General features: G+C 48.3%; 1 protein-coding gene across 1 annotated transcript; it reads right to left on the bottom strand.

Moving 5' to 3' along the window:
- Nucleotides 1–25,735: 25,735 nt before the first annotated feature.
- LOC119391893 (testis-specific serine/threonine-protein kinase 6) lies at nt 25,736–63,447 on the bottom strand. Its single transcript, XM_037659543.2, has 7 exons — nt 63,332–63,447; nt 51,511–51,730; nt 43,186–43,360; nt 33,566–33,792; nt 27,298–27,428; nt 26,049–26,143; nt 25,736–25,794 (listed from the first exon to the last, which is right to left on the bottom strand). The coding sequence occupies exons 1-7, from the start codon at nt 63,445–63,447 to the stop codon at nt 25,736–25,738; spliced, it is 1,023 nt and encodes a 340-aa protein (XP_037515471.2).
- Nucleotides 63,448–72,089: the final 8,642 nt, after the last annotated feature.

Here is a 72,089-nt window from a genome sequence, read left to right as displayed (position 1 = left end):
TTCATACTGGAATAATAGCAGCGCTAACTAACGGGACACAGATGGGGAAGACAAAAAACTGCTGTGTGTCTTCCCCTTCTGTGTCCCGTTAGTTCGCGCTGCTATTATTGCAGTATGAATCAATTTTGAGTGAGTTCAGAATGCCTAGCCAGATCGATGGATTAATATGGCCACCATAAGCGAAGCCCGATTAACCTGTTAAAAACGCCTAGCCAGCTTTAAGGATCAGTATGGCCACATTAAGCCGGTCTGGATTAGCTCGGATTCAGCTGATCTTGAACAAGCTAATTTTGTGTAAGTTTAGATTACGTAGCCAGTTCGATGACTGAGTATGGCCCCATTAGGCAGAGAACACTCTGACATGCCTTCGAGCTCTGCGTACCCCCAGTGGTAAATGTATATAAATAACGCCGTTAGTATGCTGAAGGATGTACGCTCCGTGGCCGAACCGTCTAACGCAGCGCACTGCGGATCGAGGGGTCGCAGGTTCGAAACCGCGCTCCGGAAAATATTTTTCTGGATTACTTTTTTTTGTGAATTTTATATATATATTGTGAGACAACGCAGCATCTCCACCACTTGTGAGACAACGTTCAAGCCGCAAGACTCTTCTTTATTGCCCTCGAGCCTGAGCCCCACTGCTCAGACCCAAGCGGTGATGATGAGTATTTACAGGTGAGAAGATTACAAATATGAAGAATGCTCACAATATATATATATATATATATATATATATATATATATATATATATATATATATATATATATATATATATATATATATATATATATATATATATATATACATGCATATACATATAGGGTACATGACGGCAACGGCCACGGCAAAAACTAGCCGAAAGTGTCCATATAATTGCTGTCGCAATAAAACTGTTGATAAAAGTGACGCGCCCGAGATACATTGACGGACAGCGTGACACAGGGCGTACATGGTATAGACAACTCTCGCGATGTTTGAACCGTGCGCACCTGCTGAGCGTCAGCGTAATCCTGCAAGGACACATCTTCCTTGGCATCCTGGCGCACTGGTTCACGCAGGCTGCTCACGTCCGAACTCTGCTGCGAGAAAAAAGACATTTATCGTTTTACAGTGATTTACGATTACCATTATATAAAGCACTTGTATGGTCCGAGCTTAAATATGCATGTGTTTTGTGGGATCTCATTTATCTTGTCTTACTAATCAGCGTCATAAAGTCGAAGCCGATCTTCCTCATAAACATGTCTGCTGATTCATTCGTGCCGAAGGCAGCCAAGGAATGGAAACAGCTGCCCACCTCCATCGTCACTATTCTAAGTGCATCTGCATTTAAATCTGTCGACAATAATTACTGTGCGTACTAGCCGCTAGCAATCATTACCAGCCGTGTTCACTTTTAAGCACTCAGTAAGTACAAGGGCTGAACAAAACGACGCGAAGCCGGCACCACACTACGTCGTTTCCTTCAGTCCTTGTTCTTACTCTGCGCTATGAAAGTGAACATGATATACCAACATACCCAAGCATATGCTGTTTAAAATTACGAACCATGTATTTTGTTGCAGTAACGCTTTCGTTTGGGCTAGTTGGTGTATACCAAGTGTTCAAACGCCCAAAAAGCGCCCGTCCTGTGTACATCTCTTCCTTGTCCATGTTTTTTAGCGCAGCCATGCATGATGTTCCATGTATTTTGCCTTCGATCATCCCTCTCCTAGGTAAAGCCTTCGGGCATTCCACGCCTTGAAAGAAATATATGTATATCGGTAGGCAGCGCTGCCGGCGGCCCAGTTAAGAAAATTAGGGACGGCCTGCGCCGCGTGGCTCGGGGCAGCTGCGAGACACATCAATCTCGCTCAACCCTAGCAGCAGTAAAGATGTCTTTGTTGTTTGCTGCCTCCGTGTCCTCTTTCAGTGCTCCGGGTGCCCGCCAGCCCTGAGCCCACATTTGGCGCCCTACGTGGGGCCAGCTGGTAGCTCTCGGACAGGGACACCGAGGCTTTTGTGTGGCAGACTAGACTTTTCTTCACGAGTTTCTTTGCTGTTTGTCTTTGTTTGCGGTTGCGGTGTGCTTCAGGTCTCTTTCGCGGTTTGCCTGCACAAGTACGTGACGGTTTGCCGTACTCGGGGTTCTGTTTGCTGGTTTCCTTTGCTTTTCTTTCATCTCTCTTCTTTTTTTTCTTGGAGACCCGTTCTTCGACGCGCCGGGCAGACACGAGGACTGACACGAGTCAAACGAGGAAGCGTTTGACGAGCCGGCCCTGTTATCTCTCAGCCAGATCGCGGCCCTTTTGGCGTCCTTGACGACAACCGCCACGCGCTTAGGCCAAGGCCGCACGCAGCCCGCGGAACTGACGAATGACGTCGAACGTTTCAACGTTTGCTGGGAAAGACGCAGGAAAATCGGCTGTTCATTTTCTCCGCGAACTTTCCACTTAGAAGACCGTCTCTAGCGCCTCGGAGCTCGATCTGCTCGAGCGGGTCCTGCCTGCTGCCCTGCGAGGTACAGCAGCGCAGTGGCTGCGTCTCCAGCCTCCGTCCCAGTCTTGAGACCAGTTCGTCACGGCGTTTCCAGCGGAGTTTCTGCCGGTAGATTACCGTGTCCGACGCAAGCTGGACGCCCGAACGCAACATCCAGACGGAGGTCTGAGAGAATACGTTCGGGCCATGCAGGAGCTCTTGCACCGCGCCGATCCCAGCGCCCCTGAGACTGAGAAGGTTTCGCATGTTTTGCGGCGATGCCATCCTCGCTTTCAACCATACTTTCCTGGCCGTTCTTTTTCCTCTCTCGAGGAACTTGCGCGTTTCGCTCGGCAGATGGCGGAGACGCTCTTCTAGGAGCAGCACTATGCTCAGCCACCACCTGCCGACGTCGCCCTTGAGCCAGCCTGTACCTGCAAGGAGAGGAGCTCTGGGACAGTGCCGTGGTACTGTCCTCGGCCACAAACTTCCGTGGAGTGTCCGGAGAGGGGTTCTCATAGTCCCAGTGTTGGAAGCGCTCCCGTGGTCGCGGAGGTCCTGCACTGCCAGGGTTACACTGTCCGAAGTTCCCCGCCACCAAACCGGTCCGCTCCCTCAGACCGGCAGCGAAATCTGCTGAACGCCGCAGGTCCCTGTCGTGCCGCTTATAGACCACATGCACCGAGAGGGTACAGGGAACATGTAACCCAGGTTGGCTCATTCTACTAATCACCCCTTTCTGCCGAGGAGCAGGGGACAGTGTAGGGAGCGCTGCTGGCGGCCCAGTAAAGAGAATGAGGCACGGCCTGCGGCGCGTGGCTCGGGGCGGCTGCGAGGAACATCAGTCTGGCCCGGACCTTGCAGCAGTCTATGTTGTTTGCTGCCATCGTGTCCTCTTTGAGGGCTCCGGCCGACCGCCCGCCCTGAGTGCATAATATATATTGTCAGGAAGATAGCGCCGCTACTGCAAGAGCAAGCGTAATGACGAAAGAGATGAGGCAGAATATAAGAACAGCCGGACCAGCGTACGGGCATTGTCACTTGTTTCTCCTGACAACGGAGCAGTCATCGAAAAGCTTTGGCGAACCCCAGGGCCCGTATTCTCAAAAGGCGACAATCGCAAAAGTATCGCCTTTGGTGCGCGCTGATTGGCTATTGAGCAAACCGGAAAAGTTAGGGCGCCATCTGGTAGTTCCGCCGACGTCAATTTTGCGTCATGGTGCTCGACGGTGCTCTCGACATATTTGCAATAAGCGAAGGCACCGTTAACCGTCGGTTCGTGGTGAAGTCTAGCATTTCAGTGACGTAGGCGGTAGCTTCTAGTATTCAATCCACGGTGGATATACGCAGCATTTTTTACGCTGAAGCTTTCATCGAGCATTACCTTGGGGTGTTATCAGCACTCGTTGTTTGCCAGCGCGTGTTTGTTCGTGGTTTGAACGTCCCAGGAGCATGAACCGTGCGTTGCTCGCGTGGCTTATCGCGAGCCGGCAACATGTTGAGATCTTGAGACGATGTCGCTCCGGCTGCACGCTACAGCTGAACTCTCCGAGCACGCCGTGTTAAACTCTCAACGAAAATACGTTTCACGCAAAGTTGCATTCTTTAAATATTATACTGTACATTAAATAATCGAACAAAAAAACGTTGAAAGCACTTTCAACACGTCTTACACTTCAAGTAGCCACAGCCAAGCCGGTCAAGCCTGGCCACGGCGTCGAAGCAGCAGCACACGCTCGAAAACGCCGTACTCGGGTTGCTCTGCGCTCGTACAGTGCGGTCACTCCCGTGTTGTGAGACATTCGTAGTACCAACGGCCAGTTGCAACAATGACGTCACAGGCAAGTCTTTTTTTTTACTTATTGAACGCATCAAATTCTACGTCACCAAACGCGACACTATCGCCTTTTGCGATCGTTTGAGAATACGGGCCCAGCTGCTAGCTTGAGGTGAAGCGTCTTCCTGAAAAACGCCGTCCCGCTTCCTCGGTAATGGAACGCACAAATCGACCACCGCCGCAAGTATCCATGTCACTACCAGCGGACGGCGTCCAGGCCTCTATGGTGGTTCCGGGGAACTACTTGACCGGCGACGTGCTGCTTCGCGCCAACAATGCGCACGGGCTCCTTTCGCCTGGGTACGTCGCTAACTGTTCCTATGGCCAGTATCTCATAAGCAAGACTCTACCATCATCTGAGATGCCAAGGGACGCCGTCCACCCTTCCTTGGCCGTTGACCTCGCCGCTTTGAGTGGCGCGACCACCGCGTACTCCGCGGACGTGATCCCTACCTCACTGAGCGCTTCACCCTGCAGGGGCGCGGACTCTTGCGTGCCCTCATGCAGCTGTCGGAACATCTCGGCCGTTTGTCGTCGCTGAACTCCGGTTCTCGCTGCCGCTGCACCATCGTCGGCTTTTTGGGCAGTACCGGAGTTCCGAGGTTTCCAGGAAGATAACGTGGGGTAGATTGAGACCAACTCGTTCGGCACCCACCATGCCTGGCCGGATAATCGAAAATGGCTGGTGGCCATTGACCGTTTTCGCGAAGCCGCCAAGGCATGGCATGCTTACGGAGGGATGGAACAACGATCCTGGCCTGAATGGTGTGCCAAGTTAATCTTTTCCGCCCTCTTTCTCATGCCTGCGACCTCATCCCTGCCCACCAAGTCTCTAGGGAGAATGGGAGCTGTGAGGCACACAACCTCGACGGCGCAGCTCGGGAGTTCACACACCTGCCCTGCCTTCGAGATCAATCTCGCGATGCGCAGTGCCCCTATGGTGCAGCTGTTCTCTGCGCCAACCAGCCCTCATTCGCAGACAGAGCTTGTGAAGGGCAGTATCTTGATTGTCAATCTCTTTCCGGGGATCTCTGCGCTGACATCACCGTGAACGCGGAAGGCCACGCGCCTGACACGGATACCAGCCGTGAGCAGGACTCCACGCCGCATCTTTCGTACTCCACGATGCCCCCACCAGAACCTACCTCAATAGACAAGAATACAACCCAAAAGACCCAGCAGTTGGCGATGCGGCCTGCACGCTCGCCAGCACGTGAGAACATGCACGTACCAGATCTTCCAGTGCCTGAAAAGCCCACCACAGCCATCAACGTACCGTCATGCCCACCGAAACAGCTACCGCAGATCCGGGAGCAGTCACTACACGAATGCGCGGACGGTCACCGTGTGCTGGTTGCGATCAAAGAATCTAATGCGACCAACGCGACTAAAACATCGAAGACTTTCCCATGCATTCTACTCCCCTCTCTGAGACAAAACCAGAACTATTGGGGCCCATGCACATGTACTTACTGCGGAGCCCTGCAATAATGGACGCCCCTGTTTCAGCAGCGCTGTACATTCCGCCTTGCTCGCGTGATGGGAGTGCATCGACGCGAAGCGAATGCACTTCATCAAAGCTGCGGAGACGCGCCCGACTACTGACGACACAATCTACGGCCATGGCACATCGATTCGGTCGCCCACCGTTCTTCGAAAATTCCCTGCAGTGCATTCAGAAATGTGACGTGCGAAGCGGCAGCCGCGACTTTCCCGCAACAGCGAGTGCCGTCGGCCTGAAATACTTGCATTTCACCAGACACAGTCGCACAAGGACCGAGGCCTTCAAAGACCCAAAAGAAACAGTCAATTACGCCCACCAGAAACATTTGCGGAGCTGGATCGCTAGGCAATGCCGCAGCGTGGCTGAGTGTAAGGAAGATAGCACCGCTATTGCAAGGGCGTGCGCTTGGCAAGCGGGAAGACGAAGAAGACGAGGCAGCATAAGAACAGCCGGCCCAGCGTACGGGCGTTGTCTCTTGTTTCTCTCCTGACTATATATATATTCGAAATGTTACAGGCCCATTCAAGGGCATATTGAGTAAGGGGGCATCGGTATTTACAAAACAACAATAAAGAGAAATACAGACAGAAGGCAAAACAAAGAAAAAGAATCAAAACAAAGATAAAAAACAGCAAGGTGCAACAATGTTACACAATACTAGAATGCGACGAAATCAGGTTATCACGGAAAGTTTCACGATTAGAGATGGATACAATATGACCTGGAATATCGTTCCAATGTGCAATGGCACGAGGCAGTGATGATGAGTTAAACGCCTGCGTGTTACCATGAATGCGCATGAGACTACGTGCGTTGTGAATGCGTCGGGATGTGTGCACAGGAGAATTTATTACTATAAATGTACCTGTGAAACAGACATAAAAGAGCAATGGTGCGGCGTTCTTCCAGTGACTGAAATGCAAAGTCTTGTTTTATCAGGGCAATGCTTGAATGACAGACGTAGTTACCTGAGATGAATCTCGCTACCATATACTGGACGGCTTCCAACACACGGACTAGGTAGTCTTGATATGGTGACCATATGGATGATGCATTCTCTAGTTGTGGGCGAACATAAGTAATATATGATAATGCGCGTACGTTAGAAGGAGCGTTGCGCAAGTTTCTGCGGAGATATCCGAGAGATTGAGAGGCTTTCGATGAAACAGCTGCTATATGCGTAGTTCAGGATAAATCCGATGAAAAGTGAACGCCGAGATATTTGTACGATGAGGTAGCCGAAACAATGATGTTAATATTCGTATAGTGAAATGCCGAGTTAGTATGCTTTCGAGTGAACGAGATTAACTTTCATTTAGAAGTGTTAAGGGACAACGGCCAAGTTTCACACCACCTGAAGGTTAGTTCAAGGCCATTTTGGAGAGCAGAATAATCATTAAAACATTTAATGTGGCGGTATATGGCGCAATCGTCGGCGAACAACCTAACTGAGGATGAAATGTTAGCAGGCAAATCGTTATATATATTAAAAAATGTAACGGACCTATTACACTGCCTTGGGGAACACCGGACGTGACGTCACAAAGGTCAGAAGAAATGTCGTTGACCACCGTAAATTGCTCACGCGAATAGAGCAAGTTGCGAACCAAAACAGGGTTAATGAACCGATACAAAGTGCAGACAATTTGGAAATTAAACGACAATAAGGGACAGTATCGAATGCCTTGGCAAAATCAAGGAAGAGGCAATCGGTATGACCATTAGTGTTCATATTAAAGTGAAGGTGAGTCGTCAATTCGAATAACTGAGTGTCACATGAGTAGCCTTTTGTGAAGCCATGCTGATTAGAGAAAAAACGTTATTTGATTGAATGAGGTCAATATAGTGAGGTCTTTGTTAGGAAGACATTTATTCGGCCCGAGGACCAGCAGCGACGAGATATGGTGAACCCACATTGATGATGATGGTACACGACGGCGATGAGTATGCATAACTGAACGCGTTATGATGATGATAATGTACAGATGAATAAGATGTGTCTAATACATGCCCACACTAATTCCTTCCGCGTGAAAGCGGCCAGCCTAGCCGCTGCAGGTCAAGGAGACGAGGAACGTCGCATGAAGGGCTTCATGCGGGAGAAGTGGACAACCTCAGTAGTACAGTAACGGCGATCTGCTTGTGCTACAAGTGGCGTCACGCGATAATTCACGGGTGAAGTCTGCTCCATAACTGTGTACCGCCCAATAAACCGTGGCTGAAACTTGTCACACAAACGCGGTGTGCGAACAGGCGTGAAGAGCAGCACCTCGGCACCGGGTCGGAAGGAGACAGCGTGATGCGATTCATCATAAACAATCTTCCTGCCTTGCTGTCTGGCTTCTGTATTCATGCGAGCACGCTGGCGACATTGGGAGAATCATGAAACTAATTCCTCGGAAGAGGATGGAGATGGATGTACGTTGGAGGTAAAGAAAGAAACGTTCAGAAGGGAAGTAGAGGAGCGTCCGTAAACCAGATAAAACGGTGAGTGGCGGTTGTCCGCTGAATGGCCGCATTACAGGTGAAAGTCACGAATGGTGAAATCGCGTCCCAGTTTTTGTGATCTGGTTAAATATAGGCGGCGTTCATGTCGGCAAGAGTGCGATGGAATCGCTCGGCCAGGCCGTTAGTCTGGGGGTGGTAACTAGAAGTGGCCTTGTGAGTGGTGCCGGAGGCGAGAAGTTCGTTCACTAGTTGAGACAGGAATGCCTTTCCACGGTCACTGATCACAACACGTGGAGCACCATGACGCATTATAATGGCTTGGAGAACAACATCAGCAATTGCAGAAGCAGAACCAGCAGCTAGACGCTGTCTCAGCGTAGCGCATCAAATCATCAACCGCTGTCAGGATCCACCGGTTGCCAGCGGCAGTGATGGAAGGGGGCCATAAGAATCGACACCTACAACTTCAAATGGTGTGGCGGGGCACAGAAGAGGCTGTAGTTTATGGGCAGGAGCAGATGCTAGGAGTTTTGGACTTTGGCAGACAATCAGGAGTTGACGTACCTGGCTACGCTAGTGGTAACGCCAGGCCAACAAAATAGACTTCGAAAGCGGTCGTACGTTTTATAATAACCAGGATGACCTGTAGTCACATCATGAAACACTCTAAGGACGTGAGAGCGAAGAGAGCGAGGTAGAATGGGCACCCAGCGCTGACCGTCAGGATGGTAAATTCGGCGCTACAGCACGGAGTTGTGCCACCTAAATTGCGACAGTTGGCGACGGAGCCTCGCGTTAGGTGGACGCGAATTTCCAAGGAGGTGGCATATGATACGCCGACAGTACAGGTCAGCCAACTGGCGAGAGGCAAATTATTGCTCGTCGCCCGGAGGCAGCTGCCCTATAGAGGCCAGAGAGGAAACCGATGCAGAAGTGGACTCCGAGCGTTTGTTGTGCAAAGCGGTTGCGGCAACGCCGAGTCGGATTTTAGGCAGTGGCAAGCGAGAGAGAGCGTCGGCGTCTTGATCTTTTTTTCCACACTTGTAGACGATATCGAACTCATACTTTTGAAGGCGTAGAATCCAGCGACCGAGGCGTCCCGAGAAGTTCTTCAGTGTGGAAAGCCAGCATAACGCGTGGCGGTCGGTAACAACGGTAAAATTGCGGCCGTGCAGATAGGTACGAAACTTCTGCACTGACCAAATGACGGCCAGGCACTCCTGCTCGGTGATGGTATAGTTCCTCTCGGCTGCGGAGAGTACGCGGCTGACGTATGCAACGACGCGCTCTCGCGAAGGGTTGTCGCATTGCAGAAGAACGGCCCCTAAAGCGCGAGTCGGTGCGTCCTCGTCATGGGAAAGTACAGGGTCGGTCGTGCGGGCAGCCTTCAACAGGTCGAAAGCCGATTTACATTCCCGAGACCACTCAAGGGTGTACCGGAAGGAATTAGCTTGTGTAGTGGTTCAGCTATGGAGGCAATGTTTCGTATAAATGGACGAAAGTAAGAGGCGAGACCAAGGAAACTTCACAAGTCTTTAAGCTTTTCAAGGCAAGGAAAGAGAAGCACCGCCGCAGATTTTTCAGGGTCGGTACTTATTTTGGTCTTGCTCACGAAACGACCAAGAACCTTAATGAATTTGCTGGCGCAATAGCATTTCTTAGTGTGAATTTGAAGACCGGCGCCCGCAAGACATGTCAGGACTTCACCCAAGCGTTGCAGGTGTTGAGAGAACGTCGATGAAAAGGCAACGATGTCATCGAGGTAACAGAGGCAAGTCTTCTATTTCAGGCAACGCAGCACGGTGTCAATCCTGCGCTCAGAAGTCGCGGGCGCATTGTATAGGCCGAAAGGCATAACGTTGAATTCGTATAGGTCGTCTGGGGTTGCAAACGTAGTTTTTTCTTTGTCTTCTTCGTGCATGGGGATTTGCCAATAGCCGGAACGCAAGTCAAGATTCGAAAAATATTTCGCACCTTGTAAGGAATCAAGGGCGTCGTCAATGCATGGCATTGCGTATACGTCCTTTCTAGCGATTTTATTGAGCGCCCGGTCATCATCATCATCATCAGCCTGTCTACGCCCACTGCAGGGCAAAGGCTTCTCCCATGTTCCGCCAATCAACCCGGTCCTGTGCTTTCTGCTGCCACGTTATACCTACACACTTCCTAATCTCATCTACCCACCTAATCTCATCTACCCACCTAATCTCATCTACCCACCTACCCACCTAATGACAAAAAATGACAAAAATGACAAAAATGGTTCGGCCTCTCGTTCCGAACCACACACGTAGGTTCGTTTCGCTGTTTGTTATTTATTTTGTGCATGTTCTGACCCCGCCTATACTTCACAGATTGCAATGCTGTGTGTGTCACCTTGTATGCGTGTCGCTCTCTCCCTGGGATTTGTTTGCTGTTGTTGTTCTGGCCCCTCCCATGTCATGGTCCAACGAATCACGATGGTGTGTCTACATCTATGTATTGATAAAATCTGTACTTAAACCCGTACGCCATGTACGAATGCATTCTTTGATAAAGGCCGGTCCCCGGCGAAAGCTCAGAATAAATGTTATGTTTTTCACTGTGACTAGTTTTCTTTCACATACATATATATATATATATATATATATATATATATATATATATATATATATATATATATATATATATATATATATATATATATATCGGCATTATGAGTACGCTTACCTGGCTGCCGCCATCTCCGCCGGTAGGTTCCGGTAAGCCAGGGGCTGAAACGGTTTAATGTGTAATCAAAAAATTTCTCAGAGGCTGATTCGAATTTGGCGACAACCGTATTGGCTTAGACAAATATGGCAACAGAACATCTGTTACACTCACGTCAAGTAAATGCGTAGGATACGTAGACCAAGTGAGTGACCGTGCTGCCTACTTTCCGTTTAATAACAACAACCTACGCAAGGAGCTGTAGAGCTAATTCAAGCGAGGACTTCCGCTGCCACGTTCTTCTATGAAAAGGCGAAGATCACAATATCGTGCCTTGGGCACCGCGCTCTGTGGGGGCGAAACAAAGCACGCGAGCATGAGACGCGAAGGACGGTGTATTGATACGTGCCATCTTTCTGCGTGCGCGCAGATTACGTCAGTAAGTGAAGGAAGCGCACGCCGTAAGAGGTGCATGTGAGCCCGCGTGGAGGCAAGTGACAGAGGCGTGCGCCGGCTTGAGACATCCCAACCACGCTGGACCACACCTGTCACACCTGTGCACTGGGTTCCGATTCCCTGTACCGCCGGGAACCCACCGGTTTCATTGAATTGCAATTTAGGGGCACTTCAGGCGAATTTTCATCGCGCCGGTCGCCGTGAGGTTCTACATTACTTCCAAGGGCGATAACATCACCCCGCGCGTCGTACGTTCCAGGTGCGAGTGAAAGCGTGCGAGGGCAGCCGACGATGGCGGCTCAAGCGGAGAGGAAGCGCGCCGACCGTTTCCTTCGAGCGAAGAGGTGCGGCAGACGGGGCTCCGGAGGAAGCAGAAAACTGGGAGGGAGAGTCGCATTGAAGCCTAGTCACAAGAATGTGAGGGAAAATACGTAAGATAAACAGCGCAAAAAAGCACGGAAAGAAAACACAGGAGAAGCGCTGACTTCCAACTGAATTTTTATTACTATGACAGCATCATCTAAGTACTTGCGGTGCCAATAAGAAAAAAAAATCAAGAAGAACAACGGGGGAAAATGCAGTGACAGGAAACCACCAAAAAACAATAACAATCCCCATGGCCTGCTGCGCAAACCCCCGCATTGTAAGAAACAGAGCTCTGTGTCCGATAGTGCAACCGATGGTTTGCCTACGCACCCGCTCCCTTCTCGCACCGTCTGAGAAGGCTCGCTGATTATGCGCGCATCCTTTATCGTATCCACAACTGTGGTCCCGCGAACCTGCGGAGTGCACCCACACGCAGTGTGTCGGAACGGAACGAAAAACGAAAAAAACGATATTTCTGACCGGCACGAAAAGGCAACCGAAACGTTATCTATTATTTCGTTCCGGAGAGAAACCGAAATGTTGTTTATCGTTTTTCGGTTCCCGGGAAAACTTGGTGACCCGGAACAACGGAGGTCATGTAACGAGAGCAATAATACATATGTCATGGTACAGTATTAGCGCGTCTCTAAGTGAAGATGTCTACATGGCATTCTCGGCGCTGAAGTTTCTTATCAGAACAGCGGTCTCGCCTATCAGAGAGTACACTCGATGGCAGGCTGCTTCTTAGATCATGCTCACTCCCTCGACACAAAGCACTGATCCTTCTCAAAAAAATTCGTAATTCACTTTTGAGAAAATTAAATACCATAACTTAGAAGCGTGCTGCTTTGAGCTAGTTCGTAGGAATTCGTGGTGCAGCTACTTGCGCTCATGGTGTTGGAACGAAATATTTTTCGTTTTTTTGGTTTTGGTTTCGTTCCACCGCAAAAAGTGCCGTTCCGTTTCTGTTCCGGAACGAAAAAAATGTTCCGTAACTGTTCATAACGGTTTTATTTGTATGCAAAAATTTGAAATTAATGTAACGACGGAAACGTAAGGTTTGTGGTGCAGTTACTTGCGCTCCTCTTAAAGGGACACTAAATAGAAAAACTATTTTTCTCGTGCTAGTAAATTACTCTTTCACGATACCGAAATCTTCACACTTGCCGCGGGAACATGTTTGGTAAGCAAGAAAACTAGCAAAAAGAGAATGCGGGTGGCGACGCCACATTGGGGTTTTCGCAACAAGATAGCAGGTTGGGCTAGTTCGTACTAGCCCAACGTTTGTAGTTTTCGCACCAGTCGCCGTAAACGTCATGGATCTTGACGGCGTCTACTAGGCCCTGCGTAGTTCTTAATAGGTAAAAATGAAGTACATTCTCTTCTGATGATAACAATAATATCTGGGGTTTAACGTCCTAAAACCACGATATCATTATGAGAGACGCCGTAGTGGAGGGCTCCGGAAATTTCGACCACCTGGGTTTTTTTAACGTGCACCTAAATCTATGTACACGGGCCTGAAACATTTTCGCCTCCATCGAAAATGCAGCCGCCGCGGCCGGGATTCCATCGCGCGACTTTCGGGTCAGCAGTCGAAAGCCATAACCACTAGACCACCGTTGTCCTCTGAGGGAGCCAGACATTTCCCATACCAAGTTTCTGAAAATTTCGTTGAGTGAATGTGGCCGAAATGCGAAAAAATTAAACCACCTCCCGCTAAAGGGAACCATGTGTGGATGCGAAGCAGCGAGGAGACGGTTCGCTTGAGCGAGAGATGGTGTAATTTTTTAGGAGCTGGTTCGCCAGGTTCTTAAGCTGGGGCGAAGTCCCGCGCCGTAAACTGCATCCATCCATTCAAAGCGTCGTGGAACGCGAAGAGGAGCGCCACACGCGTCGTGTCTTTCCTCTAGCCTGGCCTTTAATTCTCACAGGGCGAGCGGGGAACGCGGGCGGCTTGCGCGCGAGAGGGGGGAGCGTAGGAGGGCGCTCATCGCGGCGCTGAATGAGGCGCGCGAGGGTGGTCACGCCGCACACCACCACCAGACTGAACTCCGCCAAAAGCTGCTTCGCATCTAAAGGGGTATTTAGACGGGGTACAAATCCTCGGGGGATAAATGCGGAGCCTAGTGACGTCAGCTCGCGAGGAAAAGTCTCCACAAATGTCCCCCACTCACACGGACGAGGCGAACAGAGAGGGAGGCCAGTGTTACTAGACTACTCTGGTGGCCTGTACCACCCATTTGACGAGCTGCTGACGGCGAGCTGCAGACTGGACACCCACTGCCGCTCTCTGCAGGAGCAAGTGCAACAATGTGGCCAAACAAGAGCCCGAAATTCCGTCATATCCCCCACCGCCGGGGGATCGTTTTTCCTGTCGGGGAAAAGGTCCCCGTGTCCTCCGAGGAGTCGCGGGGAGGTCACGCCCACTCACTAATCCGTGAAGTCGCGGTCACGTGATCCGCAATTCCCCCGTGTCCCCCGCCGATTTCTCCCTCGTGTGAATACCCCTTAAAACACTTTGAAGTCCGTGATGTCGCCATCGCAAGTTTCGTCGGGAAATTTAAATATGAAGCTTGTGACATTGATTTTCTCCTCTATTAATAAACCTACGACGGTGAAATTAGCGGCACTACGGCTTTCAGAGTATAATCTATCGGCCTAAACAGATTTACTGTTTTACTTTAGTGTCTCTTTAAAAACCTGACAATGTGAATCGAAGGCTGTCTCACGCATGCCCCTCCATGACTACCGCTACGCCAAATATCAGCCAATAGACGTGTTTCCGCAGTCCAGTGTCTGTACAAAACTGCGCATTCATTAACTTTTGCTGTGCCGCCAGAAACCTGTGTATGCCGATTGGATGAGCTCTGCGAAGCAACATGCGTAATTTCGCGCAATGCGAGGATGAAACAGAGAGTTCGTACGAAGTGACTGGTATTTTTTTTTCTTTGCTAATTCACCAGCAAATATCTTACTGACGCTCGGATTAACCGTTGCAGATGGTAGACGCTTGTCACGAGGCTGTTAAATTAACCAGCTCTCGTGTAGGTTCGTGTAACAAAACTAGATCACGCAACCGTCATCAGGGAAGGAGAAACGAGACCGTTTGCGCCGAAAGAAAAGAACAACACTCAGTATATTTAAACAAACGGAAAAAGAGAGAAACTGATAGAAAAGGAATCAAAACATGGAAGAAATAGACAAGGTTAACAGTACTATGAAACGCTTAATGGTAATAATGCATACATGTTTTAAGTTCGGAAGGAAAAGACTGTTCACCGTTCCGTACACGTAGCCCCACAGAAGAGACGCAGTAGTGTAGTCGGCGATGCTGGGAGATGCGGGGCGCAGGCTCGGCTTGGATGAAGGCGCCGCTCGAACGGACAGTGGCGTCGGGCGAATCGCGGTCAGCGACCTTTCGGCGTTCGTCCACCGACGCTTGGAGAGGGAGCAAGAGACGTAGACGTGCCTGGCCAACGCCAGACGTTGAGTAGAAGCCTGGCCAACGCCAGACGATGGAAGAACCTTGGGTTTGTGTCCAGGTGGGAGCCCGCAGCGGCCTCGACGCAGGAACCTGCCGGCCGCCACCCCCGCGCCCTGGTCACGTTCTTCTCTTGGCCACGTCTCAGCCCCGTCTCCTCGCTCTTCCGTTTACACCCGTGGGTCTTTTCTTCTCACTGGCGTGGAAGATCCTCATTGGGCAAAATGGTCTTGCGTAACTTCACGCGCCCTGTTTGCACGTCGTCTTCTTTGATTTGCCGCCCTGAGAACTCGCGTCCGCACATTCAGTCGTCGTCTTTCTTTTTCTTGCGCCGGTGCGCTCGCGCACTTTTTAAAACGCGCACTTCACTCATCACAACGCTACAGACGCAAGCTTCGGGCTCTACGCATTTAAAAAAAAGCTTGGACGGTAGATCGTTCGCATGAATACATCTTACGAAACAATGCTGCAAACACGAACGAGAAAGGCAAGCCGGTGGTGGCCCTCGTTTTCCACTGTCGTCTGTATTTGCTGCGCTCTGTTGTTGGACCATCCTTAAGTTCTGCTTTGTGTAACCCGTGCATGTCTTGCGCCTGTTGTGATTGGTCCCCAAGTCCGAAGAGTGCCCGTGTTTATAAACGTGGTGACCAGCAATGCGCGGTAGTGCTCCGTCTGTGTGTTCTTTGCGCGCTCTGTCAATTGAAGATGACGCGCTCTAAGTTTGATTCTCGGCCACGGCGGCTGCATTTCGATGAGGGCGAGATGCATACTTGGGTGTATGTGCGCGTTAATGAACTCTCACATTGGATCCCTTCCTTAAGGCAGGCCTCATAATCATACAATCGTTCTGGCACGCAAAGCCTCAAGATTTATTGTTTACAGTTAAACTTCGGTGTAGCAAACTTCAATATAACAAAATTCTCAATAAAACAAAGTAGTTCACTTTGCGCAACTCCATGTCAATAGAACACCATGTATTTAGAACCTCACTATAACGAAGCGCGTTTGTCCGTGATTTTAATATAACCAAGTTTCACCGCTGCCGCGGAGGTAGACCCAGCAGATAAATTGAAGCTGCTGCTGGGGCCAATGGTAATAGGATGAGTTGCACGTGGTTTTTGCGATCGCATTTTCGAAATCGCGAGCCACGCCACTGCGAGCGGCCGCCCAGGCGGACAAGCGCCCTCACCGGCAGCTGTTTCAGGGAAAGGATGCTATTCACCCGTTTTGGGTTGGCGAAGAGGATGCGGCTGATTCGTGGCATGCAGGAATGCTTGCGCGCTCACTATTCTACCGTCTCTACACGGCGTACATAAGTTCTGTATTCTGTGCCGCGCGTGCCATGAGTCAGCCCCCGTGTTTTTGTTGCCGCCGCGTGCAAAGTGACAAGCACGATCAGCCGTACAGAAAGCACGTGAACCACGCGCGACCAGCTCTTCAACAAACGGATGTCGCCGATGATACTGCAAGCGATCTCCATTGGCGATGTTCAGGGATAAAGCCGATCCACTTGTTCAACCAATGCATGGAGGCGACTGAAATTTGTGACGCTGTACCTGGCCTTGCTAGATTCTGCGGACATATGCGCGCAATGTCGCAAAACGGAAAACGTCGACACCATAAGCGGAGGTGCAGTACTCCGTCTTTTACATCTTCCTGTGCTGAGGAGCTTCCAGTGCGGGGTGATCAGGGACTGACCAGAACAAAGGGCTACAAGAGCCGTGCCGACATTTTGGCGACTCTGCCGCCAAGGAAAAAGCGCATGCACCGAGGCGAATTCAAGCCTTTCTACCACAGAGCGCTGGACGAGCATTTCTTTCTGGTTTACGCGTCACGTTCGGCAGCTTTGAAGGGGCCTTCGCCTGCGCTGCATCAGTTCGCTGTCTCTGAATCTCAGTTTCAAAAAAAAAATTTTTCAGCATTGCTTAAAATAGTTTTTTGTACTGCCCACTATTCAAGAATTCTCCCGGAAGTTCCCGTGCAGAAAAAAAAAGCCTTGGACGACTATACTTTGCTTAAAAGGTCAAATGTCAGTTTAACGAAGTTACCTTACACTGCAAACGCAAACTAGCCGAATTGGGCGTTTTAAGGGCTACAATCCCCCTTAATACTACCTCCATCTGGACAGTACTACCTTAGGGTGTAATGAGGTGGGTGCAATAAAGTTCTGCGTCCTCAATTTTACTTCGTTAAGAAAATATGTGGAAGAAAGGAGGTAAATTCACTATCTGACGCCATTCGTCGAATGGAGTTAGAGGAACAAAAAACTCCCATCTCATTTCCTCTGGCATGTTTTCTTTTTTTTTTCCGAAGCTTTCCATAATACCTTCAGTGCTGGCGGGCATGCATGCAGCTGTGCGGGGGAAAGAACTGAAAGAAAGAGGCGGCATGCTTCAGCACACTAAAAATCCCTTGCACAGATAGCCCAGAGAAAGAGATATACGAGACCCTCCGAACGGCTGGAGAGGAAGCGAGCAAGCCCTTTGGCCTTGGCGGCTGCAGCCTGCTCGGCCCGCCCCCGCCAGGTCAAAAGCAAGCCATACGAGGCGCTACCGAAGTGAAATGGGACAAAGCTTCGCGCCGCATGCGCGCGCGAAGAAAAAAAAACAGAAAAAAAGAAAGAAACGTGAGGAGGGAGTCGTTCCCGCGGCGGCGCGATCGTCGTAGCTAGGCAAGGCCGGCTAGGCCTTGTCAACACCACTTCTCAAGTGATCAGCTGTGTCGGTCGTGTGTGCGCGTTTTGTGCCTGCAGCCTCACTGTGTTCTCGCCGCTGGATGTGATATGCGTGGTTTGACGACAGTGCGACATGCTGTGCTGCGAGTGGGATAATCGCGACGGCCTGTCGACTCAAGCGAGCGTGCCGCTGTGCATTACCAAGCAGATGATGGGCACCCTGCGTGCTCGGCACATTCAGGAACAAAAATGGTAAGTAATGCTGATGTTCTCTCTCTTTGCGAGCCCTTATCGTCGCTTATGCACCTATAGATGACCTTCTGCACATTGCGTCGCTTGAAAAGTGCAATGAAAAGCAAAAAAAAAAGAAAGAAAAGAAAATCGGCATGTCAAGCTTGCGAAATGCCCGCACCATGAGCGTGGCATGTAACCCATGCCGTACATTACACGCATGTCATTCATTGTTTCCATGTTACCGGCTGTCATTTATGTACGTCATACAGTCACGTCACGCTATACCAATCTTGGTATGATATCAAGTTAGAGAACCGGACGCGAGTGCACCAGGCTCCATGCCGTAAATGACATACATGTCGTTATTTTCATGTTACTATATGTCATTTATGTTCGTCGCACAATCACGTCACGCTATATCAATTTAGGTGTATGTCAAGCTAGCGAACCGGCCGCGAGCGCACCATGAGCGTGGCGTGTGTACATGACATGCATGTCATTATTTTCATGTTGCCAGCTGTAATTTACGTTGGACGTGTAGTCACACAGCACAATACCAATTTTGGTGTATATGGAACATGCGAAACGGCCACTAGCGCCCCCGAGACCATGTTGTCAAAATAAAGCCATACATGACAAGCGTGTCATGATTTGCACGTTAGAAACTGTCGTTTATGTGCGTCATACACTCTTGTGACGCCATACCTATTTTGGTAAATATCAAGTTAACGAAACAGTCGCAAGAGAACCAAGAGAGTGACATGTAAATCATGTCGTTAATGAAATGCATATGATGATTTTCAAGTTAAGACCCATCATTCATGTTCTTCATGCAGTCGTGTCACGCCACACGAATTTTGGCATACATCCCATTAATGAAACACCCACACGAGCTATGAGTCGTAGGAGGCTCGATAGATAGGTAGATAGATCCGTTCAAAGTCGTAGAAGTGTTTAACAAATGCTTCGCATTTAAGTCGTTAAACTCAGATAGCAATGATGTGTGATGCATGTTTTGGAACTTCTGTGAATATCACTCATGCTTCATACGACCAGTCAATCGACCCAGGAGTGCGCCCTGATAAAGTTGTTTGCACGATATAATTTTCTTGCCTGCGATAAAGCATGAATGAGGCATGATGCCTTCAGGGAATATACATTAGAGCAAAAGGCCACGGTTATCACATTGTCACATGATGGAATGTGCATAAAGGACAACTTTGTTTTCGATTTATTCTTTTCTCCAACTTCATTTGTTTGTCTTAATCCTTCATCATCGTGTCAATTTGCGCACATTGACATGTGACAAGACCGTGCGCTCTCATTTTGCAGCATCTACCTTGGATGCAGTCAACTACCCTGGACATCTTTCTCCCGCCATGCAACTGTGAGAACCCACCGAAGCACAGATTGTCAGGAAGTGAAAAGACTTTTCGGCAACAATTTTGCATTGCGCACTCTGCCCGTCTCCTGAAATAGCATATTAAGGTACATAAGCACTGTACCTTCATACATATGCATCAAGGAACAGTGAAATAGCATATCAAGGTACATTAACATCATTAGCTTGGATTCATTTAGCTAGAACGAACAAATCATGTTAAAGCTATACAATGACGGCCATATCATGTGACAGACATTTGCTAATTGCGGTGTGTATTGTGAAGCACATGCGTTTTATGGTATTGAATGAATGGATAAATGTTTATTCCAGCAAAATACAGGAAATGGGCCTCAAGTGAAAAGCGACAATGGTAGCTTGAGAAGTGCACAAGGCCCAGTAGAGCAAAAAGAGAGACAGAGCAGCAGAAACGTGTGCACGTTCAAAGGCAAAACATATACGCATACAAAAAGAAACAGGAAAGACAAAGCAGAAGAAACGTGCACATTCAAAGGCAAACACCTACGCCATCTGCAAAGTGACAAAATCAAAAAGGGTGAACATTTATGCTAGTGAAAACAATCAAAATCAGAAAACAGTGAAAACAGAAAAGAAGGAACGGCCATTCAACGGCATGGAAGGAATGCAACTTCATTGGTCACGTATCAACAGTGGAATTTGCCAAGGTTACATGTGCATATTCTTAGCCATTATGAGATGTGCAAGGCTAATTTAATCGCATTGATATAAGTCAGCTGTTGAGTCTGTTGAACCAGATTGTTGAATCATCTTGTCTATTCCATCTCGTTGATTTGCTGTTTTGCATTATGTTGCCATAGTTTTCAAGGTCACTACATAGTATCATGACTGTTGACACAATTTGACAAGGTGAAAGCGCTGTTATTGTGCCCAGGCCTTAGTTTATCCTCACTAGAAGTGCGCTGTTTATTTTTGCCATGGTTCAGTGCCAAGTTGCCCAATCTTCACTCCTAAACAGAGTAGGTGCGGTTAATCAAGACCTTGCTAACATTCACAACCCTTTTAAAGTGTACTTATAGTGATAACTTTACTAACATCAAAAACTACCCACATAATGGTAAACATGGCAAGAGTACACTTCTGGTGGTGTTTCGCATTTTTTTTACATCCGTTTGTTTTTCGCCCTGTGCACACGAAGTGAAACGCTCACAAGGAAGTACTGAGCAGCATCTCAATTTTGTATTCATTTCGTGTTTTGACAAAATGTCTGCAATAAGGATAGTCAAGTGCGAATCTTCGGTAAGACATTCATTTTTATGTATACAGAAATCTTAGTGGACTTCTTTTTTGTGTAATTTTCAGGAATACATTTCTGGCAAAGCAGCAAGTGTTGCTTGCCCACCAGTCTGTGTTCAAGTCAAGTGTATTGTGGCCATGAGTGTCGGCAGGATTTTGTCTTGGGGGTGCAAGGCGGCGTAACGTGTCGGCCTGGTGAGCAGGAGAGCATTGGTGTAGCTTGGGTGGGGTCAAGTGCTGGTGTGTCTTGATGGCAGCAGGTGCCCTTTGTGCAAACCCCTGCCGACACTTATGATTGTGGGAACACCCTGATGTGCCTCACTTTACACTATGTCGAACAGCTCGTACATCTTACCACATTTAGGCCAACACTGGTATTGATGCAGAGTGTTATGCGTAATACTGCGTGCAACCTTTCTGATATCGTGTGCATTTGAAAATTTCGCATTGTTTAAAAAGACGCTGAGTGGACCCAGTGTTATTCAGCAAACATAAGTCTTAACAGGGGCAGTTGGGCGAGTTGGTGTATATTCATAGTTAAAGAGGGGGGTGCAAAAAAAATCACAGCACAGAGAAATGAAGGGGACAGGATGACGCGCTACTAGCAACTGAAGTTTAATCGAAACCACAGAAAGATGTAAACACACAGTACGAAAAAATTACAACACTAAACAATCAAACATCCATAGAGGAATGAAGGGGGCAGACAGGACAGTACGCTACTAGTAACTGAAGTGTAATCAAAACCACAGAAAGATATAAACACGCATGACTAAAAAAGCGAAGCACATGTTCAACTTCAGTTGTCAGTAGTGTGTCGTTCCGTCCCCTTCGTTGCTATGTGTTCTGATTTTGTTTTCATGTTTTCCTTACCTATGAACTGAACTCCTGACTGTTTCACAGTCTCTATATATGTGTAGTCAATTTTTATTCATCCTCATGGCATATCAAGTCCTAGGATCCAGTGTGCAAAGCGACCAGTCACTATTTACAGGAATTTTTGTATTTAGTGCCTGTGATTGCCTAATTGCAAGTTGACGTTGCAGCCATGGTGCTTGGATTATTTTCAATGTGGTAATTATGCGTAAGCCATCAAGTGAGGAATTAAGGATGAACTTTTGAGTTACAGATGGCACTAGCTGGCATAAAAACATAGAAGCATGGCTGTACTTGTTATGCATATTAGAAGTATTGGTACATTGCAGTCATGTGATTATGCCGACAAGTTCCCAAGCACACTTCCAGAAATTTACGATGGCTTCCAGGTATCTGTGAGTAAATATGTACAGCAACATATGAAGGCAACCTTGTAATTTTGTGGGCATTGCTGAATGCTTTTATGCACCTTGGTAAGTGGACCTACAGTCAAGACCACAGGTCTATTTTGGGCTTTTTTGTAGGAAGCTCAACTCCAAAATCATCTGCGACATGTTTTGATGCCATAGGGCTAACTAATGCAATAAAAAACTGTACAACTGCCTGTCTACACGGTTTCATATTTCCCAAAAGTGATGCTAGCCTTATTGTACTAATTAGTTGCCTTCGTGTGTAGGCTGACACCAAGTTCCTTGGGTAGCTTATTTTTTTGGATTATACTTACATACTGGCACGGTGAAGTGCACACGTTAGTGCGCATCATGATGAGATTTTACACCCTACTTTCGTATTGCTTTACTGCTGTGAATTATGTATAGTGCTTAGGCTGTACTGTATATGTTGTTCCACGTGTTCAGTTTTGGGAGTAGGTTCTGTGCACGACGATGGAAATATATACCTATATCCTTACATTGACACGAGAACTGCTGCTGTTTTGATTCCAATAAAATGTTGCAACCACTGGTTCTTGTATCAATTGAAGTATGACTACTTGTCGTGCATGCAAATTGAAGAAATGAATTTGTGCTTGCAAAACAAATTGCTGAAACACTGCCTGCTCAATGTAACTGCTTGTGTTTTATTACCAAACACATTGAGCAGATGATTCACCGATTATGACACATTGTAGAAGATAGGCAACAGAAAGACAAAGTCATCACTGTGTTCTAACGTAGATTGGGTGATCTTTTATCAATAGTAGCATAATTGAACGTTGCTGTTGTATAAATAAAGTTTAACGTAGTGTGCAGGTGGACGAGGGAGTGCATATATGATAGTTTTTCCAGTTTTCTGCATATTTGCTACAGTCCTCGTGTTTCTGTGTTACGATTGTGAAATTCTGAATTGCAAACAAGCCATCCTCTCTGCTGCTGTGGTGAAGTCATTCAACAGAACCATATTTTCTCAAGAACAGCTGTTCCATTGAGGAAGAGGGTAATGCTTTTTTTTAATGGGTACTGCATCATCTGTCTGAGGGGAGGGCCAAGTACACATGGACGTTCACAAGAGAGAAGTGCAAGTACATTAACTTTTTTGTTTTGTGGGAGACCTGTCACTGGTAAACTGGGGAGGTTGACCTTGACCTTGGGGCACGCGTTAGGCATTCGCTTTAACGCGGTGGCGTGATGCTTACCAATAAAAGCTAATTAGTAAGGAATGTAGGTAGTATCCGAGTATGAAAGCAAACAAATACTGAATATGTGCTATAGAGAATCACTGAATGCCGTGCTAAAGCGTGCATTGCGAATAAGCGCTAATTGCGGAAATAAGCGTTCAGCTGCTCAGAAGGCGCTGCTCGCGGCTGTACGCGTGCATTCAACGCAGTTTATGTAGGCGCGTTACAATGTCCTTGTAACTCTGGAATTTTCTGCGTGTGTAATTTTCATATGCGAACGCAGGCGGTCCGCGCTAAAGGGTGCATTGCGAATAAGCGCCAATTGCGGAAACAGCTTTTTGTTCAGCTGCTCAGAGCGCGCTGCTGCCCCTGCGTGCAGCTCGCGGCAGTACGCGCGCATCAAATGCACTTAATGTAGGCGCGTTACAATGTTCTTCTAAGTCGGGCCTCTGCGTGTGTAACTTTCATATGAGAACGCAGGCGGTCTTCGAACAGCTCATAACACGCTGCCGCATCTGGACGCGCGCAGTTCGCGGCTGCAGAAATAACGAAAATTGCTCCACAGCATACGCTCATGGAATGCACATACGTTCGCTCATCTGAAGATACCTTTGTCACGCTGGTATTCACGAATTTAGCGCGAGCGAAGAGGGCACACGTTTATAATTTTTCTAGCGGCACGACACGGTGAACCGGAGAATTCGGAGCCGAGGGTGTTTACGTCGATCGGCTCCGCCTGCATGACGCCCCGCAAATTATGTATTGACCTTCCGCAAGAGCAAACACACGCCGATGGTACAAGAACAGAAGTTCGAAGTTGTGCCGACGGGTTACCAGCCGCTTTGTACATACATTGGTACATATATAAGCCCACGAAAAAAGCATGCTTGCAAGTGGTGGCGCTGTGGTGTAATGGTTATAGTGCTTGCTTTGAGTGCGTGTGGTCGCGAGTTCGATTCCTGTGTCGTGCGTACTTGTATTCAAATGTCATGGTTGTGCATAAATACTTTGATGTCCATTTTCTATTATGTCCTAGTGATGAATAGTAGCGGAAATTGGCCGGTAATATACTGCCTAAAATATACTTTCTTTTTTCATTTCGCGACCGCTCTAGGGCCTCGTATAAAAGGAGGCTTTAACAGCTCTCAAAAGAAGCAGAAAAACTCTCAATGCGCTCTGTTCAAGCCCCCAAAATGGCTTACATAAAAACACCAACTTTACCTCCAAAAGGAGGCTTTAAAAGCTCTCAAAAGAACCAGAAAAACTTCCAATGCGCTCCGTTCAAGCCCTCAAAATGAGTTCAATAAAAACACAAATTTACCTCCTTAGTTCCGTCTAATCACTCCCTTACAGGATGTAAATAAAACCTCCTTTTGAACCTCCTTTTGAAGGGGGTTTTGCGTAGTACCTTTTAGATGCACGGAACCTCCTTTTGAAGGGGGTTTTGCGTAGTACCTTTTAGATGCACGTTATGCGTCGAGCCCGAAACTCCCTAAAGGGCTCAAACCCGTTTGCAGTGTAGAGCGAAGTTAATTGCCGATTTTACCGACTTTGTTATCTCGAGGTGTAACCGCCCTTTTAAGGGGGGGGGTTATTTCCTGGAGGTTTCAGCATGTGCGCTCGCAGTACTTCCATTTATGTTCAAAGCCGCTGCTAATTTTTTCACCTAATCGATATAGCGTTGGGAGAAACGCAAGTTCAGTCTCATTCATAGTCGTGTGGTACACAAAACGAGCCTTAGACCGAAAATTACGCGTGTACTATAAGAAAATTTTACTTGCGTTGCAGTACCGCTATCACCGAATGCTTCAAAGCTTAAAAAAAATGTCCATCATTTCACCAAGCGCGAACATGATTGCCGAAAGCAGGAAGAGTCGTGGCTATTCGATATTTGCATTCCGTATGGCACCGGTTAAATAAAGTAGGATGCGCATGCGGTTGTTCAACTTGAACGGCGGCCACAATGTGCGCTTCTGTGCAGAGAAAGAATGAGAAGGCGAAAGAGACGTGCTCCCGACCCCGTGTGTCGTCTACGGGCCCTTGGCCTGCGGCTGCTGTTAGGTAGGACAGACAGTTGCATTAATCCTATGCGTAAGCCGGGCGGTTGCCACCTGTGCACTGTCGCAAGCGTAGCCGCAGAAGAGAATTCAATTAATGCGCACTGCTATACAGACACAAGAAGGACGAAACTCGTTTAGGCTTAGCATTTGAATAGCAGTGGAAGCGTACATTGCTTTCCGTTAGGGAGCACAAATAAGAAGTGCACTGCCCAAACAGTTCGGCGAGTCCCGCACGAGTGCTTGGTTCACGAGTGGCGCTATAATTCCTGCGCAGTTAAGTTTTGCGTCTGCGTTTCTATCTCTGCTCATTCCTTACCGTCTTTCGCAACACATTTCTGCCAAACCGATAAAATTTACGTCACCTAATTGACCCGTTAGGTCAACGTAACGAATTTCCAAGCATCTCATACATCATGAACTCGTTCGCGTTCAGGAATTCTGCAAATAGGGGACATTCATGGACGTGAAGCTGTGAAATCAGTTCTGCTTAATCAACAACTTTTTTTTTGGGGGGGGGGGGGAGGGGGGGGAGGCGCTAGCTATATGCCACCCTTGTTTTCGTGTTTCGGAGGGTCACAAGTAATATACTGCTAGCCTTCAGCGAGCAATCAGATTAAAGCTTCAGAAGGAAACGCCGAAGAGTGGTGTGTCGTGCACGCGTTCATTAAATGGGCTCCACCGAAGAGACTCACCGTGAACTCGCTGTGCTGTACTGGACGACAATGGCTGTTCTTCAAGGCGGGCCTTGTGTTGCGATGCTTCGTATGCGTAGATCTTGCGATTAATCCTGCGCTAAGAGCATCGAGTGTTCACGGTCCGCAGAGCAAAGGCGCGGCATGCACCTCATTCGAATGGGCTCGATGCAAAGGCAGTACAGTTTCGATAATACACTTGCCCGTAATAGATGGTGCAAAACATGGCAGTGAGCAAAATAGGTGCCGTCTACAGGGGAACCAGATCCTCCCCGAACCCCCCCTGACGATGCCAAAAAGCTCCTCGGCCCGTCATCACAAAACTTCCGACTCCCATATGTGAGGTCTTCTTTTTATTTTCTTGCTCGCTACTTACTCATTTGCATGAAGCTTTTTACGGCATCGCTCGCGCGTGCTTGGCTTTTTGGAATTTTTATTTCGAGTAGCGCTTTTGAAATACCCGCAGCAAGGGCGACCGCGCATGCATATACTTCAAAGGCAACGTTCGTCATAGTAAGTGTTTAAGAAAGCAGGGTAGGGAGAAGTGACGTTAATCTCTAACGAATAGATGTTCTACGGATGCAGAGTAGTTTAGTTGCTCAATGTTAACATTGTTTCCAACTGCGCATTTATTGTTGCACAAACGGCCTGTCTGTAGGGAGGACCCTGCCCGAAACTGTTGGGAAATAAATAATTATATCACTGTTGACAACGACTCCGTTGTGTTATACCCATTACTCGAAAAGAACTGGCCCATTGAACCAATAATATATCACATTATATATATATATATATATATATATATATATATATATATATATATATATATATATATATATATATATATATATATATGTATATGTATATGACAACATTACTTCTTAAATTTTGTCTGAATAAAGATTGGCCTCCGATGGTAACGTTGACGAAGAATAAACAGTTTTTTTAGAAGTGTATGACGTTTTCATATAAGCATGTATATATGTATATATGTATATATGTATATATTTCGTTGATATTGCGCAGCATATACCAACGTTTCGACTGGTGGACCAAGCCTTCTCAAGGTAAATAGTTCATAGTTATCGGTAGAAATTCGTCCTTGTTGGTAACATGCGATAAAAGATATTTAACGCACGTGTTGTGTCCCTCCTTTCTTCGCTAAATATTCGTTCACTGTTGAGAAGGTGAGTTCAACAGCTCCGGTATCGAAGTTGGGATATATTGGCACTGCATGCTGCGTACTCACTCCTTGAATGGGCTTGGATATCTCTTGATCCAGGGGTGGCGTATGACGCGTCCCATCGATGCACGCAGTGTCACCACAGGCTCCAACATTCCCCGGATCAGATTCTTCAGTTCTTGGCTCAGAGGCAGCACCTGCGTCATTGTGTGTAATTTCGCAAACCACAGTACACTCTTCAAGCGTAAGCCAATATTCCAGGAAAAGAGTGCGCCATGGATTATTTAGGCCTTAAAGGGACACTAAAGAGCAAAACGATTTGTCTCATATTAGTAATGTACTCTTTCACGATACCAAAAACACCACACTTGCTGCGAGAAGACGCTTAGTAAGCAAGAAAAGGCGCAAAAACAAAATGTGGATGGCGACGCCACCTTGAAGTTTCCGCACCATTCGCCGTGACGTCACATGTCTTGTCGGCGCCTACTAGGGAGTAGGGACTACGTAGTTCCTGATCGGTAAAAACGAAGTACATTTTCCTCTGAGGGGGCCATAAAATAACATACCAAGTTTGGGGTAATTTTGTTGAGCCAATGGCGCCAAAATGCGATAAATACACTTTGAAATCCGTGACGTCACGCGGGGAGATTTCGGCGCGAAATTTAAAAGTAGAACTTTGAACATCATTTTCTCCTATATGAATAAACATACGACAGCTAAATTAACGACATCAGTGTTCTCAGAGCACAATTGATCCATCTAGGCCGATTCATTGTTTCCTTTTAGTGTCTCTTCAAGTGGCTCCCGTTCGCGAGACTTGCGGTTCTCGCAAGGTCTCGCGAAGGCTCATCCTGAAAACCCACATTGCCTCCTTCGAGCGAGCGATGACGTCACAGCGTGACGGCATCATGTGACGTCATCATTGCACCACACACCGTCAAAGCTTAGAATAACGGAACGAGTTGGCAAGTATTCATTTATTAGACTGGGCGTGCAAAGACGGACACAAGACACAAGTCAAGACGCCACGAACGCCGACTAAGCAGTGCAAAGGCGCACAACGGCGGAAAAGAAAGAACGCACGAAAAATCATCTGCGCATGCCCAGCCAACAGGCGGGCCGTCAATGCCACGCGTGCCGGGTTGATAGTTTCAAAGCAAAGTGACCTTCGTTAGTGCCAGCTGAACGTTGTTTCTTTACATGCTGCCAATTCCGCCAGAGCCGACACAACTAGCTTTGAGATTTGTCGACCTAAACGTACACCTTAAGCTAAGTGCGCGAATTATAGGGAACCCAAGTTCAAGTTCGGGCGCGCGACGATCGCGCGGCCAATCTATGCGTTGCTGGGAATAGACACTCCCGGCGAAGGCGGTTTGTCGCCGGATTTGGCAGCACCGGCGGCACGGGCATGTGCGCGCACGCGTTCCTCCTCCGGCCCGGAGCACTGCGGCCCTAGAAGTGGCCCCGTGGAAGCGGAAGGGGGGATGAATAATTAAGACATAGTGAAAAAACAGCGCGACGTAGACACAGACTAGGAAGTACACAGGACCAGCGCTGACTGCCAACTGAACTGTTTATTGTTTATTCCCCGATTTATCTGTTCGTTGTATATTTGAGCGTATTTTCAATAAACAATTCAGTTGGCAGTCAGCGCTGGTCCTATGTACTTCCTAGTCTGTATCTACGTCGCGCTGTTTTCTCACTATGGATTTGTACCAACTAGCTCGCATCAAATCGCTCATAAGAATAATTAAGAACTATGGGTAGAGTTAAGAGGTTTATTAGCAGAGAATGCGGGAAGAAGAAGCAACGGTCAGCAGCGTTCGGCCAAGCGCAGCAACAACGAGCTCATGCCGGTGGCGATGCCACTGAAGCCACTCTTCTTCACTACAATCGCCCTCCGCAGAAAAAGGCGCCATGCTGGCGGCCTATATGGTGAGGACACAACTATTGTGTCGTAGTACGGCTTGGTGCGAGAAACGTGGACAAGTTCGCGGCCGCGATCCTACCTACTGTAGTGCCAACTGTAGTGAAGAAGAGTGGCTGAAGCCACTTTTCTTCACTAGAGTTCGTACTTTATTGGATGCGAGTGATTACCAGCAAATTAGTTTGTTTGAAGGTTTGAAGCAGCGGTACGTACAACGCATCGCTCGCTCCGCTGCAAAGCCGATTCACCGTAAAGCAGGGTAGATCCTCAATCTTTGTATCCGTGGCTCGCACTCACGCTGGGTGATTCGGCGCAGCGTGGCAGTGCGTCCACTTCGCTTCGTCGTCGTCTTATAGCCGAGCTGACCGTGTCTTGGCAAGACGCGATTATATCTATAAAAAAGCGAAATCTATGCAGTTCCCTGCATATATTTCGGGGCGCTACGTCAGTCCGGACCGGTGAGTGAACGGCGCTTTGCTAAAACTATCAAATGCAACCTGCAAAGCCGCAACGTCGCCGCAACGTCGTCGCAAACCAGGAGACCTAGCTCACTCCAGCCACGTTCAACAACAAAGACACCACTGCAGTGCTTTACGCGCACCACAACACGCACCCAGGCCAGGCAATGCCGTAGGTATTACGGCAGGATACAGCTGCTGCGCGCGGAACCACACTGAAACTGTAAAAGAAGACTCGCAGACAGTTCTCTAGCTCACACAATCCAATCGAAAGCCTGTACTTCCCACCATTCCCATGGTGGTTCAACTATCGCAGCGCCAAATTCCCCTCTACCGTGAAATGCCGAGTAAGCGCCCCCGCCCGAGCAAGCGCCCCCCTCCCTTTTTCGAGAGATCTGAAATAAGTGCCAATGACCGAGCAAGCAACCCCTCCTCCCCTGCGGCCAATTTTATTGCGATTATATGGACAGTCTCGGCTGGTTTTTGCCGTCCCCGTCGCCGCCGTCATGCACCGTATATGTATAAGTACGTATATTTATATAAAAGTCCCAAAGAAAAATAATTCAGAAAAGCTTTGCCTTTCAGAGTTGAACGCGATAGCGAAATCCGGCCCCTAGTGCGCACTTCAACCACTAAGTGCATATTTATTAATGTGTATTGTTACACACACACGCGCGCGCGCGCGCGAATGGTACAGGTTTTTGATCTAAAGCAAGAGTCGCATGGCCTCCAAGGTACACGCCGCGCGCTTTCCATCTCGGAGGCCATGAAGAGTCTCACAATGCCTCATAGATAGCAGCACATTATCTAGAGTTTGCTGTTTGCTTCATCAACGCCTCCGCAAGCCGGCGTTGGCTTGATATGTTTTCCGCTAGATGGACATAGTTGTCCATTTTTGTTTGAAAGTTTGTGTGTGTTATTAGCGGCGATGGCTGCACATCCCGGCCTTTTTCGACGTAGTTTGATGGCCTCCCAAATGCGCCTACAAATCGCCGAATGGGCTCGTTTTCGTCGTGACACCTGCCGAACAAAATGCGTTAGGAGACTCGTTCCACTACATGGCATTTATGTAGTGTTTTTTTCGAAGCAGCTGCAAGTAACGTCGTGGCTTTGTGGTAGGACACCTGCTTGCCACGCGGACAGCCCGGGTTCGATCCTCAATGGGACCGAAAGTTTTATTTTATTTGCTTGTTTCTCGATTTTTCGGTCACGGACGATTTTTCGCTCGCAACCAACGGTGCCGACACCGACGCCGACGGCGGAATTTCTGCGACACGAGCTCTCTAACGCTATCGCGTTACAATGCTTCCGAAGCGCGCAATCCAACCAGCAACCTCTCGCTCCGCAGCGCGTGGCGCTAGCCATTACGCCACAAAGAGCAGATCCTTCAGGTAGCTAACGGCGAGCGTTATATACACACCCTTTACCGCTGGCAGGACTCAGAGACGGCAGGCGTTTATAAGCGTTTCTTCATTACCTGCGAGATGGCGCGAGGAGCGCAACGGGTGTAGGGAGCCTTCTTGTGCGCGCCTCCGTGACTCCGACGGAGGCGCGGAGGCGCGCACATGAAGGCTCCCTAAACGGGCGCATTTAAAAGTCGTCGGCCAGCTCGCTCGCTTCTTGGAATATTTGCGCAGCGAGAACCTTGCCCTTCCGCTGTCTTTTCTTGGCAATGAAGGGAAAGCTACGGGGCGGAGCGTCTGCACATGTACTGCTACTCGAAGTAATCCGGTTTGGCGCGCGTCTCGTAACGCCGTGGAAAGTGTTGGCTAGCGTTGTATTTTCTTTCACGCACGCAAAAACGCAAAGTGACAAGGTATAAAGTAAAAGAAATACAAATACCTCTCTTGTGAGCGCTGAGTTCCGTCTCAAAAAGCTACATGTAGAAAATGGAGGAGTATTTTATATATCTCACGCAGAAAATACGGGCGCAATTGTGGGACTACATTCATTAGCGGTAGGATACGTGCATTGTGGCTCTGTAGCCTTCGCTTCATTGCCAAGAAAAGTTGTCCGCGAGTATAGTTGCTGCCGGGGGGCAGATGTTTATGCAGCGTAGCAGCGCGTCCATCACGGGCCTCTTTTCTTGCTATCGCATTCACTGCTTCGCCCTTGCGGCGAAACTGTGACTTTTTTTTTTCAAGACGAGCATGGCTTGTGCGAAAAGTACCAAGAGTGAGTACACTGAATGCGTATATAATCTTATTTATGAAATTCCGTTGACATGTGGCCGGTCGTATATTGGTCATCGTTCACATGGTGTGGCACATCTAATGCCCTAGATGGTTCGGAGGATGGTGCGCTGCACGCCAGGCTCTCCGGTGCATTTCATTAGAAACATGGATGGGCATTTTTTTTATTTTTAGCGGCTCTCCCGCCGCCATCTTGAATTTCGGTCCGGGACCAAGCAAGTGCCCCCCCTCTGAAATCTGGTCGGATTATCCTTCACCGTAGGGGGGGGGGGGCGTTTGCTCGGCATTTTACGGCAGGTTACAGTATGAATCTCTACGGCGAGCGGGGATGAAACAGCGCGTCGCCGGAGCTGATCTCGGAGCCCACGGTTATGAGGCAGTACTTGACTTCAGCGATCTCAGACGGCGACACCCCCTCCCCCCCCCCCCTCCCCCCCCCCCCCTCCCCCCCCCCTCCCCCCCCCCCCCCCCCCCCCCCCCCCCGCGAAGCAACGCCACTGTGAAAGGCAGGTGTGAGAGAGACATAAGGCGCGTTTGTGGAGCGTAATGCATGAGCGTCGATGGCGGAATGGTTTAAGCGCTCGGCTTCTACGACCCGCGGTTCGAGAGGTCGTGAGTTCGACTTCCATAACATCAAAATCAACGAAACGTTTTCTTCTGATTTTTGTGTTAGTGTTCTGTATTTTACTGGCGTATCCGTGATGGAAATACGTCAGTGAAGTCTTGGTTGGCCCCAGCATAAAACACTTTAGCGTTTAAGAAAAACGAACGAGAGCCCAAAAGAGAAGAAAACACAAGCAGGAGCTTGCAACTCACGTTTTATTCCAACGAACAATAATGCTATCTATGTATGGTACCTTGACTTGTCCTTTATATTGGCTTGTTCTTCGGAATAACGTTTTGGTTGATCGTCAGCGCCTGTTTGTGTAGTCTTCTATTTTGTGCTCTAATCCACGAGTCATTATTAATTGGCCCAGCTTCTGCAATTCTACCGCAGCCTGAGAGGTGGAATGCCACAGGCAGTAAGCCAAACAGTTGATAGGGCTACTTTGTGAGACAATTTGGAGGACGTACAGAGCAACGGGTGCGACGATAATGGATCACTCGATCGACTGAGTCGATCGCGTTCGCCTTCGAGTCGTCTCACGCGAATGCATAAGGGACCGTGTGAGTTTTCATATCGTGTTTGTCGCCATTGTGCCACTACAGCACGGTCAAAATCTTGTTCGCTTCGAAGACATCGATATTACGGGAATTCGTGGTTGCGCACACTGTGACCACGTTGTTTCGCGGTTACTACCAGCGACAAGTACGAGGGCCTTGTCCTCATTCTTCCCACTATAATCGTCACGCATAACGGAGCACCAACTAGCTCAAACCTTTTGGAGTGATGCGCGGCATCTCTCCGCGCATTTTGGACCAGCAAAAGTTGAATGCAGAAGAAATTGACGGTAAACGAAGAGAGACGAAGCGCACAACAGGTGCTCCTAGTTCAAAAACAAATGCAAAAATAAATATCCTAGCATGACGCAGTTAGAACTTAATGAAAAATTTCCGATAGATGGACATTCTTAAAATCAGTCGCTGCCTCATTTACAGAATATTAGCTACACAGCATCTATTCGACAACCGAGCCCCGTAACACAAATTATGCTATCGAACTCGGCAAACTTACTTCTGCGAGTGCTATCAGTTAGGCTAGCAGGACAAAGCATTCGTTCGCATCGTCTGCCCCATTTTACGCACCAGGCTCTCACCTTTGGGAAGCGCACCGTGCGGGTCATCTGGAGGCGCACCTGCCGGAGTAGGCCATTGCTCTCGTACGGCAGCAGGCCCGTCACCATGACGTAGAGGATAACGCCCAGTGACCACACGTCAGCCAGCTTGGGCAGATAGCAAATGCCTTGCAGAATCTCCGGCGCAGCATACGCTTCACTGCCGCAGAACGTCTCGCTCAGCTCCTTGCGCTTGGTGTGCTCGTCGGCTGCACAACACTTGGGCGTTTGCTCGCCTTGCCTTGACCGAGGTTCACGCAAGTCGACAACTTTTGTGTGTGAACTTGTCTTGCTCGCGACGATATTTAAAAAAAAAAAGAATTTAGAGGACGCTTGAGCTTCGACTTGAACAGTATAACGCGATCGCGTAGTCGGGCCCTGTTTGCATCGCCTTGTCATTGGCCAGCAAGGTTTTGCTTCTCGGTGGATACTTGCAGCGTGCCGCGAGGGCGTCTGTGCGCATTACATTGGCCGTTTCAAGCTATCCTGGAATCACTACTGCAAGTACAGTGGCGAAGTGCCCATTACGTCATATTCCATCATTTTGTGCATTAGCTAAGTACCCACTACGCGTCTGCAAGGCGATACGCGCATCTATGCAGATGCACACTTTGTTCCTAACTTCATACTGAGGCTGATGATGATGATGATGATGATGATGATGATGATGCCTGAGCACTTAATAATGGGTGGGCTTTTAAACCAACCACTCGATGCGCAATTCAGATTGTGTCACACCTGGCGCAATCCCACGCTTCTGCCACGCTTCAAGGTGCTTCGAGGTCTGTGGAAAGCTGTAATAGTTGCGGGGCTTACATTTAAGAACTCGGTGGTGTATATGACGTCAGAGGTGCAATCAGGAATGGATGTAAATCAAAGGACGGTGGGACGCCTCGCGTAGGACGCTCACGGGAAGACGACAAATGAGGCTGTAAAGGGCGAAATGGGATGGGCAGGTTTTGAGGCGAGGGAAGCTCAGAGCAAAATAAGGTTCGAAGAAAGGCTAAGGAATATGAAGGAGAGTGGATGGGCAGAGAAGGTATACCGTTATTTGTATAGGAAAAGCGTGGACACACTGGAGAAAAAGAACTAGGAGGCTCACTAGTAAATATACGGCTGGTAGTGTAAGCAATATGTCAACAAAGAGCGTTAAACCAAAAGTTAGAGAGGCCGCGAGGATTTACTGGATGGAAGCGATCGAAAAAAACGGCTTTACTGTTTGAAGCGGGATCGGGTTGCCTTAGAACGCGTAGTTATATTTCATCATCATCATCAGCCTGTCTACGCCCACTGCAGGGCAAAGGCCTCTCCCATGTTCCGCCAATCAACCCGGTCCTGTGCTTTCTGTTGCCACGTTATACCTGCAAACTTCTTAATCTCATCTACCCACCTAATTTTCTGTCTTCCCCTCACGCGTTTGCCCTCTCTTGGAATCCAGTCAGTTACCCTTAATGACCACCGGTTATCCTGTCGACGTGCTACGTGGCCGGCCCATATCCATTTCTTCTTCTTAATTTCAACTATGATATCCTTAACCCCCGTTTGTTCCCTGACCCACTCTGCTCTCTTCCTGTCTCTTAAGGTTACACCTATCATTTTCCTTTCCATCGCTCGCTGCGTCGTCCTCAATTTAAGTTGAACCCTCTTTGTAAGTCTCCAGGTTTCTGCTCCGTAGGTAAGTACCGGTAAGATGCAGCTGTTATATACCTTCCTCTTGAGAGATAGTGGTAGACTACCATTCATGATTTGATAATGCTTGCCGAATGAGCCCCATCCCATCCTTATTCTTCTAGTTATTTCACTTTCATGGTTCAGCTCCGCGGTTACTACCTGTCCTAAGTAGACGTACTCCTTTACAACTTCCAGCGTCTCGCCACCTATCGCGAAGCGCTGTTCTCTGCCAAGATTGTTCCACATTACTTTAGTTTTATGCATATTAATTTTCAGACCTAATCTTCTACTTTCCGTATCCAGTTCAGTAATCATGAGCTGTAATTCGTCTCCCGCGTTACTCATCAATGCAATGTCATCAGCGAAGCGCAGGTTACTGAGATACTCTCCATTAACTCTTATCCCTAATTCTTCCCAATCTAGGGCCCTGAAAACCTCCTGTAAACACGCGGTGAATAGCATTGGAGAGATCGTGTCTCCCTGTCGTACGCCCTTCTTTATTGGGATTCTGTCGCTTTCTTTATGAAGGACTATAGTGGCTGTGGATGCGCTGTAGATTTCTTCCATTATGTTTATATAGGCTTCGTCGATGCCCTGATTCCGCAGTGCTTGCATGACTGCTGATGTCTCCACCGAATCAAATGCCTTCTCGTAATCTATGAAGGCTATGTATAGGGGTTGGTTGTATTCCGCGCATTTCTCTATCACCTGATTGATAGTATGAATATGGTCTATTGTTGAGGAGCCTGTACGAAATCCTGCCTGGTCCCTTGGTTGATTAAACTCTAATGTCGTATTAATTCTGTTAGCAATTACTTTTGTGAATAGCTTGTAGACAACGGACAGTAAGCTGATGGGCCTGTAATTTTTCAGGTCCTTGACGTCCCCTTTCTTATGGATCAAGATGATGTTGGCATTCTTCCAAGATTCTGGTATCCTCCCTGTCGAGAGACACTTCGTATACAGGGTGGCCAGGTTCTCTAACATAATCTCTCCACCGTCTTTCAACAGGTCTGATGTTACCTGATCCTCACCAGCGGCTTTGCCTCTTTGCATTCCCTTTAGGGCTTTCTTTACTTCTCCTGTTAATACTGGTGGGATGTCAGATTCCTCTGGGATATTACTGCTTCTTACGTTATCATCCTGACTGTCTCGGCTGCTGTACAGATCTCTGTAGAACTCTTCCGCTATCTCAACTATTCTATCCATATTGGTTGTGACCTTGCCATCCTTGTCCCTTAACGCATACATCTGATTTTTGCCTATGCACAGTTTTGTCTTCATAGCTTTGAGGCTTCTTCCGTTCTTTAGAGCATGCTCAATTCTCTCCATATTATACTTTCTTATGTCGGCTACTTTACGCCTATTGATCAACTTCGAAAGCTCCGCCAGCTCTACTTTGTCTGTTGCATTTGAGGCTTTCATAGCTTGACGTTTCTTAATGAGGTTTTTCGTCTCTTGGGATAGCTTACCAGTGTCCTGTCTAACGACTGTACCCCCGACTTCCACTGCACACCCCTTAATGATACTAGTCAGATTATCATTCATTGCGTCAACGCTAAGGTCGGTTTCCTCGGTTAAAGCCGCGTACCTATTCTGAAGTGAAACTCTGAATTCCTGTACTTTCCCTCGCAGAGCTAGTTCATTAATCGGCTTCTTGCGTATCAGTTTCTGCCGTTCCTTCCTCACGTCTAGTTGAATTCTAGATCTTACCATTCTATGGTCACTGCATCGGATCTTGTTAACTACTTCCACATCCTGTATAATGCATAATGTAAGTTATATTTAGGTGCGAGGAAACCAGCGAAACTCAAGGAACAAGGACGATAGAAGAAGGCACATTCAAGTACACACCATCGCCGGACTTGCAATCAGTTTATTGCCGCATCCACGTATATTTATACACCTCATCCCGCTCACGCTACAACGTGAAGCGTATCGTCCACCCGCTAATCAGCCACACCCCGAAAGAAACAGCGACTCTTTTTCTGTGATATGCACAGAAGGTTCGCTAATACAATCGTGTCCAGTCTTTCTGATATGGTACGCCTGAAGCAGTTCGCATTCAATCGCTGATTTTCCCCTGCCTAGAATGCAGGTCTCGCGAAACAAAGGCTCGCAACCGTTACAATCCTTCACATGCACTATGTCTCTATGCTCTTTACAGAGATTGTATATGGGAGGTGTATCCCAGTCCTGTATGTTCACACCAAAGAGCGCCGACAGAGTAAGCTTCTATAGTGCTCGTTGCTATGTTTAAATATTCTTTATGCGGGTACCATGCTATACTCGCGCATTGTGATACATAACGATACTCTAATAAGCAATTAATTTCGCCGAGAGGGAAGCTGTCGCTAGTTTCCTTCGTAATTCCGAGTTGCTGAAACGCTTTTATGCCAATGTTATTGACATATGGGCCCCATTTCAGTGATTTTCTATCGGAATACCAAGATGCATTACTGTGTCAACTCGTTTTACACAAGCGCTCATTAATTTGTATGTAAAGTGTAAGGATTCTTTTAACGAGGTACGGTGATAGAAATGGTTCTGTTTGTGTTAATTTGCATTCCCTGGTTTTTGACCGAAGTACTCACGTTTTCTAAACGATTGTTAACTTTTCTCTCATCGTCGACTGTTTAGCAGGTGCACGAAATGACGCGGTCATCCGCAAAAGGCCTCATTTTAACGCGATACCTTTAAAGAGCAAGTGTCGTAGAAATTCCTCTGTCGACGTCGGCGTCGTTGGTTCTCAGCGACAAATCGTGGTTGTCCGTGAGCGAAAGATCCTGATTGGTGCAAATAATAAAAAAAAGTCACAGTTTCGCCGCAAGGGCGAAGCAATGAATGCGATAGCAAGGAACTAATGCTATACGAAGTGAGGCTCGCCAATGGATACTCTCAGTTTGAACAGCGCTTTTGTTGCAAAGGCGGCCGAAGCAGCGAAGGAAACTAGCGTGCTTCAAGTGTCGAGCTGTGACACTTGATAGTTCGCGCTCATCTTCTGTTTGTTCGTTTGGCGGCGTCCCTGAGCTCGAGTGACATTCGTACGCGCCGTAACATGAGCGCGGACATCACGGTGAAAGCGTGAAACATTCCTCTACCCCTCTCCACGAGAAAACCGCGCGAGCAGACAGCGGAAGGGCAAGCTTCTCCCATGCGCAAATATAAGAAGCGAGCGAGCTCGCCGACGACTTTTAAATGCGCCCGTCTAGGGTGCCTTGATGCCCGCGCGCTCCGCTGAGGGTGAGGACAGGCGCGTCGTCTGCTACGACGGCCGCCATTGCGAATCCCGCCGCAGCTCGGCAGCATGCGAAACGCGCTACACAAAGCGCTTGCGGTGCCTGGATACGTCCGGAAATAAGTGCACGCTAGTGAGCTTTCTCTTTCTCTTTTCTTTTTTGAAGCTTGGGCAGCTTTTGTCGCTGTTGTTGCCTAAATGTTTATTAAGGAAGCATGCAATTCATGTAAGCTGACGGCCTGTGCATGTGTTTGCGCTAGCGGTAGACGTTCACACTGTTATGTTGAAAACGAATCCTCTTCCTTACGCCGGAAACGACAAAGTCTAAAGCGTTACTGAATTTTCTCGTAAGCTCTGCATTCCATATACACAAATAATCGTTTAAAGTATTTGTGTACATGTCAGCAGCAGCAGTATATGTATCTGAACACACACAATTTGGTGTTGCGAAGCTACCTAAGCGCGATTAAGGTGGCTCATTTTGCTAAGTTTGCAAACAATTTACTCGTTTATTATAAGTGGCATCATACATATTGTACACAGAATAAAGGTCCGAGGGGCAGTACGGTGCGAATACCCTGCTAAAATGAAACGAAAGCTTCTTTATCATTATTATTCCTGACATTTCTTGCTCACAATCTGTAGCCGCTACTGTATCGGCACTCGAGTTGCACCTTGAGCCAATATCAAAACGATGAATACGTTGTTGAGTAGTATGCCGTAAAACTTTGCGTGCGCGCAGTATCAGTGCGTTTTTCCTTCTTTTTGTATCTGCAGTTTCTTTTTCTGTATCTGCACGTTTTCTCGCATGCCCAATTGCATGCACATTTTATTGAGTGTTTCCAATACTGTTTTACACTTTGTGCGGCAGATGCAGGGCGTTGTTTATTTGTCTCTTTTATTAATAATAATATCTGGGGTTTTACTTGCCAGAACCATGCTATGATTATGAGGCACACCGTAGTGGAGGGCTCCACGAATTTTGACCATCCGGTGTTCTTTAACCTGCACTGACATCGCACAGTACACGGCCCTCTAGCATTTCGCCTCCACCTAAATGCGACCGCCGCGGCCGGGATCGAACCCGTGACTTTCGGGTCAGCAGCCGAGCTCCGTCACCACTATACCACCGTGGAGGACGTATTTCTTAAGGCGAAAGCCTTAAATGCCTCATCAAACGCGAAATTTGACCGTCGGCGTCCCGCGTCTACGGCGTCAGCGTAGACGCGGGACGCCGACGGTCATCGTGAGAGCGAACGGCGAGAGAAGGAGCGGCGAAGCACTGCACCTACCCTCTCCTACACTCTCTCCACACACGCGGGAGCTCCGCCGAGCTCCCACGATGCGAGCGCCCTCACACGCCAGAGCGCGCTCCTCCTCTCCACTCACTCTCCGCTACTCCGCCCGCACCACCTCCTCCGGTTGCTAGGGGCGAGGATAAGCGCGCGCGCCCGCAGCTGTTGCTATGGGAGAGAGAGTGAGAGCGGAGAGGCGCGCGGACAACGCCGGATGCCTTACATAGCCCGACTAAGAAATGCATTCGCATTTAAAACATTCAACTGCACACATACATACATGGACATCAGACCAGCACAGAAGGCGTACTTGAAACACGGAAAGGAATATACAAAATAAGAACCCGCCGTGGTTTAGTTACGGTGTTTGACTGGCGACCCGAAGGTTGCGGGATCGAATCCCGGCAGCAGCGGCCCCATTTCGATGGAGGTGAAATAAAAGAGGCCCGCGTACTTAGATTTAGGTGTACGTTAAAAAACAACAGATGGTCGAAATTTCGGGAGCGTTCCACTGTATACGGCGCCCTCATAATCATATCGGATTCTTGGGACGTAAGTTCTCACAAATAATTATTATTAGGAAAAAAGAGAAGGATTTGATCTGCAGACAAACACGCATAATATATTCCATGATACATTTCAAATCACAAAAATGGCGAAACCAAAAATCAAAGGCAGATACAGGACCAACCAAATGCAGTAAAGAATGTTTGCGAAGAAAAATGCAGCACACGTGAACCAAAGCATTTTAAGCATGTAGCTGATATCAGTGTGTACATTTATTACGCAAGGTTAACACCGGCAGAAGTTATCCTCGAATGTGCATTCGAAATACCGGCCGAAAACTTACGCTGCAAGTGCATAATGTGTTCTTCGGATGCCGCTTGTCAAGTTTGATTTTTACTGTCCAAAGAAACCTCGTATCTTCTAAAACGATACAGCTCCCAGCGTTTCTGGAATGATTGGTGCACTGCGGCACGCAACACCCGGCCATGGTGACGGTAGCGAGCGCATAAAACTGGAGGGAAACGAGCGCCGACCTAAAAACAGCACGCGCGCCAAGCACAAGAGACCGGGCGGGGGATTCAAAATGGCGGTCACGCTGCCGCCAAGGCCGAGGAGGCGGCACTTGCCCTTTCAAAAGCTGACACCACTCTAAGCGGGGGCGCGCGCATCGAGGCACTCTACGCCCGTCGGGCTCCTAGCGCCACCTCGCTGGTAATGAAGAAACTCTTATTATCGCCTGCTGTCTCTGAGTCCGTCCAGCGCTAAATGGTGTGTATATAACGCTCGCCGTTAGCTACGCAAAGGATCTGCGTTTCGTGGCGTAGTGGATAGCGCCGCTCGCTGCGGATCAAGAGGTCCCTGGTTCGATTCCGCGCTTCGGAAGCATTATTCTGAGTTATTTTTCTTTAGGGCCTTTATATATATATACATACTTATACATATACGGTGCATGACGGCGGCGACGGCGACGGCAAAATCCAGCCGAGACTGTCCATATAATTGCTATCGCAATAAAACGGAAATGGCATCGCAGTTCTGCCATAGAGCCATGCACGTCCGTGCTTGAAGCTTCTTTAAAAAAAAAAAGAAACCTCTACAGGCGTCTTCTGATGAGAGGAGTCGTGCTAAAACATGCAAATTGCGTGACAGGAGCGTAGAATCAAACCAGGCGTCACACCATGTGGCCGGTTTAAAGGCCCACCCATTACAGAGCGATCAGGCATAATTGATCACCATAGCGAGCCACAGCATCGGCAGTGTGTGCAGCTGCGTGAGTGCGCGCATTGCCTTGCGGACGCATAGTGGTACTTCACAAAATACGAAATATTACTTAGTGGGCACTTGGAAACTGCACTTGCAGTAGGCACTAGTGATGCAGAACTATAGATGGTACTATCGATACTATCGATAGCTGAGTCACTATCGAACTATCGACGGTAGAAAATACTATCGATAGCGCTATCGATAGTAAGTACTGTCGGTAGTATAAAATCAACACCGCAAACTCACTGCAGCGTAAACTTGGTTCACCGCACGCGTGGTACATAGTGGAGCCGGAGGAGCAGGCTGAAGGGCAAGAAAGTTGACATCATTGTGTTCTTCACCAGAGCGCTTCGCTGACACACGATCATGAAGCCAAACTGTTCAGCTGTATACCGGAAAGGGAGCCGTACGTTACATGTGGTGGATCAAGGAAATATACCCAGCCGAAAACAGACAAACACAGGAAGCAGTGAAGGATACAGGAAAGCGCCTAGACTACCAACGCCTGTCTAGTTGGTAGTCTCGCCGCTTTCCTGTCTCCTTCACCCTTTCCTGTGTTCGTCTGTTTTCGGCTGGGTATATTTCCTTGATGCTATGCACCAACAGCGAGTTCTACTAGAACATGTGGTGGAACGGCGCGGATTCAAACTTATATTGCGTTTTATGATTTCAAAATAAAAAAAAAGTTATCAAGAACTAAGTTTGTTGATTGTAAGATGTAATTGGTTTCTTTTTATTATGAATTTATTGATGGACATATTCCGCCATTTACGCAACGGATATGATGTATTTCTCTCGCCAAAAAAATTGCTCATAAATTAAGCGAAGCTGATAGTAGACTATCGCAAACATTTTGGCAATAGGTAACCTAAGCTCAAGTTTGGGCGCGACGCTCGCGCGGCTGAGCTATGTGCTACTGGGGCAGACGCTGCCCGCGAAGGCGGTTTGTTGCCGGATTTGCCAGCGGCGGCGGCAAGGACACGTGCGCGCATTTACCTTCGAGGCCATGAGCAAGAAATAGCTGGCTCTCCCGCAGTCGAGAGTAGGTGTCCACCGACAAAGCAGACTGGTTGGAGAATATACGAGCCATACGTGCCCACCCTACCGAACTACACCACACTGCACTCTTCCATATGGACGCAATTTCTTGCTGTCACTGTGTGAGATAAATCTTGGGCTTTGCCTAGCGCATGCGACAACGACCACGCAACGCAGGCCACATGCTGGTGCGCCGTAAGTAGCGTGGCGCCATTTCTCCAAGGAGGCGGTAAAACCTGCGCCGAGAAACTTATTACGCTGGTTCTCGAGTGCTCTCGCTTCGTTCTCGTAACGATGTGCGGATTTTTTCGTTTGCTTGACCGGACAACGGCCCAGGCTATTTGCTCCAGGTCACTCGAAGGTCGCGGACAACAGGAGCCAATGCTTAACGAGCGTAAAAAGGCGACTGTGGGCAGCATTGAACTACATCGCCGGTCACGTACGAATGGCATGCGTCATCGCGTTGAGAGCGTTTTCATATATAGCCCAGGCCCTGCGCTGAATACCACTGCATCTGTACGTTGTTTCCCTGTCCTTGCGTTCGGCAGCCGCATCAAGTCGCATTCTAGAAATACCGGCACTATACGCACTGCAATAGCGGGCGAAGCTGAAGTCTGTGAGCTTGACGACGTCCACTGTGGTGAGGAGGACGTTCTCGCACTTGAGGTCTCGATGGGCGACGTCGTTCTTGTGCAGGTATGCCAAGGCACTGGCCAGCTGCATGAAGAACTGGTGCGTCGTCTTCTCGTCCAGACGTTTCACTTTCTGAAATCGAACCAAGTCGACACATTAACACAAGCGTCAAGAACACGAACGAAATTCGAGTAGTCATTGATTAACAGTACGCTAGCATAACACGGGACGAGGACGCCCTTTTCCCTTTGTGATCAACTCCTTTTCTGACGATATCAATTATACGGTCGCTACAGGCACATTTTCGCCGTTGCCGTGAGGTTCCGTGTGAAGTCCAATGCCGATAACTTTGCCCCATAGGTTGTGTGCGCTGGTGAAAGCTTGCCAGAGCAGCCGACGGTCAAGCCGAGAGGAAACGTCTTGAGCATCCGAGAGTGTGTCCGGCAAGGACTGCTCACATTCAGCTACCGTGCACGGTCGCGCACGCTCTTTCTTTGCAGGGATCAGCAGAAGGCCCCTATATTTGAACGCGCTGTATTCTCACCCCTGTATCCGCGTTGGAGCGAAAGAAAGCCCGAAGGCAGCTACGCTTCCTTACGACCACGCTTCCGGCATTCACGTTTCCTTACGAAAGGAAACGTGACAAAAAATTGGGGGACCCTTAAGCTTCGCCTTTAAGAGTTGAACGCGATAGCGAAATCCGGCCCCTAGTGCGCACTTCAACCACTAAGTGCGTACTTATTAATGTGTATTGTTACACACAGGCGCGCGCGCCGCGAATGGTACAGGTTTTTTATCTAAAGCAAGAGTCGCATGGCCTCCAAGATATACGCCGCGCGCTCGCCATCTCGGAGGCAATGAAGAGTCTCACAATGCCTCACAGATAGCAGCACATTATCTAGCGTTTGCTGTTTCTTAGATCAACGCCTCCTTTGGAAAACCGGCGTTGGCTTGATATGTTTTCCGCTAGATGGACATAGTTGTCCATTTTTAGAGCTGTTTGAAAGTTCGTGTGTGTTTTTAGCGGCGATGGCAGCACTATCCCGGCCTTTTTCGACGTAGTTTGATGGCCTCGGCTTTGCGCCTACAAATCGCCGAACGAGCTCGTTTTCGTCGTGACACCTGTCGAACAAAATACGTTAAGGAGAGTCCTTCCACTACATGACATTTATGTAGTGTTTTTTTTTTTTCGGAAGCAGCTGAAAGTAATATCGTCGCTTTGTGGTAGGACACCTGCTTGCCACGCAAACGGCGCGGGTTCGATCCGCAATGGGACCGAAGATTTTTATTCTTTATTTTATTAGCTTCTTTCTCGATTTTTCGGTCACGGACGATTTTTCGCTCACAACCAACGGTGCCGACACCGGAATTTCTGCGACACGAGCTCTCTAACGCTATGGCGTTAAAAGGTTTGCAGCGGTCACGTTTCACGTAGCGGCCACGTTTCCTTACGAAAGCCCACGGTGGTCGAATAAGAGGTGGCCAAACGAGTGCCGCAAGCGCGTCGCCGATCCTCTCGAGTTGCTCGCGGCAGTCGCCAGACGGCGAAACGGGTTTACGGGTGCAAAGACGCGCATCGCAAGCTTTGGCTGTGCTGTTAAGGGCCGGTTATCACAGCAATTTTTATGGCTTTAAAATGTTGCTTGTGTTTTTAGTAGCTTGTCTGTCTGCCGCCATTGCTAATAAAATTAAGTGTACTAGGATCTACGAAGCTTAAGAAGCTCTAATCGGCGCGTATAATCTCGACAAGACTGACAGAGAACACCAGTCGCAAAGTGCACGCGTGCATTTCTCTGGAATCGTCAAAATTCCTACCGGCGAGTGTACAAAGTAAAAAAAAATTGGTTTTCAAGTTATTGTGGATAGCATAGGGCTTACTGACATAGTTACTTTATGATCGCCTGGCTTTAACTGAATTTCATAGATGTGCGGTCACTAGTTGTTCAGCTTTCTAAAAACAGGGTATAATAGTGCAAATTAAAAGGCACAAAATAATTTTATTGGCGGCTGATTTGTAAATACAATTACGCTATACTAAACAGTGGATACTTTTTACAAGGCTGCAATGTACAATTAAATAGGTGCACCAGGACGACGCAATTGAGCGCTGGAACATAAATGAACTGCAAATCTTCTACGTCTTTTCTTGCGAAGCGCTCACGCTGCCTGGGCAACAATGAACGGAAACGGCGTGAAGCACTCAGCAGGTGAAGCCGCTGTATACGCTTCACGCACACTGCAGGCAGTTTCGAGCTTGCAAACGGACGATAAATTATTCCTCTGTCGAAACGTCACATAAGTGTTTTTCGTTGCTTATGTACGTGCGCCTATACTTCTTGTCGAACTCTCGACTATATATAAGGTGCAGGCGCGCGTACAAAAACACAAAGTTACATTTATTATCAACATTTCGACCGGGGTCCGGTCTTTTTCAAGAGTGGAGTAGACAGGTGCATTCGCTGGGCTCATATAGGGAACCCAAGGTCAAGTTTGCGGCGCGACGATAGCGCCGCGCTGCGGCTCTGTCGGAAAGCTCTGGAGTGCATGCGCGGCCGACTGAACCCCTTTCACGGTAGCGGTAGCGCACGTGCGCACCCGTTCTTCTGTCGATGCGGTTAAGTGGGGGGCCGTCAGCTCGGCACGTTGAACCGAGAGGCTTGCTGTGCGAAGCTGCGCATTTCCGCGATGGCAGAAGCGACCCCGCGGAAGCGCAAGCGAGGTCCGAAGTATTGCGATTTAGTGGCCTGTCACAACAGTGCAGACAACACCAAGGCACACGATTCACGTGTGAAACTGTATCAATTCCCGGGCGTGTCGCACGAGAAATAAAGGCGGCAAGCGTGGATAGCTGACAGCGATGTCTCGCCTTCTATTTTGGCTTGAAAGAACGTAAGAATGGGCTTGTTGGTGGTAATACATGGTGAAACTTGTGGCGCACAAAAAAGACAAGGACGAAGAAAGTGAAGACTGGACGATGCGCTTACTTCCAACAGAATGTTTATTCAACAGAGGCGGAACATACACATTGAACTGTGCGCGCAGGCGCTGAGAGTCCTGGCTGGGCCGACAAAGCAAAATCAAATGCGATTAAACTTGGGAACAGCGGAAGGCTGATTAAAGCGCTTAAAAAACTATACATTGACACGTGCGGAGCCACGCCACTGCGTTTTGTTTAAGAATGCAACCACTTTTTCCGTTAGGTCAATCGATGCTGTGCTGATACAAGAAGCTCCCGCTTTCGCAATTTCCACTGCCTCGATAATTTCGCGGGTTGTCTTATTGTTGCTAGTACCGATGACGATGCAATCGATGACGATTACATCGTCCTACACGGTGTAATCGCGACTTCGGAAATGCATTTCGCTTTGAGTCGGGCGTCGTTGTCGTCGATCGTCTGCTCTTCACCGTAAACGTGATTGACGAGCCTGTCTCCTTTTAACAAGTTCGCTTTTCGGAAGTGCCTGTCCAGCTTGAAGATCTTTTTGAAGCCGCACTGCAGGCGGTACATTGTGAGGCGCCGCAAGTGCACCGAGAGAGCTCTGCACGTGCACGGAAGAGAGCGGCAGCGCGTTGGAGAGAAGGGAAAACGCGCGTTGCCTGCACCCAATTTCTATTTTTCTGCCAGAGATGGCGCTGCCTGTCAAGAGCAGCAGCGCCGCTAACAGGCAGCGCCGCTAAGCGTTGCTTGGGAAGCCTATATGTTCGCTTGGAGCAGAAAGAGGTGGGGCAAGTGCTTTAAAAAAAGCAAACTACAGCAAAAAAGGCAAACGAGGATAATAAAACAGACAGGAATAGTATGCACTAGCAGCAAGAAGGATGGGGGAGAGTGGGGCACTGTATTTCTACAGTATCAACACCGCACAAACAAAAAAGTTGCGGGCGTTTGAAAACCACCCGTCAGTAATTCTGTGTATCAGAAAGCACATGTCAATCTGCAAACAGGCGTGGAATTCCAGAGGGTGCGAAAGCACTTGTTTTGTACGGGAAAGTAGCTGATGAGCGCATGATACAAAAAGCTCTTCCTTTTCTTAATAAAATTCCTTCTAAGGACGTCTCCCGTTTTAAGAAATGATAGGAAAAGGCTTCCACAAAAAAAATTATTCCGGACCGTTGGCGCTATAATGGCGCTATAACTTTGGCAGCGGGGACAGCGGCTCATGGACGAAGGCTAACAGCGCTCGTCTGTTTTTCACTTGGCGACCAGCCTTTCGACGTTCCAAGGCAAGACTTGCCGTGCTGCTCTGAATTCAGGCCCGGCTGCAATTATCGTCTGGCGTGCATCGACTGTCCGACAACGTATTTTGGCGCGACACAGCCCATTTCTGGAAGTCAAAGCCCAATTCTTCCCGCGCACGGACGTGAGTGCTTCTCCCACCATCTGTGAAAGCGGACACAGTTCCTAAATCTTATCGTTGGTGGCTGGTGGACGTGGAGCTGCTCACTTTGGCAGCGGCGGCAGCGGCTCACGGACGCAGGCTAACAGCGCTCGTCTGTTTTTCAGGTTGGTGTGCACCTTTTATTTCCTACTGTCCAGTACCGATGCTACCGCTGCCATAGGTGATTGTGTAGCGTGTCTTTTGTGAGCATACTTGGTGAAAATTAAGCGCAATTGACGGGACAAAAGAATGAGCACACAGGACGAAGCGCAGGACAAAGCGCTTCGTCCTGTGAGCTCCTTCTTTTGTCCCGTCCATTGCGCTTAATTTTCACCAAGTATGCTCCATCACCAACTGACCCTCACCTCGAATCTGCTAAAGTCTTTTGTGAAGTGTTGCATTGTTTTGAGGTAACTCGCTCCAGAGCTGTAGCTTTCGTAGCTATATGGCAGGCGCCGTATTAATGACGTAGCGAAGGCGCTTCCGAGAAGGCTCCTACTAGTATCAAAGCGGTCGTCAAAGTCATCAGTGAATTAGCCACTAAGCTTGATGCCTTCGCACTTGACATCAAAGTTCAGGTTAACAAGATTGAAGACTCAAACTCGGAAATTAAAGCAGAGGTCGGTAAAATGCGCGACAATCTGTCGAATTCATGATTGTGGCCTTAAGTGTACATCGTGCATTGCTTGTAGCTTGACTTCAAGTTTCTCGGAACTTGACTTTCCGTTTTTCCGTTCGCCCGAATAGAAAGTTTCGCCGACTGCTGCCTTCTTCAACATCACGACCACGTGGCAGTGGTTAAATGATGGAAAACAAGTTATTATTATTATTATTATTATTATTATTATTATTATTATTATATTATTATTATTATTATTATTATTATTATTATTATTATTATTATTATTATCCATCAACTCATTTGAAGGAAGAATTCTGTCGTTTTTGTACTCTTTGTAAACGCCTTTATAAACGGGATCACAATCTATATATTTCATTTTTAGAAAAAAGCGCGTCTGACAGGCCGGCTGAGTTTTGGAAGTATGTGCGCAAACGGTCGAGCAAAAGTGGCGAATCCTTCAGGACACTGGACCCAAATGGGGTAGAAGTTCAAGCCGTTGCTGACTGTTTTGCCATGCATTTCTAATCTGTTTATAAGTCTCCAGCCTCTGTAGCTAGTAACGGTCGACAGGTGAAGGCAGTTGGCACAGCTGATGCTGTGTCGCTAGACTGAAGATTCCATTTCAGAATGCATTAAGCGCCTGAAACCATCCTTTTCAGCTGGCCCAGATGGCATCCCCTCTGCCATACTAAAAGCCTACGGCAGTATACTTGTACCAGTATTGACTACCATATTTAATAAGTGTCTGTATGCTTCAACTTTTCCTAGCATGTGAAAAACTGCTCGTGTCTTCCCAGTATTTAAGTCTGGCTGTAAAAGTGACATCTCGAACTACCGCCCTATTTCCCTTCTTTGTGCCGCATCCAAAATCTTTGAGCTTGCTCTTCACAAAATATTGTCTTTTGATGTAAAAAATTCATTGATTGTGAATCAGCATGGATTTCTCGCTGGCCGCTCAACTGTCACCAATCTTGCCAGTTTCATGATGCAAGTCTCCATGCCTATTTCGCAGAGACGACAGGTTGACGCTATTACTGTGACCTCAGCAAAGCTTTTGACGTTGTCAGCCATTCGCAGCTTGTGGATAAACTTGCACACTTTGATGTTGATTCTTCAATTGTGAATCTCCTCCATAGCTATCTTCTTGATAGATCATGTTATGTTGCCGTTAATGGCCAAACGTCCTCTTTGTACAAAGCTACTAAAAGGGGTTCCTCAAGGGTCGGTACTGGGCCCAATCCTCTTTTTAATTTATGTTAATGATGTTTCCTCTGTCATTCGGAATTCATCTTTCCTTTTGTATGCCGATGACTTGAAGATATTTAAGGAAATTCATTCAGTTATCGATTGTCGCTTGCTGCAATCTGATGTGTGTTCTTTTTCTGAATGGTGCAGAAGCAATAACCTCTCCCTAAATATTTCAAAAACCAAGGTAATGAGTTTCACTCGAAAAACATCTAGTGTGCCATTTTTATATTCTGTCAATTCTGTGTCGTTGTGTAAGGTATGTGAGATCAATGATCTAGGTGTTCTTTTTGATAGCACCTTATACTTTTCTGCTCACGCTAAGCGTGTTGCTTTGCGGGGTCTTCGCACCCTAGGCTGTGTTTGCAGAATGTCTAGAGAATTCCGTTCTCCTATGCCCTTCCGAAAATTGTACACCGCGCTATGTCTTTCTCAACTTGAGTATGCATCTGTGATCTGGAATGGCATTCCTAATTCCAGCAGCAACGCTATTGAGCGAGTCCAGAAAATATTCCTAAGCATTTACAACCATCGTTTCGCTAGAAATGACTCTGGGTCTCGTTCTAACGCTGCTGGATTATTATCATTGCCATCACTTTGCTGCCGACGAAATCGCGCTGATCTGTTATTTCTTTACAAGCTTGTGCATGGTATCATATCCTGCCCTGTACTGCTCAACTTTCTTAATTTCCGAATTCCACGTAAGCTGACCAGAGAGAATAGACCTTTTCATGTAACCGCCTGCCTCTGTGAACATTCGACCATTAGCAGGATACAACGTCTTTACAATGCTTACTTTTTGGAGCTCGATGTTTTTCACAGCTCCCAGTCGTTGTTCTGCTCCGAGCTTTGCACTGTACTTACATAGCCTCGTACACTGTTGACTTTTTTAACGCGGTAGCGTTAGAGAGATCGTGTCGCAGAAATTCCGCTGTCGGCGTCGGCACCGTTGGTTGTGAGCGAAAAATCATCCGTGAGCGAAAAATCGAGAAAGTAGCAAATAAAATAAACGATAAAATCTTCGGTCCCAATGAGGATCGAACCCAGGCCGTTCGCGTGGCAAGCAGGAATCTTACCACAATGCCACGATGTTGCTTGCAGCTGCTTCGGACAAGAACACTACATAAATGCCATGTAGTAGAAGGAGTCTCCTTAACGCATTTTGTTCGGCAGGTGTCAAGACGAAAACGAGCCCATACGGTAGGCGCATTCGCGAGGCCATCAAACTACGTCGAAAAACGCCGGGATAGAGCAGCCATCGCCGCTAAATACACACACGAACTTTCAAACAGCTCTAAAAATGGACAACTATGTCCATCTAGAGGAAAACATATCAAGCCAACGCAGCAAACGCTAGATAATGTGCTGCCATCTGTGAGGCATTGTGAGAAGTATGTCTCGACTTTTCATGGCATCCGAGAGGGCCGGCGCGCGGCGTATATCTTGGAGGCCATGCGACTCTTGCTTTAGATCGAAAGCCTGTAAAATTCGCGCGCGTGCGTGCGTGTGTGAGTGTAACAATACACATTAACAAGTATGCACTTAGTGGTTGAAGTGCGCACTAGGGGCCGGATTTCGCTATCGCGTTCAACTCTTAAAGGCGAAGCTTAAGGGTCCCCCAATTTTTTTTCCCCTGCGCATAGTTGTATATGTGCAATTTTATAACGTTTTTTATCCCTGATATTTTATTATGAATGTTGGCCTTTGTTTGTTTTTTTGTTTGTTTGTTTTTTCTCGTGCGCCAGTACAAAGAAGGAAAATTTTTTAGCGCTGCAAAGTTGAGGACGAAAAAACATCTCGTCCTCAACTTTGCAGCGCTAAAAATTTTTCCTACAGTATGTTCCAACTAGCCCCCACCCAAGCTCTTCCAGTACAAAGACCTTACGGTTGTTCCTGGGCACGTTAGATAAACGTTTGATTGATTAAACGTTTGATTGATACAGTGAAAGTGAAAGGCACAGGCTAGAATAACCATATCCTGTCAATGAGAGAATTCTACGTCGCCTAGCACCTAGCGATCTCAAGGCATGTCGACGTACCAGTATCTTTTCTAGAAGGTCCCCGCCGCAAGCCATCTCCATGATGATGAACACCTTCGTCGGCTCCTCGATTATGGTGTAGATCTGCGTGATGTGCGGGTGTCTGGTCGAGCCAAGAATTTTGAGCTCGCGAGGCAGAAACTTCACTCGATATATAACCGAAGACTTTTCCTTGGAGATGATTTTGCAGGCATATGACCCACCGTCCTTGGATACGAGCCTGCGATGCATTCAGGCTCCCATTAGCGTAGCGACATAATATTGCCCATCTTTCAACAATTCCAAAAGGTGTTACACCTTTCGAAATTGTTACACCGAGGCGCGAACAATGAAGGACGCCACTACTAAATCATTAAACCGGCGTTTGATGTTTCAAGTGTCACTGCATTATTTATTTATTTTCAAATACTGTTGGCCATCATGGCCGTAACAGGGTGGTTACAGTGAATTTACAGATAACACAGAACAAAGTACAACATAGTATAATGAAAAGAAAACTGTAGAAAAATTTATATTTTTCAAAAACCAAAGAAACATAGACAGACATTGTGACGGTGGCACAGTATTGCCACGCCCACTTTTTGTCTTGTTTTGATGTATTCGGGTTTGACCGGCAGGGACGGTTATCAACGCTCGACGCTGTCGGCGAAGTAGTGTTCTAGAAGCGTCGCGATTGTAGTAGATCGGTTTGTTAAGATTGCGCCCCGCACGCGAATGTTCCAGCTTTGTCTAGAGATTACGCCGCCACCAGCGATATCGCTGGAAAGTTCGATAGCGCCTGTATAAAAGCCGACGCGCTTGACTGCTTGTCAGTTGATCGACGAACGACGCCCTGTTCGCCGCTATCATTGTACAGCGTATATTGCTGTAGTTCCAGTTCTCGTTTTCCGGCCACAAGTTAGGCCAAATAAACAGTTTCATCCTGCAAACGCCGACTGCTGTCTTCGTCGACGTCACGACCACGTGACATCTGGTGGAGGTGCTGCTTCATGATCCGGACGCCACCGCGGAGCGCTGACCCAAGCCCGAGCCGCGAAGAAGACGACTCTAAGGACAACCCGGATCCTCGAACCAGCCGCCGGCAGAAGGGACTACAACCAGAGTACGGACTCCTTCCCGAAAACGCCAGGCAGCCGAAGACCGTCACATGGACCGCCGAGACGATGACAGACCCCCTGTCACCTACAACGGTCGTGATGCAGCCACCCAGGGAGCCGCCGACGTTCCGTGGTTCGCCATGTGAAGACCCCGAGACCTGGCTCGAGACCTTCGAAAGGGTCTCAACATTTAATAACTGGAACTGCGAGGACCAGCTGCGCCACGTGTACTTCTACCTAGAAGACGCCGTGAGGACGTGGTTCGAGAACCGAGAATCCGCCCTACAAACATGGGATCTCTTTCGGACGACGTTCCTAAGCACGTTCACGAGCGTGGTCCGCAAGGAACGGGCCGCGGCTATGCTGGAGACCCGTGTGCAGCTGCCCAACGAAAATATTGCCATCTACACGGAAGAGATGAATCGCCTGTTTCGACACGCCGACCCAAGTATGCCCGAAGAGAAGAAAGTGAGGTTCCTCATGCGGGGTGTCAAACAGGAACTCTTCGCTGGATTGATAAGGAACCCGCCGAAGACGGTCACTGAATTTGCATCGGAGGCTTCCACGATCGAGAAAACGCTTGAGATGAGAACGCGGCAATACAACCGCAGCTTCTCGGCTACAAGCTACGCCGACGTTCAAGCCCTAGGACCCGCCGACCTGCGTGAGACGATTCGAGCAATCGTGCAAGAAGAGTTGCGAAAAATTCTACCTTCGTCGCAACCTCAAGTAGAGTCCATCGCCGACGTCGTGCGCCAGGAGATCCAGCATTCACTCGGCGCGCCTCAGCTAGCAGAGCCGCAGCCGCAAGCTATGAGCTATGCTGCTGCAGCCCGCCGTCATGCTCCTCCTCCACGCCCGCGCCAAGACGCCACACCACCGCAGTACCGTCGCCAGACGCCGCCGCCGCCACCGACGCCCTACCGACCACCTGTCGGCCAGCGCAACACCCCGAGAAAGACCGATGTCTGGCGTGCCCCCGACAACCGCCCGCTCTGCTACCACTGCGGAGAGGCCGGCCACACGTACCGCCGCTGCCAGTACCGACAGATGGGACTACGCGGATTCGCCATCAACGCGCCGCGCCCGCAGCCAGGCGAACGGCCGCGCGACATTGACGACTACCTCACCGGAACACAGTGGCAAGAACGACGACCTTCCCGCTCGCCGTCGCCCGGCCGCTACATGTCACCGCACCGCCGACCGTACACTGGCCCAAACCGGGGCCGGTCGCCTAGCCCGTATCCGGAAAACTAAGGGCAGCAACCGATGGAGGTGCGGTTGCTGTACGACGAACTACCGAAGATCCTCCGCCGCCGACGACGACGCCACGACGAAACCTTCAGAACACGACGCGAACCAGACAGACCCCTGACGACGAAATCTCGCGGACTGAAGAAGACCCGACGACGCAAAATGGAAGCAGCGGAACACACCGACGCAGCCGTGACCCCACGCCACGACCTAACTGCAACGCGAGACGACGAACTAGCGACCTCGACGTTCTTATCGACGGCCACAGCGTCACAACTCTCGTAGACACCGGAGCCGACTATTCTGTCTTCAGTGGACCGTTCGCCGCCAAGCTGAAGAAAGTAAAGACCGCTTGGAGTGGACCCGAAATCCGGACAGCTGGAGGCCACCTGATAACGCCGATTGGTGTCTGCACGGCGAGAGTTACCATCAATAACCGGACTTATCCTGCGAGCTTTGTAATCCTACAAAATTGCTCTAGGGATGTGATACTTGGAATGGACTTCCTAAGTGACCACGGCGCCGTCATCGACCTGAGGTCTGAGTCGATAACGCTAACCTCAGACAAAGCGCTTCCGCCCCACGCGACGCCAGGGAACCATACATTGAACGTGATAGAAGAGCAGGTGAGCGTTCCACCGCGCTCCAGCGTCATTATTTCCGTCGGCACCGAAAAACCTGCGAACCTTGAAGGCGTCATCGAGGGCGATCAGCAACTACTCTTGAACCGTCAAATTTGCGTCGCAAGAGGTATAGCCAAACTGCGTGACGGTAAAGCAAAGGTAGTGCTGACAAATTTCAGCCACGAATATAGGCACCTCAACATTGGTACGACGGTCGCCTACATCGACGAATGTGAGGCCGCCAGCAATGCTTTCGCCCTCTTCGATGCTGCAGAACCTGCTTCAACGAATCGAGGTCCCGAACCAGATTTCGACGTCAACCGGAGCCTTCCGAAGGTCAAGCAAGACCAGCTGAAAACCCTGCTCCTGCAATACAAGGACTGTTTCTCGTCGTCATCGCGGGTTCGACAAACGCCCCTTGCTAAGCACCGCATTATAACAGAACAAAACTCTCGACCACTTCGACAGAGCCCCTACAGAGTTTCGACGCGAGAACGTGAGGCCATAAAGAAACAAGTCGACGAAATGCTACGCGACGACATCATCCAGCCTTCAAAGAGTCCGTGGGCGTCACCCGTGGTGTTAGTGAAGAAGAAGGACGGGACACTGCGCTTCTGCGTTGATTATCGGCGCCTGAACAAAATCACGAAGAAGGACGTGTACCCCCTCCCACGGATAGACGACACCCTGGATCGACTACACAACGCGACGTACTTTTCGTCGATGGACCTCAAGACAGGCTATTGGCAGATCGAAGTAGACGAAAGAGACCGAGAAAAGACCGCTTTTATAACACCCGACGGCCTCTTTGAGTTCAAGGTCATTCCTTTCGGTCTTTGCTCGGCACCTGCGACGTTCCAGCGCGTCATGGACACCGTGCTGGCTGGCTTGAAGTGGCAGACTTGCCTTGTTTACTTGGACGACGTCGTTGTGTATTCCTCGAACTTCGACGAACACCTCCAGCGACTTCAATCCGTACTTCAAGCAATAAAGAACTCCGGGCTCACCCTGAAGCCAGAAAAGTGCCGCTTCGCGTACGAGGAGCTCTTGTTTTTGGGTCACGTGATCAGCAAGACTGGAGTGCTCCCAGACCCGCAGAAAACAGCTGCCATCGCCGCTTTCCCGCTACCCACCGACAAGAAGGCCGTGCGCCGATTTCTCGGCTTGTGCGCCTATTACAGACGTTTTGTCAAAGACTTTTCACGGATCGCCGAACCACTAACGCAGCTCACGAAGACCGACGTCGAATTCAGGTGGCAAACAGCGCAAGTCGAAGCATTTCATGAACTGAAACGACGCCTGCAGACGTCTCCGATACTTGCGCATTTCGACGAATACGCCGATACAGAGATTCACACCGATGCAAGCAGCATAGGACTCGGCGCCGTCCTTGTGCAGCGGACGGGTGGACTGGAAAGGGTTATCAGTTATGCTAGCCGGTCGCTGTCTAAAGCAGAGGTCAACTATTCCACAACAGAAAAGGAGTGCCTCGCCATCATCTGGGCTACGTCAAAGTTTCGCCCCTACCTCTACGGCAGGCCCTTCAAAGTTGTGAGCCACCATCACGCCTTGTGTTGGCTAGCTAACTTGAAGGACCCTTCAGGTCGCCTCGCACGGTGGAGCTTAAGACTTCAAGAATTTGACATTACTGTCGTGTACAAGTCCGGAAGGAAACATTCCGACGCCGACTGCTTGTCTCGTGCCCCCGTCGACCCGCCACCGCCCGACGACCAGGATGATGACAGCTTCTTGGGAGCCATAAGTGCCGAAGACTTCGCCGAACGACAGCGAGCCGACCCGGAACTGAAGGGTCTAGTGGATTACCTGGAGGGCAGGACCATCGCTGTCCCAAAAGTCTTCAGGCGAGGATTGGCATCATTTTTCTTGAAACACAACGTCCTCGTAAAGAAGAACTTCTCTCCGGCCCGAGCCAGCTACCTTATCGTTGTACCTTCGGGACTGCGACCAGAAATTCTGCATGCCTTGCACGACGACCCGACGGCTGGACACCTCGGACTTTCCCGAACGCTCGCACGAGTACAGGAAAAGTACTACTGGCCGCGCCTTGCAGCCGACGTCACTCGCTACGTAAGGACGTGCCGAGACTGTCAGTGACGGAAGACACCGCCCACAAGACCAGCAGGCTTCCTTCAGCCGATCGAGCCTCCTCGGCGACCATTCCAGCAGATCGGGATGGACCTCCTGGGGCCGTTCCCAACGTCGACTTGCGGAAATAAATGGATCGTCGTGGCTACCGACTACCTCACCCGTTACGCCGAAACAAAAGCCCTGCCCAAAGGCAGTGCCGCTGAGGTAGCCAAGTTCTTCGTTGAGAGCATCGTCCTTCGACACGGCGCCCCGGAGGTTCTCATCACCGGCAGAGGTACGGCGTTTACGGCTGACCTAACTCAGGCTATCCTGGAATACAGCCACACAAGCCACCGCCGCACCACCGCGTACCACCCACAGACCAACGGCCTCACCGAGCGTCTAAATAAGACCATCGCCGACATGCTGGCCATGTACGTCGACGTCGAACACAAGACGTGGGACGCCATCCTTCCGTACGTGACCTTCGCGTACAACACGGCCGTACAGGAAACGACGCAGATGACGCCGTACAAGTTGGTCTACGGACGGAGCCCGGCAACGACGCTCGACGCCATGCTACCAAACGTGACCGACGAGGAAAACATCGACGTGACCACCTACCTACAGCGCGCAGAAGAAGCACGACAGCTCGCCCGCCTACGGATCAAGAACCAGCAGACGACTGACACCCGCCGCTACAACCTTCGACGACGCCACATGGAATACCAACCCGGTGACCGTGTATGGGTATGGACGCCAATACGCCGACGAGGACTTAGTGAGAAGCTTCTTCGACGATACTTCGGACCGTACAGGGTACTTCGACGCCTCGGCGCACTCGACTATGAGGTTGTCCCTGACGGCATTACGAACTCTCAGCGGCGCCGTGCGCGACCTGAAGTCGTGCATGTCGTGCGCCTTAAAGGGGTCATGAACCACTTTTCCAAGTAATGATCTAATGGCCTCAGTATCGGAGTGTACTGCCTCCCGAATCGATTGCCGCAAAAGTTTCTCGAATCCGTCAAGAATCAGCGGAGTTACGGGGGTTTGGCGCACGCTCCCAGCGCTTTCTCTCTTTTCTCGTGCCGACGAGCGCACTGGAAGCTAGACAGGGAGGGATGGCATGGGGGAAAGAAGTTACGCCAGCGCGCGTCATGAAACGCGATCGCTCTCCCGCTGTGATTCGCTTGCGCGAGTGCGGCGCCGGCAAGTGGCGGCATTCCGCGGCAAGAAGCGCATCTGATCCGAACGCCGCTCTCGATTTACATCGGCTATCGGCCAATAAGCATGCTATGTCTTTGCGACGTACAGCGGACAGACGCCCCGCCCACCGACGAGAGTGAGAACCGGCCTCTGTTTGAAAAGAGGGTGCCTGGGGAAACGGCAACTTCGCGCTCCGCTTGTGGCCATTACGCGGCGCGCACGACTGTAATATTTGGCAGAGCAGTTCATAGCCGTGTCAGCTTTCCGCAGGATGTGTGCTTTCAATCAGCCCAAGGGGTGCTTCATGACCCCTTTAAGCCGTATTTTGCGCGTTAGCGAGCCTGGGGACTCTATTCTTTTCCTTTGTTATTGTAATTTATTTGTGTATGCACTTGTTTTTTTTTTTCTCTTCTATGTTCTTTCACAAGCATCGGGACGATGCTTTTTCAGAGGGGGGCAATGCCACGCCCACTTCTTGTCTTGTTTTGATGTATTCGGGTTTGACCGGCAGGGACGGTTATCAACGCTCGACGCTGTCGGCGAAGTAGTGTTCTAGAAGCGTCGCGATTGTAGTAGATCGGTTTGTTAAGATTGCGCCCCGCACGCGAATGTTCCAGCTTTGTCCAGAGATTACGCCGCCACCAGCGATATCGCTGGAAAGTTCGATAGCGCCTGTATAAAAGCCGACGCGCTTGACTGCTTGTCAGTTGATCGACGAACGACGCCCTGTACGCCGCTATCATTGTACAGCGTATATTGCTGTAGTTCCAGTTCTCGTTTTCCGGCCACAAGTTAGGCCAAATAAACAGTTTCATCCTGCAAACGCCGACTACTGTCTTCGTCGACGTCACGACCACGTGACAGTATGCACTGTGGAAAAACTACGGAATGCAATTTCGAACGTCATGACAGTGTACGTACGACACTAGCAATAATAAATTTTATAATAGATTTTTAATTCGCTCTTCAAAACGTCCAATGTTCGTTCAAGTCAATACAGGCACTGGCAAATCGTTCCACTTTTTTATTGTTCGGGGAAAAAAAGAATACGCGTACACATCAAGACAGCATTTTGGAACCGAAAGCAAAAATTGATTGCTTGATCTGACGTTGCTCGCTTGCCTGGGAATAAGATAAGGTTTTGTTTCAGATTAAACTGTCATTTTGATTAGAAAAAAGGAAATTTAAGTGTAGCAAGTTTCCGGCGTTGAGCCAGCATAGGCAATTCAAGCATCCGAAGCATTTCAGAAACGGAGTCATTTCGAGAATACCGGGATAAAATTAGGCTAGCGGCTTTTCTCTGTATTTTTTCAATGCAATGTATCAACCCCGATTGGAACAGATCCCATACTGCACTGGCGTATTCTATCGTTGGTCTTACGCAGGTCAGATTTGCAAGCAGCTTAACGGATGGTGTTCCTAGCTTTAGTATGTGGCGAAGGAACCATAACTTTTTTTCTGCAGCTATACAAATATGGAAATTGTTAGGCCTAAGTATTTTATCGTGTCAGCTTCGATAAGAGTGGTGAAATTCATTTCATAATTACTTTTAATAACGTGCTTTTTTTCGGTTGGTAAGTCTGAGCATGACTGATTTAGATTCATTCATTTTCATTTCCCATTTAGCGGCCCAACCTTCCACTGCTATAAGAGCTCACTTGAATGACGCCTGATCATTATGGTTATTAATTTCTCGATATATCAGGCAATCATTTGCGAATAACCTAGCAGTTATGTCGTCGCCTATGTCATGAGCAATGTAGTTTATATAGACCAAGAAAAGAAAGGTCCTAAGACGGATCCCTGTGGTACGCCTGAGGTTACCTTTAACAGATTAGATTTGCTACCGTTTATTTCGACGTATTGTGTCCTACCTGTGAGGTATGAGCGAATCCACGCGACAACTTCATAATTTATATTCATTTCCATTAGCTCATTTATTAATTTCGTATGCACGACCAGGTCAAAGGCCATGGATAAATGTAAACATACAGTGCCTATCTCTTTTCTGTTATTCAGTGCAGTTGAAAAGTCATTGTTTCTACCAATTGTGTGACGGCGGATAGGGTTAGTCGAAAACCGTGTTGATGAGAAAAGGCCTTCTTGTCTTCAAGGTAACTATAGGTAACCATTATGCGCGTCTGAATGGAATTCATGGTTAAAACTAGCTCACTTGTCAGTCTATTCTAAGTGGTTTCGAATAAAAGGTAAAAGCTGGGGGCAATAGTCTTTTGCATATCCAACTTCACCGACGCACGCCGACACATGTGAAAGTTAAACATCGTGCGAACCAACTAAAGCAAGTTTTATTTGCGTCATATTTGCGCGCACTTGTAACGGACTTCCGAATCCCCAGAGCGCTCTTAGTGATTATCATACACGACGTTTTCGCTAACTCTCGCCAAGCTTTCAGAAATTCACGTGTGAGCTTCAAGAATGAAAACAACTTTGCACTGTTCAGTCTCGTCTTCAGCAGCTAGAGTGCTTCTGCTACGAGCTTAAGTGATAATCAACAATACTTAATTGCCTAACCTTGGAGCTTTTACTGAAATTCAAGATCTGTAATGTAAAACTTAAAGAACCTAACAGAAAGTATGAAAATAACGGGGCCCACATTCACAAAAACGTCCTACGCTAAAACTTTTCGTAACATAATATTTCAGCCAATCGCGATAAGGGACTTATCATATCAAGCCGTTTGACCAATGTTTGGAAAACGCACTTACGAAGGAGGAGTTTTGTTCATTCGGCGCCTGATTTTGGGGTCTCGAAATGAAAGGCGCACTCGTAACACACGGACACAATAATAGGACTTTTGGGGGGCCTAGTTGGTGCATACTGACAAAAAAAACAGCATGCCCTGAACATAAAAGAGAAGGAACGAGCGCGCTTAGCAGATCGCGTGAATTCTTGTGGTTGTGAGGCATAATTTCGCGAGGCAAAGATTGTTGGGAAAAGCCGCAATGAACAAGCCCGCTTGTTACTGGCGGGATTTCCCATTAAGAAGAGTGGGCGGGGTACGTTAGCGAATCTTCCGTCACTCTGCACTCGAATGAATTTAGCTTCCTCGACACGTGTATGAGATAGAAAATCTGTTATCCTCATTCCTTATTTTTCTACATTGAACGCATGTGCGCATGGGCCAAAGGCTTATATATGTTTCATGACGACGGAAAAAAAAGCACTTGTCCCTTGTGTACCTTCCTTGTGTGCCGTGTTTGTATTGCGCTAAGTGATTTTTCTCGTGCGGACACAGTCACGCCGTCGGGCAACACGAACACGTGGACAATTATTAAACGCTTTTCCAACGGCGAGCTCCCCAGCCGAATATAATACCTAACTAATAACACTCTAAGTAACCAAATACATAATGTCAATGCAACATATACAAAACATGACCCACATACAAGGTACCGCGAAGGCGGCGTCACCGACGTTCGACTCACCACGGGGGGCCCGCGGGAAACGAGCTGCGGTATCGCCCCACTGACCCACCGCGAGAGAAGTCCGTCGAGGCACGCTACCAAGCCGCAAAAGAGACCCGCTGCTGTTCCCTGCACATCCGTTCATCCTCGCTGACAGGGCGGCGCCACCGAGCGCCATCTCTCGATCGACGGCACATACGCCAACCCTCCGGGCACGCGTAAGCTGAGGTGAAAACGACTTTACAGGGGGTGATAGCACCCCCATAATTTGTATCACAATAGCTACTGTTTTTTGTCGGCCTGCAAAAAGTGCGTTTTATCTTGAAAAAGTACCCCTGCAGTAGGCGCGTGCGCGTAGCTATAATCGTGCTTTAATGGTTGCTACGAATGTTTCATGCTGCACGCAGTATGCATGCACGAACGTGCCTTGAGCAACGGTAACAGATCAGTTTCAGTGACATCTGCTTTAACTTTCAGTGCTACGTCTCGTCTGCAGCCGCGTTTGCTTGATTGATTTCACGTAAGTAGAACTAAATATTTAAAAAACAAGTGGTTAACCGTGACTGAATGAAACCAACGGCATATGGTTGAACGTCATACGACACTCGTTGTAGTACTTTTATTGGTTAATTGGTTGATTAACTATGTGCAATTATGCAACATTTTTAATATTCGCTCTGGGCCAAGTGTGCTTCGTCACGTCATAGAGCGCATTTAAAAACGACTCACATTGTTCACCCATAGGGGGACACGTGAGACTGTTAAAAAGGCCGATTTAAGCCTTCAATAAGCTCAGTTGTTAGCCTGTGCTTGTTTGATTTCTTTCTTCGTGTCACGTTCCACCGCGCAGTTTGGCCAACATTCTATAGTAGTATGTTGTATCCTAATATACACGATACATTGCTGAATGTATCCGAAATACAGATAGAGATACTCGTCTTGCGAGACGTATCGCGATACAGATACAAGATACCCAAACAGTATTTAAGATAGTGCCTAAGATACATGTATCTTCGATGCTGCCCAGCGCTGGATGTAGTGACGTCCTCTCTCCTCCTCGCCTTCACTTCGCTTACCAACCCCCTTGCTATGCTCTACTGGACACGGCTTTGCTGTGTTTTGCCCTCCCTTTCCTCCGACGTACACTTTACCACAAGAAAGATTATTCATACAACCACCGCGTTACGAATTCCGCAAAACACTGCAATGAATCGTGGAATGCGTAATGGGAGTTGATCCGGAAGATGCGTAAATGATCGGCTTACAGAACGTCACGCCTCTGCAAAGGCATGAAGTAGTACTCACCCAGCTTCCCTTTGCGGATGTTGTCCCATGTCTCACGAAGCTGATATTATTTTTCGGCAAAAGCATCAAGTGACTCGCGAGAACGTGGAATCGTACCACATCAGGAAAAGGGGACATGACTGTGTTAATCTAGCCAGGATTGCGCTGCATGATAAAGGAGAAGGCCTTTCCAGGCTCATACTCTTGTGATAATTAATAAATGATATGTAACCAAAAAAAAATGTGATATGTAAAGGGACCTTAGAATAACAGAGAGCTGAGCTAGTTGGTAAGTATTCATTCTAAAAAGACAGGGCGTGCAAATGTCGTTTGCGGCGTTTGTGGTGTCCTGACTTCTTTCTTGTGTCCGTGTTTGCACGCCCTGTCTTTTTAGAATGTAAAGGGAGATACGCGAAACATCCACACAGGTTGGCACAGTCTCCAAAAATAAATGTTTCCACCTTTTCCCTTCTCTTGTCCCTTTCGTGCTACGCACCCCAGACCTGTGGCACTATGTCTGAGGTAAGTCGAAGGCTAAACGAATGAGCTGCTAATCTTACTTTGTATAACATTCCATTTTGTTGCTGTCACATGCGCTGCTTTTCCGTGCGGCGAAAATGTCATTTTTCCTAGTTTTCAGTTATCTTACCTGTGATTCGTGTGATGTACCGTGTGTTGTGTTTAAAAAGCCCACGATTCGTTTCTTAACGGATCCTCAGCCTACATATCGTTCTCCCACAGCATAGAACATAAACGGTGGTTCGTCCGCCTTTTGCTGTCACTTGCCTTTGGTTTGTGCGCAGGTCACATGTTATAATTTGCCAACACGTGTGTCCTAGCTTACTTGACTGTCGAATAGGATCCCGCACCGAGCGTCTTCCCGACCGTGTAGCCGTGAGCTGCCAAGCACTCCTTGGATTTCTCAGCCTCCTCGGGCTCCTCGTCCTCACTGGAACCCATCACGACCTCTTTTTCTTCGGTGCGTATGGCATACACCCACGGTCGGTTGAGCCAAGGTTTAAGAATACCATCATTTACCACGACGTTTTTTCTTAATGGTTGCACAGCACAAATAAAAAAAGACATGTTCCCAAACGCATCGGCTCTGTATTAAGCGTACTGGAATCCAGTGGCCTCCTAAATCACGGAGGGGTCATTGGCGCTCCGGACACCCTTGTGTTCATGCTGGGGGGACACTCCTCGCAGGTGTCCCCCTTGCCCCTTCCTTGAGATTTCGATTGCAAACGTCGTATTTCAATTGCTTGAGAGTAAAATATAACGTTTCCAACGTAAAACCAACACGGAAAATGTGAAGCCCTTCCTAAGAGCAGAAACGACGTGCACTTGATCCTTTGGTCCTTGGTCGTGCTGCCAGGTTCGCATTGGGACGGTGTACCAGGAGGGAGAGCTGCCCTGCAATGAAGGCTGACCTAGGATGGGAATGTCTTTCTGACCGCCGCTATAAGCAGAAATTAAAGATTCTTTGTTCTATTTACTAAAATAAAACTGGAAAAAATAGGGAAATTTATCTACACAAGCCTCATCACACTTCAAAGCGTCTTGATCATAACTGCAAAAATCCTGGAATACCCAGTTAAGACGAACATGTATGCCGACTCATTCTTTGTTAGAACAATTAAACGGTGCAATATGCTAAGTAAAAAGCAATTACACTGTGGGAACGAAGATGTATTTTATTCAATGCTGTAACTACTTCCTCTAACGTGAACTAATATCTATTTATGTGTTAACGAAGTTCTATTATATGTTCTAACGAAGAGCTGTTCCATTCAGTGTTGCAACCACCCTGCTGTAACGCCTTCAAGCGCTGTGGGATATATAATGAACAAAGAATTTAAAAAAGTAAGAGCTGATTTCCATTTAAAACCGCAGTGTAGAGAACGCGCTTTCTCAAAAGTTACGGGCTACTTGTGACGTTCTGCAAATGTTTATTATGCATGACTTTAAAATGCCAAGTAAAGAAAGAATCCCCGATAATCTGACACAATTTGTGTCGACGGTTTGGTGCAAGTCGTTCACAATGAAGTGTGTATCCGATTGCTCGACTATGATTGTGTTAATTAAGAAAAAAAAAGAACGTGCTTGATACCTCCATCACAGGAATCGTTATGCCGCAAAAGTAAACCATGTCTTCAGACGAATACAGTTGAATCTTTATTGTATATTGATGTATCAGAGCTTGCGCAATGTCTTTTGGTGTTTGGCAGCTATAGACCTACTCCATGTTTGTAAACAGCGGTAGGCGCCGTCGATATATGTAGGGCCCTTGTAGCGACGTCACGGCGCGTAGGCTCCGCCCAGCCGCCCCACCTTGAAGCGCGCTACAGCCCTCTATGATCACGTGACAACTGGCGCAGCAGCTGCAAAAGGTGCCTCCGAGCACCGCGCGTCGGGGCGCCTCTCGCATGTTTACAAGCGGTGGCCACAACATAGGAAGTTGCAGTGGCTTTAAGAGGGACTCTGATATGAACATCGTGTTGACGTGCTGCTCTGAGAACCTCACCAAAACATGAGGTATCTTGACGGCGGGAATGTGACTCATTTGCGAAATGTCATCGCCGTTGCGACAGTCTAGGTCAGACGTGTACGTTTTAATTTGTTACCTAATGCAATGGCGATCTCGGCGACACTTTCATCCGTGACACGCTTGCGATAATGCTCCAACTATGCATGCTGTGTACAAGGCGGCTACGTACCTGTCAGGTCTGTCAACCGCGGTCCGCGGCTCCCTCCTTACGCTCAAGTCGAGACCGCTAAATGCGTGCAGCCCGTAAACAGACTCGGCAAGTTTCCCGAGTTGTTTTTCTGTGAATTCTGACAGACATGAACATACCGTGAAGCGCACCGCCGCCAGAACAGCCCTGCACGATACACTTATGTCAGGTGTATCATCGCAGCCGCATATGATTTGGAAAAGCATAGTCGAAGTTGCGGCTCTGTTAATGAACCGTGTCCAAGCAGAAAGAAACACATGCGCCATGACCGAGCCACACTTTAGTTCACGCGAGTACAATGAAAACCTTTTGGCGCGTCTAAGACTTATATCAACAATGGAAAAAGTTATTTCAACAATGGCAACCGTGAAGAATTCTCCGCATATATAACAATGCTATCCACAACGTTAACGTGCTTTGAGGTAAACGTGCTCGCTATGCCTCCACACAAGGCTTATGCCAAGAAATGCGGTGCTGCACATTACAATGACAACCGCTTGACAAGGCTAGTCCTTTCTGCTGGATAAGCCGCCCCAAAACATAACCGATGAGCCGGCGCCGGAGACAATTTCTCGCGTTTTACAGCTGCCGCTAATTTCATGCGACGGTCTTCGTAAACAGCTAATGAAAAAAAAAAAACGTATTCTATCCTTCTCGTGCCCTCCTGCGCAAATAAATGTGGCGCTGCTCGTCGGTAGACCGTTTTTTCTTCTTTGCATGACGACAAACAGCGCACGCACCAGCGAAAACACAGCAGCAACTGCGGTAGGCACGGCGGCTTTTGCCTACCGCGCGAAACTAAACGCCCGACGACAGCGCCACCGCATTTCCGTGAAGTATGTCCGGTGGAATTCGTCTATAGCACTGCTTGACGTGGATGCACCCACGTTGACGCCGAGTGGCACATCTCCATCCCGACGACTAACGCCAAAGATCATGATTTAAGCTGAAGTAGGTAACATACACCCGGGCACAGCATATGCGCAATCCCGCGCAAAGATGTCATCAACAAGCACCTCACAATCGTACTCGATGTGCACTCATTCAAAGCGTCGTTATTTCAGGAGAGAAACGCCAAGATGTGCGCTCCCCAGTAGCCTACACCTGTGCTCATACCACACAACGGTTCAGGAACGGGAGAGGCAGAGTTCGTAGCTTCAGACGTGAACGCGGGATTGCGTTCTTCTACCCGATGCACCGAAAGCTGAAACTATCAAAGCGCTCACTGTCGGCGCTCGTTAGCGTAATGACGTGGCCTCCGAGATTGGCTCCCGCAACGCGCCGTTGCTCAAGCCGTTCCATTCACACGGGGCGAGCGTAATCCGAGCAAGCGGCGTGATAGCCATAAGGGTGTCACTGATACCCTCTTCTAGTGCAATGTATCACTGCTTGGACACTGAGCTTGGGCTAAGGTCGCCATCGCGCGGAATGTTAAAGAGTTAACAAAAAGATCGCACCACGGCCGTGCTCTCTCCAAGGCACACAGCTTCAAACTATAAAATCTACAGGGGAATCTAGCGCTAGTGTATATGCCGGGCTCCTTGAGCGGCACTTCAACCACCATGGGACTAATGGGAATTAAAGGCTTCGGATCTGCTTCGCATAGATTACGTTCTTGAGATTTGCGACGCTATCTTACCGAGCGTAAAACAAATTTCTATGAACTAATTTCTAAATAAAACTTGCTTCATTCTTCCGCATTTTGTGAAACTCATTGCGGAAAGTTTGTGTGACCGTGAGATTGAAGTGAAACCGATACAATGTCGCACATCAGGGTATTATTCATAGCTCTACAATTGTATTTCGCATTTTGCATTACCAAATAATGAATTATTTTTTAAAACAGTGAAAACGAACATGGGTGTTTGTTTCTTTAATGTACGCACAATTTATTTATGGAAATAGAAATGCTGTACCTAGCGAGGAGCACTAAATGTATTTTCCGCTGCGACGCCAGACTCGTCTGCCCATGCGCAGAACGCTCGTGAGAGCCCCGGTACGTGCAACGCATCTCTCGCTCCTCTGTAAGCCGATATACCGTAGCATGGCGGTGCGTCCACATTACCTTGTCGTCGTTTTGAAACCAAGTTGATGCTGTCTTGGCAAGACGCGCTTATGAAAAGCAAATGAAATCTATGCAGACCCCCACACTGGCTCTGGACGCTACATCAGTGTGGAGCGGCGCGTGAACAACGCTTTGTTAACTCTCAAATACAACCAGCAAAGCCGCAAACCAAGTGTCACGGGGTCGTGACATTGACGAAGGCAGCAGTCGGCGTGTCCAAGATAAAACTCTTCATTTGGCCAAACTTGGGGGCTGGAAACGGAAACTCAAATTACAGCAAGCAATGCACGCTGTACGCTAGTACACTCTACTGATGTCGGCGAACAGAGTGTCGCGCGTCGATAATCTGAACCGCGGCGAGGCGCGCCAGCATACATGCGGCATCGAACATTCGAGCCTTATCGCTGGTGGCCGCGTTAGTTCGAGAATAAACTCAGCTGTTCGCGTTTGCGCGCTCAAGCCTAACACATGATCCTAAAATAATCTCAAATGCTCCCAGACATTCTGGCACGGTTTGTGCAAGGCAGCAGCTACACATGCAATGGGCCGGTGACATACATCATAGAAAGAAAGGAGCGTGTGTGGCATTGCTCTCCTCTGAAAAGGCATCGTCCCGATGCTTGTAGCAGAACATGGAAGGGGAAAACAAGTGCGTACACAAGGGAAGTACGATAATAAAGCAAGAAAGTATAACAAGCAATAAGTACAAGCAAAAAAGTACAACATTAGAGCAAAAAAAAAATCACAGCATATCCACGTGGTGAATGATGATGAGTGGGCGCGAAGCTCCCGAGGAAATCATCGGTAAACCGTGAATCTTCTTTGTAACGCCCCATCAATTTTTCGGTGCTGTCATGAGGACGGGATACTTACAGTCTCTTGCTCTTCAGCTTTTGCAGGCGCTAGTCGTCTCGTGCGATGCGCAATTCACGCCCTCTTGGATCAACGAACCATGCTACACCGAACGGTGTCCGGTGCTTCATGGCTGCCAGCCGTGTTCCGATGCGCTGGATTTGACAGCTGCCTTCCCGGATATCAAGCATATCGTCACTCAGCCAGCCTGGGCATTGCGTGTATCGTCATGTGACCACGAACTATTTAAGTGCCGTCTCGCCAGCCGCCGCTGGGTTTCGGTGCTGTCATGAGGACGGGATACTTACAGTCTCTTGCTCTTCAGGTCAGTATGCCTTACTGTCACGGTTCCGTTTATCGATATCACTGGTATCGCGTGACGGCACCGAAACCCAAACTTTCATGTCTTAATTGTGTATGCTTATTTTCATTGCCTGTCAGAGACAATTGCCGAGAAATCTCAGGCTGTGTTTTCTGTGCTGTGAGGGCGTTTGTTGCTGTCAGGGGACGTCGAGATGAATCCGGGACCGTTCACGGTGGAACAAGAACAGGAACTTCTTAAGGCATTGCGGTCACTACCAAAAATACAAGACGGTCAGGATAAGGTTATCGAGGCGCTCAAAGACAATAAAGCTAATCAGAAGGTTGCTGACAACAAGCTCACAGAACTTACGACTCGACTAGCCGCGATTGAACGTGACGTCAGTGGTCTAAAAGAGCTAAGGGCCGATTTCCAACAGCTTAAATCTGAGAACTCTTCACTTGCAGCCCAGTTGGACTGGGTTGAGAGGCGCCAAGATGACCTTGAAAATAGGTCACGCAGAAATAACCTGGTGTTTTATGGATTGAAAGACTTATCAGGCGAGAGTTGGGAAGACTCTGAACGTCAGGTGCTGTCTTTCTGCTCGGACCATCTGGGTGTCCAGGTGACGTCATCGGACATTGAACGGGCTCACAGGGTGGGCCGCTTTTCTACCTTGAAGAATAGGCCCATTGTAGCACAATTTCGTTCCTTCAAAGAAAAGCAAAATATACTTGCGAAGGCACACAAGCCAAGATGAACCACTCTGTCAATAAGCGAGGAGTACTCAAGCAAAGTTTGTTTAGAAAGAAGAAAACTGGTCGCATTTGCCAAAGAGCGCAAAGAGACATTCAGGCTTCGCTTTAATAAGCTGATTATGGGGGCCCAAACATTTATGTACAATTCTTCCAGTGATGACGTAGAACCGTTGCAATAACAATCAAAGCCTTCTGTTCGATTCCAAGGGCACGATCAGCCAGAACTGGTCTTCGTCGTTGTAAACTGTCGGAGCACAAGAAATAAGAAGGATGCGTTTTCAGACCTTGTAGCTACTACGAATGCTAATATAATTTTAGGCACCGAGTCGTGGCTTGACGACAATATTTACAACGCAGAAGTTTTTCCTTCACATATGAATGTCTATCGCAAAGATGGCGATGCGCGCGGCGGGGGCGTTTTCATATTGGTTGATAACAAATTAAAAAGCGTGTCGGTATCACTTACCAGCCTTCAGCATGAAGCAGTGTGGTGTAAAATTGAGCTGTCACAAGCGCAACACGTTGCGGTGGGCTGTTTTTATCGGCCGCCTAACTCCAACAATGCGCAACCATTGGAAGCTTTGTCTGAAGCACTGGCTACGTTAATGGATGGAAGAACTTTATTGTTTGTCCGGCAGATTAACGGCCCGGGCTCAGGTCTCCCATGTCGGGACGTCAAGGCCTTGCCTCTCCGCCGCTTCACGGGCCTGCTGGACTGCCCAGAGTTGGTCGGCGAGCTTGGAGCTGCGCAGAGCGGCTTCCCACCTCACCGAGAGAGCATCGGGATTAATACGTTTGGCTTTAGCCTCGCATTCCCAGAGCATATGCTTAAGCGTAGCTCTGTCTGAGAACTGAATATATTTTACTAGGAGGGGATTTTAACCTTCCTGATGTTGACTGGATAAGTCATGTTCCCGGCTTGCGCTCGCGGTCGGGCCCGTATTTGGCACTTCAGGAGCTCATTAGAGAACACGCATTACATCAGTTTGTTGCTTCTCCCACAAGGTACAGTGGGCTATGTGCTAATATACTAGATCTTGTTTTTTGTAATCATCCCACCTTCATAAAGTCAGTTACAACGATGACGGGGATTAGTGATCATGAGGTAGTTGTTGGTAGTTTGGTTTGCCCAAAACTAAAGTTAAAGAGAATGTCACCGCGAACAATTTATTTTTATGAAAACGGTAACTATGAAGCGGTATCATCCAATCTTACTTCGTTTTTCACTGAGTTCCAAGAGTGTTCTTCGATCATGAACATCACCAGTCTTTGGGAACTCTTTAAAACCGAGCTTGCTAATTTTGTTAGTACTCATGTACCTTCCATGGTTATTTTCGGGAAACGAAGAGCGGATAAACCTTGGATTACCGCGAGCCTAAGGAAGTTAATTAATAAAAAATAATCGCACTTTCAAGCGTTTCCGTTCATCAAGAACTGCTGATGTTCAAGAAAAACTCGCCGAGTTAAGTCGAATGTTAAAGAAACAATTAAGAGAGGCGAAAGATAGCTTTTTTGTTTCCCTGGAAAGAAAGCTGGTTACTAATCCCAAAGAGGTATGGAAGTATGTGAAATCGAATACGGTGGACTCTGTTGGCATTCCGGACATAACTGATGGTGAAACCTTTTCGGAAGATGCACAGAAGGCAGCCTGCTTAAATCGATATTTTCAATCTGTGTTTTCTGAACCATTTCAAGGCGAAATGCCATATACGACAACACAGGGATTGGAACCTATGGATAATATTGTTATCTCCGCTAGTGGTGTGTGCGCTCTGCTAGGACGACTTAAACCAAACTCGGCTCCGGGACCTGATGCTATTTCTAATCACGTATTGAAGAGGTGTGCAAGAGCTCTAGCGCCCTTCTTAGCTGTCTTATTTTCAAAATCGCTTGAAGATCAGAAACTGCCATCTGAATGGAAGCTAGCAAATGTTGTGCCGATACCAAAGTCTGGAAACAAAAATAATGTTGCCAACTACAGGCCAATTTCATTGACCAGCGTATGCTGGAGAACTCTTGAACACGTTATATATGGCGGTATTGTAAAGCACTCGGAAACGAATAATTTTTTCTGTGCAGTTCAGCATGGTTTTAGGTCTGGTCTGTCATGTGTTACACAACTGTGCGAATTTTCTCATGTTTTCAGTTCATATGATAAAGGTCATCAAGCCGATTCGGTATTTTTAGACTTTCAGAAAGCGTTTGACACTGTTCCACATGCTCTTTTATTACATAAATTATCTTTTTTAGGTCTGCCTGCATCTGTTCTTGGTTGGTTGAGGGATTATTTATCTTCTAGAAAACAGTCCGTCCGAGTAAATGGTTCGTCTTCTTCATACGTCAGCGTAACTTCCGGGGTGCCACAGGGTTCGGTGTTGGGTCATTTGCTCTTTCTGGTCTATATTAATGATTTATCAGAGACGCTAACATCGAACGTCAGGCTGTACGCAGATTTTTGGTTGGTAACAACTTTATTGATGGTCCGGCAGAGCTTTCGCCGACTGGGCTTTAGGTCTCCCACGTGGGGACGTCGAGACCTTGCCTCACCGCCGCCTCGCGGGCCTGCTGGACAGCCCAAAGTTGGTCGCCGAGGCTGACGCTGCGCAAGGCAGCGGCCCACCGCGGCGGAAGGGTTCCGGAGTTAGCACCTTCCGGATTTTTGTCACAGTCCCAGAGCATGTGATTTAATGTGGCGACCTCAGATGGTTGTGTTATTTATCCATCAATACACAGTATGGACGATATTAGTGCTTTACAACGTGATCTTGACACTGTGGTGAGGTGGTGTGAGAAACGGAAGATGTGTTTGAATGTAAAAAAGTGTTGTTTTCTTAGTTTTACCAGAAAACGCAAACCTTTTCACTCATCCTACAGCTTGTCAGGAGCACAAC

The sequence above is a fragment of the Rhipicephalus sanguineus genome, chromosome 4 (assembly GCF_013339695.2).
Source record: "Rhipicephalus sanguineus isolate Rsan-2018 chromosome 4, BIME_Rsan_1.4, whole genome shotgun sequence".
In the NCBI taxonomy this organism is placed as follows: Eukaryota; Metazoa; Arthropoda; class Arachnida; order Ixodida; family Ixodidae; genus Rhipicephalus; species Rhipicephalus sanguineus.
The sequence above is the reverse complement of the archived record's forward strand: the minus strand, read 5'-3'. Positions and strand labels throughout refer to the sequence as shown.

What these genes read in the sequence shown, in the direction of transcription:
- LOC119391893 (XM_037659543.2), bottom strand. Translation starts at nt 63,447, where the DNA reads ATGGGTTCCAGTGAGGACGAGGAGCCCGAGGAGGCTGAGAAATCCAAG. An exon ending in ACCTTCTAGAAAAGATACTG is followed by an intron (nt 43,361 to 51,510) that starts GTACGTCGACAT and finishes GTTCGATTTCAG; the next exon opens with AAAGTGAAACGTCTGGACGA. An exon ending in GCACGGTGCGCTTCCCAAAG is followed by an intron (nt 27,429 to 33,565) that starts GTGAGAGCCTGG and finishes ACAATGACGCAG; the next exon opens with GTGCTGCCTCTGAGCCAAGA.